Genomic DNA, 70,094 nt, shown 5'->3' on the forward strand with positions numbered 1-70,094 from the left:
ATTGTATTAGGATCTGCAAAAAAAATCTCTTAGCCTTCCCTACAGCCAGTAGACCTGCTAGCTGCTTTAGAGTCTCAGGCTCAATTCCCCGCTTTTATAAAAAGCACTGTAAAAAGTTCAGGGCTCAGTTCCCCGCTTTTATAAGAAGCACTGTAATAAGTCCAGGGCTACCTCTCGGTCCATTTTCATGGCCAGCCTTTTCTGGATCGTCTTCTTCTGGGTCGTCCTGTAACCTCGGTCTCCGGATCAGCCTCCCGGCGCAGCAGTGTCTGGTTCGCCCCAGCGGCGGATTTCTTTCGGTTGGTCCAAGCACCCGGGTCCGTCACGCCACCGTAGCAGCATTGCCCGCGCTTCCTGGCCGCTGCCACCGGCGCCGCTCACTCGCCGTTCCGGGTCCCCGTCGACCGGGGCCCTGTATCCCCGGTCACCGCTAGTCGGGGCCCTGTATCCGGGTCCCTGTATCCTGGGTCCCCGTCGACCGGGGCCCTGTATCCGGGACCCCGTATCCGGGACCCCGTCGACCGGGGCACTGTATTCCAGGTCCCCGTCGGCCGGGGCCCTGTATCCGGGTCCCCGCTAGTCGGGGCCCTGTAATCCGGGTCCCCGTCGGCCGGGGCCCTGTATCCGGGTCCCCGTATCCGGGTCCCCGCTAGTCGGGGCCCTGTATCCCGGGTCCCCGTCAGCCGGGGCCCTGTATCCGGGTCCCCGCTAGTCGGGGCCCTGTAATTCGGGTCCCCGTCGGCTGGGGCCCTGTATCCGGGTCCCCGCTAGTCGTGGCCCTGTATCCCGGGTCCCCGCTAGTCGGGGCCCTGTAATCCGGGTCCCCACTAGTTGGTGCCCTGTAATCCGGGTCCCCGTCGACCGGGGCCCTGTATCCCGGGTCCCTGCTAGTTGGTGCCCTGTAATCCGGGTCCCCAGCGACCAGGGCCCTGTAGTCCGCGTCCCTGTTCCGGCGCCATTTGTAAGCGGCGAGGAGAAGCAGACAGGCCAACCCGATATGGGTGATAAGCAGCTTCTACTTTATTTGTGACGCAGTTCACACATATATAGGAGTGGTATTCAGCCACTCCTTCTTGGCATAACAGTATTGGTTAGCCCCCACAGCCTCCTCCACATTCTCCTCCCACGTCCGGTCTCCGGCCACCTGTGGGGGCCACCCCCTGCCTTGCTTGCACAGTCCTCCAGAACTCTATGGTCCTGCTCTTAGAGTCATTCTGCAACAGGAAACTTCTCAGATAGCCTCTGGTTTGTCCAGGGCCTGCAGCCACACTCCAGGAACACCTACTCCTCCTCCACCTACAGACACCAACTGCTCTCCATTGTTGGGCTCCGTCATGCTTGTAAGGATTTGTTAAAGCCCTGAACCACCACCTTGCTTCTTGCTGACTTCCCTCCACCCTCTCTCACCTCCCTACACACTGCTCATTGCCACCAGTAACTAACTGAAGAGTTAAGAAGCTCTCAAGGCTTTCCTCAGGGGCTGACCATGTTTCTATATTCACCATTGATGAATCCATTGAGTGCCAGGTGTGAGGTTCCTGCAGAGGCTGAGATGCCCCTGGGCAGAGCCCTGCTGCTGGGAGGGGTGTGCAGGGCAGAGCTGAGCACACAGCCCATGGCATGGGCTCTGGGGGCACTGAGAAGGGGCAGAGCTGGGCACAGAGCAGCAGCTCCTGGCAGGGACAGCTCCAGGCAGCAGACACATGGGCAGGGAGGGGGGGAACCTGATGCAGCACTTGCCTGAGCCTATTGGAACAAGGTTTCTTTCTGTCCTGACTGAACCTCTCCTCTGTCACTATCCCCCACTGCCTTTTGTCCTCCCACCAGGCATCATGGTGAGGAGCCTGGCTCTGTATTCTCCATGTCCTCCTTGCCGCTACAGGCAGCCAGTCCCCAACAGCCTTCCCTTCCCAAGATCTCAGGTCCCCATCAGCCTTCCCTTCTCCAGGATAGACAAGCCCAGCTCCCCCAGCCTCCCCCCACAGGCACCGTGATCCAGTCCCTGTCTGTCCTGAGGGCTCATTACTAAACCCACTCTTGCTTACCAATAGCTTTCCTGAGTTGGGGATGTGAAAACTGGATGGAGGATTCCAGATCACCCCTTCCCTTGTTCTCCTGCCGTGCTCCTGCTCATACAGCCCACGATGCTGCTGTCCTCCCTTGCTGCCTCCTGTCCAGCTCCTGCCCACGCAGACCTTTCCCATGGGCTGTTCTCAGCCAGGCAGCCCCAGCCTGTGCCATTGCTGGGGAGCTCCCTGCAGGGACCCCTGTGTCCCCTGCTCCCCTGCCCAGGACACCCTGAGAGCTCTGCACCCCGCCCCCATGCCATCCCATCTCCCCACACCAGCACAACAGCCCTGGCCCGTGGGCTCCCCAAGAGCTCTTCCTGCTGCAGGCACAGAGCAGCCATCCCACAGCTGGAGCAGCCAGAAAGCTGCTTTCATTCCCCTTCATTCCTGACATGTGAGGACGTATCACAGAGAAGAAGTTGCTGCAGGATCATTTATTTCCCTTAAGTACAATCAGAGACCAGAGTGACACAAAGTCTGTGGGTCACACAACACGAGTGGGAACTTAATTAGGAGGAGATGAAAACTGACATTTCGATGAACACAACATCATCACAGATTGAAATAGGAAAACAAATGTAAAGCAGGAAAGACAGACATGGCCTGTCATGACCTACACTGGAAACCCTTTCCAGGATAAAACAAGCAGCGTATATCTGCTGAAACACATCTGGTCACCAGCTTCCTCACAGCATCCTTCAGCTCCTGATTCCTCAGGCTGTAGATGAGGGGGTTCACTGCTGGAGGCACCACCGAGTACAGCACTGATACCACCAGATCCAGGGATGGGGAGGAGATGGAGGGGGGCTTCAGGTAGGCAAAGACAGCAGTGTTGACAAAGGGGGAGAGAACGGCCAGGTGAGGGAGGCACGTGGAAAAGGCTTTGTGGTGTCCCTGCTCAGAGGGCATCCTCAGCACGGCCCTGAAGATCTGCACATAGGACCCCACAATAAAAACAAAACAGCCAACAGCAATCAGGGCAGCAACCACAAGAAGCCCAACTTCCCTGAGGTAGGAGTGGGAGCAGGAGAGCTTGAGGATCTGGGGGATTTCACAGAAGAACTGCTCCACAGCATTGCCTCGGCACAGGGGCAGTGAAAATGTATTGGCCGTGTGCAGCAGAGCACTGAGAAAGCCACTGCCCCAGGCAGCTGCTGCCAGGTGGACACAAGCTCTGCTGCCCAGGAGGGTCCCATAGTGCAGGGGCTTGCAGATGGCCACGTAGCGGTCGTAGGACATGACAGTGAGGAGAAAATACTCTGCTGAAATGAAAAAGAGAACAAAAAAGAGCTGTGCAACACAACCTGTGTAGGAGATGGCCCTGGTGCCCCAGAGGGAATTGGCCATGGATCTGGGGACAGTGGTGGAGATGCAGCCCAGGTCCAGCAGGGAGAGGTTGAGGAGGAAGAAGTACCTGGGGGTGTGGAGGTGCTGGTCACAGGCTGTGCTGGTGATGATGAGGCCGTTGCCCAGGAGCGCAGCCAGGGAGATGCCCAGGAAGAGCCAGAAGTGGCAGAGCTGCAGGTCCCGTGTGTGTGCGAATGGCAGGAGCAGGAACTGGGTGATGGAGCTGGCGTTGGACATCTGCTGCCTCTGGGCATGGGGCAGTGTCAGAGGAGAAAAAGGCAGTGACAGGTTAGGACAGGAGGGATGTCAGATACAGAAGTTCAGTTCACACACGACTCTGAGCACATTATAGGAGGACAGGAGAAGCTCAGTGTCATCACCAGTGATGTCATTATACTGCTGAGGCTTCTTCCTAGGTACAATCAGAAAAGCATTGCATCAGGCAAAAAGTCTCAGTTCTTTGCAGCTTAGTACGTAGCCTAGGAGCTTCACTCCTTTCCTATTTGTCCTCTGCTTACACTTGCACTGCCTGTAAGATGCTTTCACACACATTGATCTTAAATGCCCAAGAAATATCTGTCCAGTGCTGAAAGCAAGGGAGCACGACTTCAAAGGGCAGATCACAGAGCTCTCACAGGGAGAAGCAAAGGGCTGTGGGCAGCAGATCACGGCCAGCAGCCACCTCCAGTGCCAGACCCCAAGAGAGCTGCCTGAACGCACCCTCCCCAGGGCTGGGCTGCACTTTCCCCCCACTCCCTGCCCATCCATATCTCTGCTGCCTGGAGCTGTCCCTGCCAGGAGCTGCTGCTCTGTGCCCAGCTCTGCTCCCTCTCAGTGCTCCCAGAGCCCATGCCATGGGCTGTGTGCTCAGCTCTGCCCTGCACACCCCTGCCTGTGCAGGGGCTCAGGAGCAGCTCACACAAGCCCTCACAAGACTCTCGGTGCCTCCCTCAAAGCAGAGAAGTAAATTCCCAGCTCCCACTGCCCAACCTGCCCACCAAGAGGGAAAAACATCAAAAGCTCAGCATCCTTCCCTATCAGGTAAATGATGCCTCAGTGTCTTTCAGAGGGACCCTCTGAAGAAGTGCTCAGAGTGACGGCAGATTGGAGCAGCGTCACCCACCCAGCACTTCCCTTCCCTGTCAGGAGTTTCTCCTTTCCCCACAGCTCCCCCCGAGCTCCATGGTGAGCTCCCGGGCAGGCTGAGTGCTGACCCTGGCAGGCAGCAGAGTCCCTGCCCCTGCACACAGCCTTTGGGCTGCAGGGACCCTGCTGCAAGGGCAGCGCTGGGCACCCCTGGCTGCACACCCACATTCACACCCTGCAGCCAGCCCCGGGACAAGGGACCTGCCTTGTCCTGTCCCTGCATGGTGCAGGGGAAGCCCTGCTCTGCAGCACATCCTCCTCCTTATCTACACAGAGAGAGACTGCAGCTGCATTGCGCTGCACCCAGTGCCTTACCACAAACAGGGCTGGGAAGGTTTCTCCTTCAGAAGGTTCCTCCTCCTCCTCCTCAGCATCCTCCACTGCCAAGTGCCTTTAAGCTCCCTGTGTCTCACAGGTCTCCCCTCGGTCCCAGCTCAACAGCAGAGGCCCAGCCCAAGGTGGCTCTGCCTCTGCCCCCATGGGCTCCTTCCAGGGCTCCCTGGGGCTCCAGGGAAACGCCATGGGAAACAGCCTGATGATACAAAGATTTAAGGCTAAAAATCTTTGTTTCTTACAATCAATCAATTAATTTGAAAATGGCCCTTTGAGAACATCGAGTCCAACCATTAACCTATCCCTGGGAAGTCCACACACTGAGCATGAGAACATCTCTGGTAGGATACCCTGGTTGGATGGTCAGAAACAGCAACTGGGGCTTTAAAGTTGAATTTTACATCCCACCTTAATTTCACTAATTTATATCCTATTCTGTTTGTTGTTAAACATTCTGCTATACATTAGAGCATAGAAATCAGCTGGACAAGTTATGTTGATGCAGAAACCTGTCCATATATATAATTGTACTTAAACCCATTTAAGAAATTCTTAACAATTGAGTAAAGCAACCAAACATTGCCCTCATTTTATAACTGGAATTCAGCACTACTCTGTTTGTTGGCACAGTGGCAAGAGGTGAGCACAGCACTCTGAGAAAGATGGACCGACTTTAGTTACGGGGTGGAATGTGCTGACTCACTTCCCCCCCATTTCCTGGAGCCCTCTGCTTCCCCAGGAGTTCCTGTTAGGCCCCAGCCTTTGCACAGTGCAAGGAGTTGGATGCTGGCTGCTCCCTGGCTGCACCAGGAGCTCTGGTTGCCTGGCAAAGGTGGGAGCAGCACACAGAGATCAGGAAAGTTGGATACTCCCTGCTCATCCCAGGAGCTCTTTCAGGTTGATCAGTCATTCCCTAAATCCTAAACAGTTTCACAACAGGCATGGGGGACTTCTCTGGGAAACACGTTCCAGTGTCTCACCACCCTCACCAGAAAGAACTTCTTCAGAGAACACAGTTTCTGTTTCACTGCAGACAAAGGAGGCAGGAGAGAAGGGGTGGGGAGCACGCACCCCAGCCCCGACTCCGCACAGGGCAGCGAGGGGGGGGTGCTGCTCTTCACTACAGCACAGCTGGGCTGAACTGAGTCAGTGCTTACACAGAAACCTGTCCTTGTCCCTGATGAAGCTCTACAGGCCACAGGCTTCTCCACAAGTACCAGTCCATCTGTTTTTCTCGTCACGCCTTGCCCAGTGTCACAAGCTGTGGCACAAGGGGAGGCCCTTGTTGCTGTTTCTCCTGGAACACAGGGAAGTAGAAAACGAAATACTTTTTTTAATAATGAACCCATTCTTGTGACCATGGAAAATATGGAACAAGATGCTAGAGCCCTACAGGTTTTACCAGGAAGAGCAACAATTAACTAAAAATTCCCTCCTGTGCTGTTTCCTTTCCCAGCCCATGGATACTTTCCTCAGTAATTGGCAAGTGCACATGACACAGCAAGAGATCTGTGTCAAGCAAGGCCAGGCAAGGCAAGGCAATGCAAGACAAAGGAAGGCAAAGCAAGGGAAGGCAATGCAAGGCTAGGGAAGGCAAGGCAAGGCAAGGCAAGAAATGGCAAGGTGAGACAAGGCAACTCAAGGCAAGGCAAGGCAAGGCAAGGCAGTGCTAGGCAAGGCAAGGCAAGGCAAGGCAATGCTAGGCAAGGCAAGGCATGTCCAGGCCAGGCAAGGCAAGGAAAAGCAAGGAAAGGAAAGGCAATGCAAGGCCAGGCAAGGCAATGCTAGGCAAGGCAAGGCATGTCCAGGCCAGGCTAGGCCAGGAAAGGCCAGGCAAGGCAAGGCAAGGCAAGGGAAGGACAAGCCAGGCCAGGCCAGGCCAGGCCTTGCCAGGGAAGGCAAGGCAAGGCAAGGCAAGGCAAGGCATGGCAAGGGAAGGGAAGGGAAGGGAAGGGAAGGAAAGGCATGGCAAGGCAAGGGAAGAGACGGCAAGACAAGTCAAGGCAAGGAAAGGCAAGGCATGGCAAAGGAAGGAATGGCATGGCGAGGCGAGGTGATGCGAGGCAATGGAAGGCAAGGCAAGGCAAAACATGGCAAGGGAAGGAAAGTTATGGCGAGGCGAGGTGAGGCGAGGCGAGGCGAGGCAAGGCAGGGCAACAGAAATAAAGACAGAGTGAGGTGAGGAGAGGCAAGGTGAGGCAAGACAAGGTAAGGGAAGGAAAGGAAAGGAAAGGCAAGGCAAGGAAAGGGAAGTCAAGGCATGGTGATGCGAGTGGAGGAAAGGCAAGGAAAGACGAGGTGGGGCAAGGCAAGGCAAGGCAAGGCAAGGCAAGGCAAGGCCATTAAAGGCCAGGAAAGGTGAGGAGAGGTAAGGCGAGGCAAGGCAAGGGAAGGAAAGAAAAGGCAAGGCAAGGCATGGCAATGGAAGGCAAGTCAAGGGAAGGGAAGGCAAGGCAAGGAAAGGCAAGGTAAGGCAAGGCTAGGCGAGTCAAGGCAAGGCAAGACAGTGCAAGGCAGTGCAAGGCAAAGAAGGGAAAGTAATGGTGAGGTGAGGTAAGGCAAGGCAAGGCAAGGCCAGGCAAGGCGAGGAGAGGCAAGGAGAGGCAAGGCCAGGCAAGGAATGGCAATGGAAGGAAAGTAACGGCGAGGCAAGGCAAGGCGAGGCGAGGCAAGGAACGGCCATTAAAGGCCAGGCTAGGCTAGGAGAGGCGAGTTGAGCTGAGGCAAGGCAAGTCAAGGGAAGGAAAATCCTCGCGAGGCGAAACAACGTGAGGAGAGGCGAGGCGATGAGAGGGGAGGCAAGGCAAGGCAAAGCAAGACCAGGGAAGGCAAGGCATTGCAAGGGAAGGAAAGGCATGGCAAGGCAAGGCAAATCAACGCAAGGCAAATCAAGGCAAGGCATGGCAAGGAATGGCAAGGCAAGGAAAGGCAAGGAAAAGCAAGGGAATGCAAGGCAAGGGAAGGCAAGGGAAGATAAGGCAAGGCATGGCAAGGGAAAGAAAGACTTGGCAATGTGAGGCGAGGCAAGCCAAAGCAATGCAAGGCAAGGCAAGGAAAGACAAGGCATGGCAAGGGAAGGAAAGGCATGGCGAGGAGAGGCAACGCGAGGCGAGGCAAGGCAAGGCAAGGCAATGCAAGGTAAGGGGAGGCAAGGCGAGGCGAAGCGAGGTGAGGCGAGGCGAGGCAAGGAAAGGCCATTTCAGGCCAGGCAGGGCGAGGCTAGTCGAGGCAAGGTGAGGCGATGTGAGGCGATTCCAGGCAAAGCAAGGCAAGGCAAGGGAAAGCAAGGCAAAAGGCAAGGCAAGGCAAGTGAAGGAAAGGCATGGCAAGGCAAGGGAAAGCAAGGCAAGGCAAGGGAAAGCAAGGCAAGGCAAGGGAAGGGAAGGGAAAGCAAGGCAAGGGAAGGAAAGAAATGGCAAGGCGAGGCAACGCAAGGCAAAGTCAACCAAGGAAAAGCAAGGCAAGGCCATTTAAGGCCAGGCAAGGCGAGGTGAGATGAGGCAAGGCAAGGCAAGGCGAGGCAAGTCCAGGCAAGGCAAGAAAAAGCAAGGGAAGGAAAAGCATGGCAAGGCTAGGAGAGGCAAGGCAATGTGAAGGCAAGGCAAGGCAAGGCAAGGCATGGCAATGGAAGGAAAGTCCTGGCGAAGCCAGGCGAGGCGAGGTGAGGCGAGGCGAGGCAAGGCAAGGGAAGGCAAGGCATGGCATGGCAAGGGAAGGGAAGGAAAGTCATTGCAAGACATGGCAAGGCGAGGGAAGGCAAGGCGAGGGAAGGCAAGGCAAGGGAAGGCCAGGAGAGGCAAGGCAAGGGAAGGCCAGGCATGGCATGGCAAGGGAATCAAACGCACAACAAGGCAAGGCAAGACAAGGGAAGGCAAGGCAAGGGAAGGCCAGGCAAGGCAAAACAAGGCAAGTCAAGGCAAGGCAAAGCAAGACAAGGAATGGCAAGGGAAGGAAAATCATATCAAGGCATGGCAAGACAAGGGAAGGGAAGGCAAGGGAAGTCAATTCAAGGGAAGGCAAGGGAAGGCAAGAAAAGTCAAGGCAAGGCAACGCATGGCAAGGGAAGGAAAGGCATGGTGAGGAGACGCAAGGCAAGGAGAGGTGAGGGAAGACAAGGCAAGGCAAGGCAAGGCATGGCAAGGCAGGGCAAGGCAGGGCAAGGCAGGGGAATGCAAGGAAAGGCAAGACAAGGTGAGGCAGGGCAAGGAAAGGCAAGGCCATTCCAGGCCGGGCAAGTCAATGAGAGGCGAATCAAGGCGATGCGAGGCAAGGCAAGGGAAGGCAAGGAAATGCAAGGCAAGGACAGGCAAGTCAAGGCAAGGACAGGCAAGGACAGACCAGGGCAGGCAACGCCAGGCCAGGCATGGCAATGCAATGCAAGGCAAGAGAAGGCAAGGCAAGGCCAGGCAAGGTAAGGCAAAGAAAGGGCAGGCAAGGTAAGGCAAAGAAAGGGCAGGCAAAGCAAGGCAAAGCAAGGCAAGGCCAGGCAAGGTAAGGCAAAGAAAGGGCAGGCAAGGCAAGGCAAGGCAATGCAAGGAAAAGCAAGGCAAGGCAAGGCAAGGTAAAGCAAGGCAAGGCAAGGCAATGCAAGGCAAAGCAAGGCAATGCAATGCAAGGCAAGGCAAGGCAAGGAAGGGCTATGCAAGGCAAGGCAAATCAAGGCAATGCAAGGCAGGGCAAGGCAAGGCAAGGCCAGGCACGGTAAGGCAAGGTAAGTCAAGGCAAGGCCAGGCAAGGCAATGCCAGGCAAGGCCAGGCACGGTAAGGCAAGGTAAGTCAAGGCAAGGCAAGGCAAGGCAAAGGAAGGCAATGCCAGGCAAATCAAGGCCAGGGCAGCCCAGGAAGGGCAAGGCAAGTCAAGGCAAGCCCTGCAAGGCCAGGACAGGCCACGTCAAGCAGGGGAAAGGCCAGGCTAGGCCAGGACAGTCAAGCAATGGAAGGAACGGAAAGGCAATTCAGTGCAAGACAAGGCAATGCAAGACAAGGAAAGACAAGGCAAGGCCAGGCAAGACCAGGCTAGGCCAGGCCAGGCCAGGCCAGGCCAGGCAAGGAAATGCAAGGCAAGGCAAAGCAAGGCAAGGCAATGCCAGGCAAGGAAATGCAAGGCAAGGCAATTCCAGGCAATGCAAGGCAAGGCAAGGCAAGGACAGGCAAGGACAGGCAAGGCAAGACAAGGACAGGCAACGAAATGCCAGGCAAGGTCAAGACAGGCAAGGCCAGGCAATGCAAGGCAAGGCATTACAAGGCAAGGCAATGAAAGGACGGCACGTCAAGGCAAGGCCAGGCCAGGCCAAGTCAGGCAAGGATAGGCAAGGCAAATGTCGTGGTTTAAAACTAGTCAGGCAGCTCGTTCACTCACTCCCCCCCTTCTTGCCCTCCCCCTACTTCCAGAGGGAAGGAGAGGAGAATCGAAAAGAATGCAACTCCCGCTGGTTGCGATAAGAACAGTTTAGTAACTCAGGTATAACACAAATCACTACTGCTATCACCAATAATAATAATGATAAAGGAAGCAACGCGGGAAGAGAATACAACACCTCAGCACCGGCTGACTGATAACTCGCCCCGCAGCCTCACCAAGCACCGACTAATACCTCCGCTAGAGTCCTAGCCCTTCCAGGTAACTCTCAGTTACATCCTGGGAATGACGTATGGTGGAATGGAACACCTCTTTGGTCAGTTTGGGTCAGGTGTCCCGTCTCTGCTTCCTCCCGGCTTCCCCTCCTCCCTCGCAGAGCATGAGGCTCACAAAGATTTGGTCAGAGTAAACATGACTTTGCAAAAACTAAAAACATTGGTGTTATCAGCTCTGCTCCCAGGCTGAAAGTCAAAAGACAGTGCTGAACCAGCTACTAAGAAGGAGAAATATGACTGCTACTGCTAAACCAGTATCCAGCCCTGATTGCATACCATTCACGTCAGGCTCACATCCTACATTTTCAATGTGCCATTGCTCTTACAAATATACATTCATGTATACACACAGACAGTGAGAAAGAGATCATTTCTTAGCGCATGGACCGATCCCTATAGATCTGCTGAGTCCGTTCTGTCCATGATATCAGGTTTCATCTCTTATAACAGTCTTTCAGAACAGGAGAGGCTGTGTGCAGTGTTCACAGACGTGAATCACCTGGTCAATAACGTCCATTGCTAAGTCCACCCCTCCATCATGAGTCCACCTGTATGTTGCATCTCTGCCCTGATGGCCTGAAGTGCCATGGGCCCACCAGGCTCAAAATAATTCACTGTCCCCTTCAGCAGTTTCTGCCCCTTGTTGCTGGTGCCTCCATACAGCTGCCTTCCATCTCCCATGTTTCCAAAGCACTGGAGGGGCCCAGTGGACTAGATACTTGCCCATACTGTCCCACACACCCTGCCACTCATGGCTGTACAGCCTTGGGGAAAACCTCTTGGTCCTCCTATATCGTCGTCTAACTGTAGACAAGACCCAAACCCGACTCTGCTTAACTTTTGAGATGAGACAAAATGGTGGTGGGTAAAACACAGTCTGTGTGTGTGCCAACATGCTGATCCCCACCACAATCAGCAGGCAGGTCCCAAGGGTACCCAAAGGCCATTCAAAACATTCAGACCTCTCAAAGGATGCTGCTGTACTTGTCACTGGGGCTGGGGTAGCTGCTGTGCTTGCCGGCACTCCCACCACCAGCTTCCCTTTTCCTGAGTCCAGATCTTCCTCCTCTGCCTTGCTGAGAAATGCTGCGTGGTCTCCCGCATCCTCCTGGGGATAGGCTGGCAGCTTCCAGGGAATGCTCTCGGCCGTTGTGGGGCTGAGCTCGGTCATGGGTCTCGGCTCCTCCACCGCCTTCTCCCGCTGCTCTGCAGCCACCTCCTTCTGCCCCTCGACAGCCCTGACATCCCCCACCAGCAGCCGCTGCCTGCCGACCTCCAGCCCCACTCCCGCCGCTGCTTGGTCCCCGGGGCCGCTCTCCCGGGCCAGTTGGGCACCTGCCGGCTAACTGGACCACTCCCCCTCGGCTCCCCGCAGCTTCTCACAGATGGAGGTGAGGACGAGGGCCAGGACGGAGAAGAGCAGTGTACAGGTACAGGTACAAGTCCACGGCCACGTCCGTCCCGCCCTTCTGCTGGAGCCCACCTATATTACAAGTCATTGCCATAAAGCACAGTGAGACAAGAACCTTAGCCCAAACTTCACACTTGATAAACACTGAGACAGCAAATACCGGCTCTAAGTAAGTTACAACATTCTGAAAATTTGAGATGAAGAGGAACAATTCTGAGAGCCAATAAATCGGCATTGTGATGAGTGACTAGTAACCTGGTCAGATCTGTCGTTATCTCAAATCCTTGTGCTCCACCTTAGGTGCCAAAAAGAACTGTTGTGGTTTAAAACCAGTCAGGCAGCTTGTTCACTCACTCCCCTCTTTCTTTCCCGCCCCCTACTCCCAGAGGAAGGGAGAGGAGAATCGAAAAGAATGCAACTCCCACAGGTTGAGATAAGAACAGTTTAGTAACTAAGGTCTAACACACATCACTACTGCTACCACCAATAATAATAATGATAAAGGAAATAACAAGGGAAGAGAATACAGCATCTCACCACCAGCCAACAGATAACTCACCCTCCCCTCCCAGCCCAACCAAGCACTGGCCCATACCTAGTCCAAACCGGCAGTCCTCTAGCCCTTCCGGGTAACTCCCTGTTACATCCTGGGCATGACGTGATGTGGCTTGGAATACTTCTTTGGCCACTTTGGGTCAGGCGTCCTGGCTCAGATTCCTCCCGGATTCCCCTCCTCCCTCGCAAAGCATGTGGCTCAGAAAATCCTTCGTCAGACTAAAACAGTCGAGCAGAAACTAAAAACATTGGTGTTATCAGCTCTGTTCCCAGGCCGAAAGTCAAAACCACCGCGCTGCACCAGCTTCTAAGAAGGAGAAAAATGACTGCTACTGCTAAACCCAGGACACTCGCCAATGATCTTTCTAAGAGTCCCCTAAGACCCCTCTATGGCCCCTCAAGGAGTCCTCTATGACTCCTCTAAGACTCCTCAACGACGCCCCTATGACTCCTCTATGATGCGCCTATGACACCTCTATAATTCCTCTATGACTCCACTATGACTCTAAGACACCTCTATGACTGTAAGACTCTTCTATGTCTAACTTCTCCATGACTCACTCCCCTACAGTTCTTCTAAGACTCCCCTATGACTCCTAGATGACTCTACCATGGCTCATCTATGACTACTCTACGACTCCTCTATGACTCCTCTATGAATCAATGACACTATGACTCCTCTAAGACTCCTCTAAGACTCCAGTATTACTATGACTCCTCTATGTCTCCTCTATGACAACTCTATGACCCCTCTAAGATGCTTCTATGACCCCCTACGACTCCACTACGACCCCATTATGACACCTCTAAGACCTCACTATGACTCTACTATAACTCCTCTATAACCCATCTGTGACTCTTCTATGAATCCTCTGTGACTCCACTAGGACTCATCTATGAATCCTCTAGGACTCCACTATGACTCATCTATGACTCCTCTACGACTCTTCCATGTCTCCTCTATGACACCTCTACAAATCCTCTATGATTCCTCTACGACTCCCCTACAAGTCCTCTACAATTCTTCTATGACTTCCCTATGACAGTATGACTCCTCTTTGATACCACTATGATTCCACTATAAACTCCTTTATGACTTCTGTATGAGTCCTTGATGACTCCTCTATGGCTCCTCTATCAATCTCCTCTATGTCTCCTCAATCAATGACTCCACTATGACACCGCTATTAATCCCCTATGACTCCTGCATGACTCCTCTATGACTCCTCTATGACTCCTTTGTGACTCCTCGATGACTCCTGCATGACTCCAGTATGACTGATTTATGATTCCACCATGACTCCTCTATGACACCTCTAAGAATATATGACACTATGTCTCCTATATGACTCCACTATGACTCTTTTATGACTTCTCTATTACTCCTCTACGACTCCACTATGACCCCTCTATGACTCCTCTATGACTCCACTATGACTGATCTATGATTCCACTGTGACTCCTCTATGACACCTCTAAGAATACATGACACTATGTCTCCTATATGACTCCACTATGACTCTGACTTCTCTATTACTCCTCTATGAGTTCACTATGACTCCTCTATGACCCCTCTATGACTCCTTTATGACTCCTGTATGACTGGTTTTGACTCTTCTCTGACTCCTCTATGATTCCTGCATGATTCCTCTATGACAAGGGGTAACGGGCTAAAACTTAAACAGGGGAAATTTAGGTTGGATATAAGGAAGAAATTCTTTCCTGTTAGGGTGGTGAGGCACTGGAATAGGTTGCCCAGGGAGGCTGTGAATGCTCCATCCCTGGCAGTGTTCAAGACCAGGTTGGACAAGGCCTTGGGTGATATGGTTTAGTGTAAGGTGTCCCTGCCCAGGGCAAGGGGGTTTTAACTGGATGATCTTCAGGTCCTCTCCAACCCTAATTATTCTATGATTCTATGATTCTATGATACTAAGATTCCTCTATCACTTCTCTATGACTCCTCTATGACTTCTCTATGATCCCTCAAAGGCGGCCAGAAGTGAGGAAGATTGTTGGCAGAAGTAAACGACCCTCAGAGACCACCACCACAATTCTGTACGCATGGGGGGAACTCTCTGGAAAATGATGTAGTCCATATGTAGCCTTATGAATATGTACGTATGCCCACTGACTATGAAAGGATGGTTTGTGTGGCAATTGAGAGACACACGTTAGGAGGAGCTATCCCCTGTGTCTCCTGGCGCCGCAAGAAAGAATACCTGCTTGTCAGCTTGAAAACTTTGGTGGTGAGTTTCCTCCTGGAGGTTTCTCTGAGATCACCTTGCACATGCAGAGCCGTGCACTGCAGCAGCAGCGTCTCTCTGGCCTCCTGCTGCCACTGGCTGGCAGAGGCTAGATGCACCTCAGCCCTGCGGTGTTGTCGACCTGGTCTGCCTTCACCTGGGGGCCCAGCGCCCAACATTCCTGACTCATGGTGGAACTGCTGGCTCTGCGAGTACAGGGGCAGGAGAAGGGCCCTGGCTGATGTTGCTCCTTGTGGTGTCGTGGTGGCTGCGGAGGTGACAGCTCTGGAGCAGGCACCTGCATCTCCTGGCGCCTGGGATGTCCCTGGTGGCTCCTCAACTGTTGGAGCTGGTTCTGCTGACACAAGTGCTTCACCCTCCTCTTTGTCCACCCACCCAGGCTGCAATGGCTTCCCTTGGGTACAGCAGCCTTGAGGGAGACCGTGCCAATCTTTCTCTGTAACTGCACTGCCATTGCCCTGCCTGTTACACCATGAACTTCATTCCTCTCATCTTTCATAGATTTTCCTTTCAAATAACCCTTTCAAATAACTTCTATCAGATGCCCTTTGTAATCTTCCTGCACTCGGAAACCTCCCCAGTTCCCTGGAAGACAATCTGGAAGACTTGACAAAAACTACACAGTGAGACATGGCTCATCAGGGTTTAATGAGCCCCATGGTGTATTTGGGCTGGGTCCGTGAACCTCAGGGGCTGAGAGGAGACTGAGGAAACCTCTCAAGAAGTCCAAGTCAGAAACAAAGCCCCAAGTGCCTTCAGCATTAATAGGCCCCACTGAGGGCTGCTGCTGACAAAGCCTCCCCAGGGACTCGTTAAAGCAAGTAACTGGAGGCTGTGATTACAGGGAGACAAAGGCAAAGTGCAGGTGTCTGATGGTGAGAAAACCCTTGGTTTGTTTGATGATGCAGAAAGGCCAAGCCCTGACCACAGGCCATGGAGAAGCAGAGCCTGAAATCCTGAGAATGAAAGTTCTCCTCATAGGCCTTGATGAAAGAGGCAACTGCCATAGCCCAGGGCACAGAGGCCTTTTGTTCTTTTGGGCCTTTCAGCCATGCCAGAACCCTGTCATCTCTGCTTCAGGCTGTCCTACACTGGCCCATGCCTGCACTTCTTTCCCTTCAGGCTGTTGACCCCCATCTTGCTTTCCCACCTAGCTCTCACCTGCACTTCTGTACCTTCAGTCCCATCTCTGCACCCATGGCTGTCTGTTCCTTGAAACACAAAGCCATGGGCTGAGCCAGACTTCCTCTGGGTGACCTCTTGCACCACAAGTCCACCTTTTGAGAGACGTTTCTCTTTCCTAACTTTGAATCTGAACCTTCCAAGCTGCACTTTGCAGAGGTTTCCTTCTCTTCCTGCTAGCAAGAAAAACTACATCATCTCTGAAGCCACATTTCAAGTAGCTGTAGGCTGCTACTATAGTGTCAATTCAAGAGATGCATTGAACATCCCTCAGCAAGCGGATCTAAAGGGGAGGGCGCATTCAGGCAGCTCTCTTGGGGTCTGGCACTGGAGGTGGCTGCTGGCCATGCTCTGCTGCACGCAGTCCTCTGCTTCTGCCCATGAGAGCTCTGTGACCTGCCCTTTGAAACCGTGCTGCCCTGCTCTCCGCACAGGACAGATGTTTGTGGGGGTTCTTAAGATCAGTTTGTGTGTGAAGGCATCTTACAGGCAGTGGAAGTTTGAGCACAGGGGAAATGGGAAAGGACTGATGGATGCTGCAGCTCCCCTGGCTCTGCGCTAAGCTTCAAAGAGCTGAGAACTTCTCCCTGTTTCAATACTCTTCTGATTTTCTTTCAAAGAAATAATGTTTTATACCCCCCAAAACAACCTCAGCAATGTTAAGCCACTAAATAAATAACAGAGACAAAATGATTCTAAGGCCATGCTGAGCTTCAGTTGTACAGCCCACACGCATCCAAATCATGAGTACGTGTAGAAAACTTTACAGCCAAGTTGGATTTCATCTGACATGCGTTGTGCAAAGCAGAGCTGGACTTCACTGCTTCAGAGCAAAGGTGACTCCCATCCAATCCAGCCTTGAACACTGCCAGGGATGGGGCAGCCACAGCTTCTCTGGGCACCCTGTGCCAGTGTCCCACCACCCTCAAAGGGAACAACTTCCTCCTAAAGTCAAGCTAAATCTCCCCTTTTTTCAGCTTAAAGCCATTCCCCCTTGTGCTGTCATGGCAATAACTTGTAATATGGGGAGGCTCCAGCAGCAGGGCGGGACAGACGTGGCTGTGGACTTGTACCTGTACCTGTATGCTGCCCTTCCCCGTCCTGGCCCTAGTCCTCGCCTCCATCTTCAAGAGGCTGCGGGGAGCCAAGGGGGAGCGGCCCCGGGAGCCAGCAGCTGCCCAACTGGCCCGGGAGAGCGGCCCCAGGGACCAAGCGGTGGGGGGAGCGGGGCTGGAGGCCGGCAGGCAGCGGCTGCTGGTAGGGGATGTCAGGGCTGTCGAGGGGCAGAAGGAGGTGGCTGCAGAGTAGCGGGATAAGGCGGTGGAGTAGCCGACACGTGTGACCGAGCCCAGCCCCACGACGGCCGAGAGCATTCCCTGGAAGCTGCCAGGCGAGCCCCAGGAGGATGCAGGAGACCACGCAGCATTTCCCAGCAAGGCAGAGGAGGAAGAGCTGGACTCAGGAAAAGGGAAGATGGTGGTGGGAGTGCCAGCAAGCACAGGAGATACCCCAGCCCCAGTGACAAGTACAGCAGCATCATTTGAGAGGTCTGAAGGTTTTGAATGGCCTTTGGGTACCCTTGGGACCTGCCTGCTGATTGTGGTGGGGATCAGCATGTTGGCACACACAGAGACTGTGTTTTACCCACCACCATTTTGTCTGATCTCAAAAGTTAAGCAGAGTCGAGTTTGGGTCTTGTCTATGGTTGATATTGGAGGACCAAGAGATTTTCCCCAAGGCTGTACAGTCATGAGTGGCAGGGTGTGTGTGAGAGTATGGGCAAGTATCTAGTAAACTAGGCCCCTCCAGTGTTTTGGAAGCATGGGAAATGGAAGGCAGCTGTATGGAGTCCCCAGCAACAAGGTGCAGAAACTGCTGAAGGGGACAGTGAATTATTTTGAGCCTGGTGGGCCCATGGCACTTCAGGCCATCAGGGCAGAGATGCAACATAGAGATGGACTCATGATGGAGGGGTGGACTTAGCAATGGATGCTATTGCCCAGGTGATTCACGTCTGTGAACACTGCACACAGCCTCTCCTGTTCTGAAGGCCTGTTATAAGAGATGAAACCCGGTATCATGGACCGAATGGACTCAGCAGCTTTATAGGGATTGGTCCATGCGCTAAGAAATGATCCCTTTCTCACTGTCCGTGTGTATATATGGATGTATATATGTAAGAGCAATGGCATATTGAAAATGTAGGATCTGGGCATGACGTGAATGGTATGCAATCAGGGCTGGATACTGGTTTAGCAGTAGCAGTCATATTTCACCTTAGTAGCTGGTTCAGCATTGTGTTTTGACTTTCGGCCTGGGAACAGAGCTGATAACAGCAATGTTTTTAGTTTTTGCAAAGTCATGTTTACTCTGACCAAAAACTTTGTGAGCCTCATGCTCTGCGAGGGAGGAGGGGAAGCTGGGAGGAAGCAGAGACAGGACACCTGACCCAAACTGACCAAAGAGTTGTTCCATACCACCAGACGTCATTCCCAGGATGTAACTGAGAGTTACCTGGAAGGGCTAGGACTCCAGGTTAGAGGAGGTATCGGTCGGTGCTTGGTCAGGCTGCAGGGCGAGTTATCTGTCGGCTGGTGGTGAGGTGTTGTATTCTCTCCCCTTGTTACTTCCTTTATCATTATTATTATTGGTGGTAGCAGTAGTGATTTGTGTTATACCTGAGTTACTAAACTGTTCTTATCGCAACCTGTGGGAGTTGTATTCTTTTCGATTCTCCTCTCCGTCCCTCTGGGAGTAGGGGGAGGGCAGGAAGGGGGGGAAGTGAGTGAACGAGCTGCCTGACTAGTTTTAAACCACGACACTTGCCTTGCCTAGCCTTGCCTGACTTGGCCTGGCCTGGCCTTGCCTTGACGCGCCTTCCTTCCATTGCCTTGCCTTGTAATGCCTTGCCTTGTATTGCCTTGCCTGGTATTGCCTGGACTTGCCTGGCATTGCCTGGCTTGGCCTTGCCTGGCATTTCCTTGCCTGTCTTTGTCTTGCCTTGCCTGTCCTTTCCTTGCCTTGCCTGGCCTTGCCTTGCATTGCTGGCATTGCCTTGCCTTGTCTGGCCTTGCCTTGCCTTGCCTTGCCTGGCCTGGCCTTCCTTTGCCTTGCCTGGCCTGGCCTTCCTTTGCCTTGCCTTGCATTTCCTTGCCTTGCCTGGCCTGGACTGGCCTAGCCTGGCCTGGACTGGCCCTGCCTTAACTGGCCTTGACTTACTTTGCCTTGCCTTGCCTTGCCTGGTCTTGCCTGGCCTGGCCTGGCCGAGCCTGGCCTTACCTGGCCTTGCCTTGCTTTGCCTTGCCTTGCATTTCCTTGCCTTGCCTGGCCTGGCCTGGCCTAGCCTGGCCTAGCCTGGCCTTACCTGGCCTTGCCTTGATTTGCCTTGCCTTGCATTGCCTGGTCTTGCCTGGCTTGGACTGACCTAGCCTGGCCTTGCCTGGCCTGGCCTGGCCTTACCTGGCCTTGCATGGCCTTGCCTTGTCTTTCTTTGCCTTGCATTGCCTGGTCTTGCCTTGCATTGACTTATCTTGCCTGACCTTTCCTGGCATGGCTTGGCCTGGCCTTGCTTTGCCTTGCATTGAATTGCCTCTTCGTACCTTCCATTGCCTTGACTGGCCTGGCCTAGCCTGGCCTTGCCCTGCTTGATGTGGCCCTTCCTAGCCTTGCAGGGCTTTCCTTGCCTTGGTTTGCCTTGTCCTTCCTGGGCTGGCCTGGCCTTGACTTGCCTTGCTTTGCCTTGCCTTGCCTTACCTTGCCTTACCATGCCTGGCCTTGTCTGGCATTGCCTTGCCTTGCCTTGCCTTGCCTTGCCTTGCCTTACCATGCCTGGCCTTGTCTGGCATTGCCTTGCCTTGCCTTGCCTTGCCTTGCCTTGCCTTGCCTTGCCTTGTATTGCCTTGCCTTGCCTTGCATTGCCTTCCTTTGCATTGCATTGCCCTGCCTTGCATTGCCTTGCCTGGCATTGCCATGCCTTGCCTTGCCTTGCCTTGCATTCCCCTGCCTTGCATTCCCTTGCCTTGCCTTGCCTTGCTTTGCCTTGCCTTGCCTGCCCTTTCATTGCCTTACCCTGCCTGGCCTTGCCTTGCCTTCCCTTCCCTTGCCTTGCCTTGCCATGCCTGGCCTGGTGTTGCCTGTCCTGGTCTGGCCTTGCCTGTCCTTGCCTTGCCTTGCCTGTCCTTGCCTTGCATTGCCTTGCGTTCCCTTGCCTTGCCTCGCATCGCCTTGCATAGCCTCTCTTTGCCTTGCCTGGCCTGGAATGGCCTTGCCTTTCCTTGCCCTGCCTCACTTTCCCTTGCATTTCCTTGCCTTGCATTCCTCTGCCTTGCCCTGCCTTCCCATGCCTTTCTTTCCCTTGCCATGCCTTGCCTTGCCTTGCCCTGTCTTGCCTCGCCCTGTCTTGCCTTGCTTTGCCTTGCGTCTCCTTGCCATTCCTTTTCTTCCCTTGCCATGCCTTGCCTTGCCTTGCCTTTTCTTGCTTTCCCTTGAATTGACTTCCCTTGCCTTACCTTCCCTTGTCTTGCCATGCCTTGCTATGATTTTCCTTCCCTTGCCATTCCTTGTCTTGCTTTGCCTTGCCTTGACTTGCCTTCCTTTGCCTTGCCTGGGCTTCACTTGCCTTGCCTTGCTTGGCCTTCCCTTGCCTTGCCTTGCCTGGCCTTCCCTTGCCTTGCCTTCCCTTCTCTGCCATGCCTTTAATTCCCTTGCCATGCCTTGCCTAGCCTTGCCTAGCCTTGCCTTGCCTTGACTTGCCTGGCCTTGCCTTGACTTGCCTGGCCTTGCCTTGACTTGCCTTGCCTTGCCTTGCCTGGCCTTGCCTTGCCTTGCCTTGCCTTGCCTTGCCTGGCATGGCCTGGCCTGGCCTTCCCTTGCCTTGCCATGACTTGACTGGCCTTTCCTGGCCTAGCCAGGCCTGGACATGCCTTGCCTTGCCTAGCATTACCTTCCCTGCCCTTGCATTCCCTTGGCTTTCCTTGCATTTCCTTGCCTGGCCTGGCCTGGCCTGGCATGGCCTTGCCTGGCCTTGCCTTGCCTTGCCTTGCCTTACCTTGAGTTGCCTTGCCTTTTCTTGCCATGCCATTTCATGCCTTGCCTTGCCTTGCCTTCCCTAGCCTTGCATTGTTTTCCCTTGCTTTGCCTTCCTTTGTCTTGCATTGCCTTGCCTTGCCTGACCTTGCCTTGCCTTGCCTTGCCTTACCTTGAGTTGCCTTGCCTTTTCTTGCCATGCCATTTCATGCCTTGCCTTGCCTTGCCTTCCCTAGCCTTGCATTGTTTTCCCTTGCTTTGCCTTCCTTTGTCTTGCATTGCCTTGCCTTGCCTGACCTTGCTTGACACAGATCTCTTGCTGTGTCATGTGCAGTTTGCCAGTTACTGAGGAAAGTATCCATGGGCTGGGAAAGGAAACAGCACAGGAGGGAATTTTTAGTTAATTGTTGCTCTTCCTGGTAAAACCTGTAGGGCTCTAGCATCTTGTTCCATATTTTCCGTGGTAACTGGAATGGGTTTCATTATTAAAAAAAGTATTTCATTTTCTACTTCCCTGTGTTCCAGGAGAAACAGCAACAACGGCCTCCCTTGTGCCACAGCTTGTGACACTGGGCAAGACATGACAAGAAAAACAGATGGGCTGGTACTTGTGGAGAAGCCTGTGGGCTGTAGAGCTTCATCAGGGACAAGGACAGGTTTCTGTGTAAGCACTGACTCAGTTCAGCCCAGCTGTGCTGTAGTGAAGAGCAGCACCCCTCGCTGCCCTGTGCGGAGTCGGGGCTTCAGTAAGTGCTCCCCACCCCTTCTCTCCTGCCTCTTTTGTCTGCAGTGAAACAGAAACTCTGTTCTCTGAAGAAATTCTTTCCTGTGAGGGTGGTGAGACACTGGAACGTGTTTCGCAGAAAAGTCCTGCATGCCTCTTGTGAAACTGTTTAGAAAGAATGCTGAAAGAATCACTTCCACAGATACCAGCAAAAGTGACTTTAATGTGAATTTCTAAAAGCAGGATTCCTCAGGATTTGGTGGCGAGGCCCCACTCTACCATCTACAAAAAGAGATTGTGTCAGACTTGGCAAGGATTTATCCAGGACTGGATTCAAGTGATTTATACAGCATTGAACTGAAATCATGTGTATAGAAACTGCAAACAGAAAGGAATAAGGGAGACCCTCTTGTTGAGTCACGAGGTTCAGATTGGATCTCTTTGCTTTCTAAGCTCCCTCTCCGAGAGCAGTCTGCGTGCAGCTGCATTCCAACTTAGTCTCAGGCCTGGTATTCATCTAAAGGATCACAAATGCCAGCTAGCAGCAGTTTGCATTTGTAAACTCAATCACAGGATTTCTAACAGCACTTGATCACTGAAGCTAATATACACGCACCTGCAATTAAATATCCAACCTAACACAACACACTGAGATGGAGCTAGATGGCTGTGCACAGATCTAGATGCATCCCTATGCTAAAGCTGCCCTTGGCGCAGTGAAAAGTATAAATGGACAGGTTTCTGCATCAACGTAACTTGTTCAGCTGATTTCTATGCTCTAATGTATAGCAGAATGTTTAACAACAAACAGAATAGGATATAAATTAGTGAAATTAAGGTGGGATGTAAAATTCAACTTTAAAGGCCCAGTTGCTGTTGGTGACCATCCAAACAGGGTATCCTACCAGAGATGTTGTCATGCTCAGTGTGTGGACTTCCCAGAGATAGGTTAACGGTTGGATTCGATGTTCTCAAAGGGCCATTTTCAAATTAATTGATTGATTGTAGGAAACAAAGATTTTTAGCCTCAAATCTTTGTATCATCAGGCTGTTTCCCATGGTGTTTCTCTGGAGCCCCAGGGAGCCCTGGAAGGAGCACAGTGGGGCAGAGGCAGAGCCACCTTGGGCTGGGCCTCTGCTGCTGAGCTGGGACCGAGGGGAGACCTGCGAGACACAGGGAGCTTAAAGGCACTTGGCAGTGGAGGATGCTGAGGAGGAGGAGGAGGAACCTTCTGAAGGCGAAACCTTCCCAGCCCTGTTTGTGGTAAGGCACTGGGTGCAGGGCAATGCAGCTGCAGTTTCTCTCTGTGTAGATAAGGAGGAGGATGTGCTGCAGAGCAGGGCTTCCCCTGCACCATGCAGGGACAGGACAAGGCAGGTCCCTTGTGCCGGGGCTGGCTGCAGGGTGTGAATGTGGGTGTGCAGCCAGGGGTGCCCAGCGCTGCCCTTGCACCAGGGTCCCTGCAGCCCAAAGGCTGTGTGCAGGGGCAGGGACTCTGCTGCCTGCCAGGGTCAGCACTCGGCCTGCCCAGGAGCTCCCCATGGAGCTCGGGGGGAGCTGAGGGGAAAGGAGAAACCCCTGGCAGGGAAGGGAAGTGCTGGGTGGGTGACGCTGCTCCAATCTGCCGTCAGTCTGAGCACTTCTTCAGAGGGTCCTTCTGAAAGACACTGAGGCATCATTTACCTGATAGGGAAGGATGCTGAGCTTTGATGTTTTTCCCTCTTGGTGGGCAGGTTGGGCAGTGGGAGCTGGGAATTTACTTCTCTGCTTTGGGGGGGGGGGGGCACCAAGAGACTTGTGGGGGCTTGTGTGAGCTGCTCCTGAGCCCCTGCACAGGCAGGGGTGTGCAGGGCAGAGCTGAGCACACAGCCCATGGCATGGGCTCTGGGAGCACTGAGAGGGAGCAGAGCTGGGCACAGAGCAGCAGCTCCTGGCAGGGACAGCTCCAGGCAGCAGAGATATGGATGGGCAGGGAGTGGGGGGAAAGTGCAGCCCAGCCCTGGGGAGGGTGCGTTCAGGCAGCTCTCTTGGGGTGGGGCACTGGAGGTGGCTGCTGGCTGTGCTCTGCTGCCCACAGCCCTTTGCTTCTCTCCATGAGAGCTCCGTGATCTTCTCTTTGAAACCGTGCTCCCCTGCTTTCAGCACAGGACAGGTGTTTGGGGGGTTCTTAAGGTCAATTTGTGTGTGAAGGAACCTTACAGGCAGTGCAAGTTTGAGCACAGGGCAAGTGGGAGAGGACTGATGGACACTGCAGCTCTCTTGGTTCTGCAAAGAACTGAGACTTTTTGCCTGATGCAATGCTCTTCTGATTGTACCTAGGAAGAAGCCTCAGCAGTGTAATGACATCACTGCCGATGACACTGAACCTCTCCTCTCCTGCTAATATGTGCTCAGTTGTGAATGTGTAAACTGAACTTCTGTATCTGACATCCCTCCTGTCCTGACCTGTCACCGCCTTTTTCTCCTCGGACACTGCCCCATGCCCAGAGGCAGCAGATGTCCAACGGCAGCTCCATCACCCAGTTCCTGCTCCTGCCATTTGCACACACGCGGGAGCTGCAGCTCTGCCACTTCTGGCTCTTCCTGGGCATCTCCCTGGCTGCGCTCCTGGGCAACGGCCTCATCATCACCAGCACAGCCTGCGACCAGTGCCTCCACACCCCCAGGTACTTCTTCCTCCTCAACCTCTCCCTGCTGGACCTGGGCTGCATCTCCACCACTGTCCCCAAATCCATGGCCAATTCCCTCTGGGACACCAGGGCCATCTCCTACACAGGCTGTGCTGCACAGATCTTTTTTGTTGTCTTTTTCATCTCAGCAGAGTATTCTCTCCTCACTGTCATGTCCTATGACCGCTACGTGGCCATCTGCAAGCCCCTGCACTATGGGACCCTCCTGGGCAGCAGAGCTTGTGTCCACCTGGCAGCAGCTGCCTGGGGCACTGGGTTTCTCAATGCTCTGCTGCACGTGGCCAATACATTTTCACTGCCCCTGTGCCGAGGCAATGCTGTGGAGCAGTTCTTCTGTGAAATCCCCCACATCCTCAAGCTCTCCTGCTCACACTCCTACCTCAGGGAAGTTGGGCTTCTTGTGGTTGGTGTCCTGATTACTGTTGGCTGTTTTGTTTTCATTGTGGGGTCCTATGTGCAGATCTTCAGGGCCGTGCTGAGGATGCCCTCTGAGCAGGGATGCCACAAAGCCTTTTCCACGTGCCTCCCTCACCTGGCCGTGCTTTCCCTCTTTGTCAACACTTCTGTCTTTGCTTACTTGAAGCCCCCCTCCGTCTCCTCCCCATCCCTGGATCTGGTGGTGTCAGTGCTGTACTCGGTGGTGCCTCCAGCAGTGAACCCCCTCATCTACAGCCTGAGGAACCAGGAGCTGAAGAATGCTGTGAGGAAGCTGGTGACCAGATGTGTTTCAGCAGATACATGCTGCTTGTTTTACCCTGGAAAGGGTTTCCAGTGTAGGTCATGACAGGCCATGCCTGTCTTTCCTGCTTTACATTTGTTTTCCTATTTCAATTTGTGATGATGTTGTCTTCATAGAAATGTCAGTTTTCATTTCCTAATTAAGTTGCCACTCGTGCTGTGTGACCCACAGACTTTGTGTCACTCTGGTCTCTTGATTGTACTTAAGGGAAATAAATGATCCTGCAGCAACTTCTTCTCTGTGATACGTCCTCACCTGTCAGGAATGAAGGGGAATGAAAGCAGCTTTCTGGCTGCTCCAGCTCTGGGATGGCTGCTCTGTGCCTGCAGCAGGAAGAGCTCTTGGGGAGCCCAATTAATGGGGCTGTTGTGCTGGTGTGCGGAGATGGGATGGCATGGGGGGGGGGGGTGCAGAGCTCTCAGGGTGTCCTGGGCAGGGGAGCAGGGGACACAGGGGTCCCTGCAGGGAACTCCCCTGCAATGGCCCAGGCTGGGGCTGCCAGGCTGAGAACAGCCCATGGGAAAGGTCTGGGTGGGCAGGAGCTGGACAGGAGGCAGCAAGGGAGGACAGCAGCATCGTGGGCTGTATGAGCAGGAGCACGGCAGGAGAACAAGGGAAGGGATGATCTGGAATCCTCCATCCAGGTTTCAGATCCCCAGTTCAGGAGTGGGTTTAGTAATGGGCCCTCAGGTCAGGAGATACTGGAGCACGATGCCTGTGGGGAGAGTTTGGGGGAGCTGGGCTTCTCCAGCCTGGAGAAGGGAAGGCTGATGGGGACTGGCTGCCTGTACTGGCAAGGAGGACATGGAGAATACAGAGGCAGGCTCCTCACCATGGTGCCTGGTGGGAGGCCAAAAGGCAGTGGGGGACAGTGACAGAGGAGAGGTTCAGCCAGGACAGAAGGAAACCTTGTTCCCATCGGCTCAGGCAAGGGCTGCATCAGGTCACCCAGAGAGGCTGTGCAGTCTCTGGCCTTAAGGATTGCCAACTCAGACTGAATCAAGCCTTGAACCACTCGCTCTGACTCTGCTCCTGACAGGTTTGACTTGAGACCTCCTGGGGTCCCTTCCAACCTCTGTTTACTTCTGATCCTACAATGATGGGCTTATGAAGGGTCACAAAGATGCTCTAAGGGCTGGAACACGTCTCCAATGGAAATAGGCTGAGAGATGTGGGTGTTCAGCCTGGAGAAGAGAAGGTTCCAGGGAGATATCTTAGCAATCTCTCCATATCTAAGCAGGGCCTACAAGAAATGTGGAGAGGGGTTTTTGCAAGGGCCTGCAGTGACAGAACAAGGGGGAATGGCTTTAAGCTGAAAAAAGGAAGATTCAGCTTGGACATTCAGATGAAGTTGTTCCCTTTGAGAGTGGTGCGACACTGGCACAGGGTGCCCAGAGAAGCTGTGGCTGCCCCATCCCTGGCAGTGGTCAAGGCCAGGTTGGATGGAAGTCAGCTTTGCTCTGAAGCCGTGCTTTGTCCACCTCTGATGTTCACAAGGGATGACAGATGAAATCCAACTTCATCGTAAAGTTCACTACTTGTACTCATGACTCAAGTGAGTCTGGGCTGCACAAGAGAGGCTCAGCATGGCTTTAGAGTCATTGGGACTGTGTTATTTATTTACTGGCATAACACTTTTGGGGGGGGGACGGGACTATAAAACATTCTTTGTATGACAGAAAATCAGAACAATATTGAAACAGGGAGAAGTTCTCAGCTCCTTGTAGCTTAGTGCAGAGCAAGGAGGGCTGCAGTGTCCATCAGTCCTTTCCCATTTGCCCTGTGCTTACAACACTTGTGTATGCTGCCTTCATACACAAACTGATCTTAAGAAACCCCACAAACACCTGTCCTGTGCTGAAAGCAGGGGAGCACGGTTTCAAAGAGAAGATCATGGAGCTCTCACGCTGAGAAGCAAAGGGCTGTGGGCAGCAGAGCACGGCCAGCAGCCACCTCCAGTGCCAGACCCCAAGTGAGCTGCCTGAACGCACCCTCCCCAGGGCTGGGCTGCACTTTGCCCCCACTCCCTGCCCATCCATATCTCTGCTGCCTGGAGCTGTCCCTGCCAGGAGCTGCTGCTCTGTGCCCAGCTCTGCTCCCTCTCAGTGCCCCCAGAGCCCATGCCATGGGCTGTGTGCTCAGCTCTGCCCTGCACACTGCTCCCAGCAGCAGGGCTCTGCCCAGGGGCTTCTCTGCCTCTGCAGGAACCTCACACCTGGCACTCAATGGATTCATCAATGGTGAATGGAGAAACATGGTCACCCCCTGAGGAAAGCCTTGAGAGCTTCTTAACTCTTCAGTTAGTTACTGGTGGCAATGAGCAGTGTGTAGGGAGGTGAGAGAGGGTGGAGGGAAGTCAGCAAGAAGCAAGGTGATGGTTCAGGGCTTTAACAAATCCTTACAAGCACGACAGAGCCCAGCAATGGAGAGCAGTTGGTGTCTGTAGGTGGAGGAGGAGTAGGTGTTCCTGGAGTGTGGCTGCAGGCCCTGGACAGACCAGAGGCTATCTGAGAACTTTCCCTCATGGGAACATGCCTCAGCGTGGCACATGGGGAATGCCCACTGCTGGGGGTGCCTGAACGCTGCTCATATTGCCCCATGAGCCCACCTTCCTGTCTCCCTCTCTTGCACTACCCAAACTTGCCTGGAATGCAGGATCCATCCCTGAGCCTGGGGAATGCAGGAATGCTCCAGGAGTCCCTGCAGGGGGATCAGCCTCTGCCCAGCTGGCTCGGGGAGGTCCCTCACGGGCTGCTCTTCCTCAGTGCCTTTGGTCCGGAGGTGGAGCATGCGAGGGGTCACAGCTCAACCTGGGCAATGGAACAGGGCGTCACGGCCACCTACGAGGAGTGGAGAGGGACCGACATTGGCACAGCAGAGAATCATGGAATCCCAGAGTGTGTTAGGGTGGAAGGGATCTTAAAGCTCATTGAAAGCGCTACGACAGGTAGGGACATCTTCCACTAGAACAGGTTACTCATGTGGTCACTCCCAGAGCACCCCTGGGTGCACAGTGCCACCCCAATAACAGCACAACCCCCCAAACCACTGCTTCTCCTATGGGATACAGGGTCAGAGCCTCAAAACAGACCCAAAACAGGACAAAAACACCCCAAAAAACCAGCCCAAAACCATCTTCTCCTGCTTCTCCTATGAAACACAGGGTCAGGACCAAAAAACAGCCACACAAACAGGACAAAACCACCCCAAAACCACCCAAAACAAGACCAAAACACCCCCAAACCACCCCAAAACTATCCCAAAACCACCTTATCCTGCTTCCCCTGTGGGATACAAGGTCAGAGCCCCAAAAATGGACAAAAAAAGCCCCAAAGCACACCCAAAACCAGCCCAAAAATGCCTTCTCCTCCTTCTCCTACGGGATATAGGGTCAGAGCCCCAAAACAGCCGTAAAACAGCCCAAAAACAGGGGAAAAACAGACCAAAACATGCAAAGAAAACCACAAAAAAGACCAAAATCAGCCCAAAATCACCTTGTCCTGCTTCTTCTTTGGAATACAGGGTCAGAACCCCAAAAAGACCCAAACAGGACTAAACAGCCCAAAACAACTCCCAAAACAGCCCCAAAACACCCAAAAAACCACCCTAAAACCACTTTATCCTGCTTCTCCTATGGGATACAGGGTCAGACCCCCAAAACAGACCCAAAACAGGACAAAACTAACCAAAAACACCCACAAAACACCACCAAACAACACCAAAACCACCTTGTCCTGCTTCTCCTGTGGAATACAAAGTCAGAGCCCCAAAACAAACCCAATAGAGGCAAAAACCAGGCCAAAACCAACCCAAAACCCAGAAAACAGCCAAAACCACCCCAAAACCACCTTGTCCTGCTTCTCCTATGGGATACCGGGTCAGACCTCAAAAACAGGACAAAAACAGCCCACACCCACACCAAAACCAACTTCTCCTGCTTCTCCTGTAGGATATAGGGTCAGAGCCCCAAAAGAGAGGCATAAAACAGGAGAAAACCCAAAACCACCGAAAAAACCAAAACAAACCCAAACCACACCAAAAACACTTTGTCCTGCTTCTCCTAGGGGATACAGGGCCAGAGCCTCAAAACAGCCAAAACCACCCACAAAACAGGAGAAAACCAGCCCCAAACCACCTTGTCCTGCTTCTCCTGTGGGGTACAGGGTCAGAGCCCCAAAACAGCCCCAAAAGAGAACAAAACCACCCCAAAACATACCAAAAACCATGCCAAAACCACCTTCTCCTTCATCTCCTGTGGGATACAGGGTCAGAGCCCCAAAACAGACCCAAAACAGGCCAAAACCAGACCAAAACCAAAACAAAACAGCCAAAACAGCCCTTCAGAAAACCACAACCACCCCAAAAACACCTTATCCTGCTTCTCCTGTGGGATACAGGATCCATCCCTGAGCCTGGGGAATGCAGGAACCTCCTGCAGTGGAGGTGCAAAGCTTCTGTGAGACACTTGTGAGTGCGGGCAGAGAGCGGGGTGTGCGCAGCAGAGAGGGTGCTACAGGCAGGAAGCTGTCCCAGATGAAGCGCCCTGTCCCCAGAGCATGGGGTACCTTGCACCCAAGGACACCACCTTTCCTTTTGGCTTTTGCCAACAAGTTCTCAATCCAGACCATTGTGTTTTCCCACTGCTCTCTCATGGTGCTTTTTTCTCTATACTGATTGCATCACCTATTCCTCTAGAAGCCTCCTTTAGATCAGCTTGCTGAGGGGTATTCACTCCACCTGCTGAATTGACACTGTAGTAGCAGCCTACAACTAGGTGAAATGTGGCTGCAGAGATGATGGAGGTTTTCTTGCTAGCAGGAAGAGAAGGAAACCTCTGCAAAGTGCAGCTTGGAAGGTTCAGATTCGAAGTTAGGAAAGAGAAATGTCTCTCAAAAGGTGGACTTGAGGTGCAAGAGGTCACCCAGAGGGAGTCTGGCTCAGCCCATGGCTTTGTGTTTCAAGGAACAGACAGCGATGGGTGCAGAGATGGGACTGAAGGTACAGAAATGCCAGGTGAGAGCTAGGTGGGAAAGCAAGATGGGGGTCAACAGCCTGAAGGGAAAGAGGTGCAGGCATGGGCCAGTGTAGGACAGCCTGCAGCAGAGATGACAGGGTTCTGGCATGGCTGAAAGGCCCAAAAGAACAAAAGGCCTCTGTGCCCTGGGCTATGGCAGTTGCCTCTTTCATCAAGGCCTATGAGGAGAACCTTCATTCTCAGGATTTCAGGCTCTTCCCTAAGGGCTGCAGTCAGGGCTTGGCCTTCTCACCATCAGACACCTGCATTTTGCCTTTGTCTCCCTGTAATCACAGCCTCCAGTTACTTGCTTTAACGAGTCCCTGGGGAGGCTTTGTCAGCAACAGCCCTCAGTGGGGCCCATTAATGCTGAAGGCACTTGGGGCTTTGTTTCTGAGTTGGACTTCCTGAGAGGTTTCCTCAGCACCTGAGGTTCATGGGCTCAGCCCAAATACACCATGGGGCTCATTAAAACCTTTGCGTTTTGTCAAGTCTTTCTGGTTGCACAGCACATTGGAGGTTTCTGAGTGCAGGAAGATTGCAAAGAGCAACTGATAAAAGTTCTTGTCAAGTGTTTGTTTTCATACTTCCAAGTTTAGAAATTCCTGTGCCTTCTGGAATGCCCGGCACAGGGATCACAAGAACCTGCCAGGGCCCGGCCGCCTTCCGCAATGCCTGGTGAGCTTCCGTGATCCTTGCCAGAGCCAGGCAGGTCCCCTTGTGCTCAGCTCCCAGTGACAACACCAGCAGCTGAAGTGCCCAGGGGCTGCTCCTGCCCTGCCACCTTCTCAGCACCTCTGACACCAGCAGCTCCTGCACGCAGAAGGCTCCTGCTTTGCCCCCAGCACCTCTGCAAGCAGAGCTGAGCTCCAAGCACATGAACAAACTCAGTGCCTCCTCCTCACCCATCCATCCCCTGCTCCTACAGCTGGGATGGCACCAGCACAGCTCCTGACAGCTTCTCCTCCCTTCCCAGCACGCACCCACAATGTGTTTGAGGCCAACACTAAAACAGGATTGCAAAGTCAAAGAACACGGACCTGGATGCGCAGGGCAGCCCCAGGAGATGCAGCCTCCCAAGGGAGGGGTCTCCTCCACACTGGTTACTGCAGGGCTCACAGTGGGGGCCCCGTCACAGCTTTGTGATGGCTGGAGAGTATGGAACTCTGTCTGGGGACAGGTGAGCAGCCAACAGACAGTTTGTGGGTGAGAGATAAAGGGAGAAAAGCGATGGGGGACATTACTGTGGGGATCTGTTACAGACCGCCTGATCAAGGAGAACCTGCGGATGAAGCACTCTATAGACAGATAGGAACAGCCTCACGCTTACAGGCCCTTGTTCTCATGGGTGACTTCAACCACCCTGACATCTGTTGGAAGGAGGGTATGGCCCGGCACAAGCAATCCAGGAGGTTCCTTGATTGTGTAGAAGACAACTTCCTTCTGCAAGTAATAGAGGAGCTGACAAGGAGAGGTGCCATGCTTGACCTTGTGCTCACCAACAGGGAAGGGCTCGTTGGAAATGTGACGCTCCAGGGCAGCCTTGGATGCAGCGATCATGAGATGCTCGAATTTGAGATCCTCAGGACTGTGAGGAGACCGTGCCTCAAGCTCACTGCCCTGGACTTCAAAAGAGCAGACTTTGGCCTCTTCAGGAACCTGCTTAGGAAGGTTCCATGGGATCCAGCCCTAGAGGGCAGGGGGGCCCAAGACTCTTGGTTGATATTCAAGGATCACCTGCTACAAGCTCAGGAGTGCTGCATCCCAACCAGAAGGAAGTGCAGCAGGAGGGCCAGGAGACCTCCTTGGATGGATAAGGAGCTCCTGGGGAAAATTCAAATGAAAAAAGAGGCTTATAACAAGTGGAAGCAAGGACAAGTGGCATGGGAAGAGTACAGGGATGTTGTTTGGGAAGCTAGGGACCAGGTTAGGAAAGCTAAGGCCCAGTTAGAATTAAACCTAGCTAGAGGTATTAAAGATAACAGGAAGGGATTCTACAAGTATGTAGCAAATAAAAAACAGACTAGGGAAAATGTGGGCCCCCTCAGGAAGCTCTCGGCAGAACTGGCTACGCAGGATTTGGAGAAGGCTGAGGTTCTGAATGACTTCTTTGCCTTGGTCTTCACTGGCAAAGGCTCTGACTGCACCACCCAAGTCTTGGAAGGCAGATGCAGGGACTGTGAAAATGAAGAACTTACACCACTGTAGGAGAGGAACTGGTTCGAGACCATCTTAATAATCTGAATGAGCGTTTGACACTGTCCCACACAACATCCTTGTCTCTAAATCGGAGAGACATCAATTTGATGGATGGACCACTCGGTGGATAAACAACTGGCTGGATGGCTGCATGCAAAGAGTTGTGGTCAATGGCTCAATGTCCGGCTGGAGACCAGTAACGATTGGTGTCCCTCAGGGATCGGTATTGGGACTGGTCTTGTTTAACATCTCTTTCGCTGACATGGACAGTGGGATTGAGTGCACCCTCAGCAAGTTTGCCGATGACACCGAGCTGTGTGGTTCGGTTGATACCCTGGAGGGAAGGAATGCCATCCAGAGGGACCTTGACACGCTTGTGAGGTGGGCTGATGCCAACCTCATGGAGTTTAAGCATGCCAAGTGCAAGGCCCTACACCTGGGTCAGAGCAATCCCAGGCACAGCTACAGGTTGGGCAGAGAAGAGATTCAGAGCAGCCCAAAGCGAAGGACTTGGGGGTGTTGGTTGATGGGAAAATGAACATGGGCTCGCAGTGTGCGCTTGCAGCCCAGAAAGCAACCATATCCTGGGCTGCATCAAAAGATGCATGACCAGCAGGTCGAAGGAGGTGATCCTGCCCCTCTACTCTGCTCTTGTGAGACCTCACCTGGAGGATTTGGTGCAGTTCTGGTGTCCTCAACATAAAAAGGACATGGAACTGTTGGAACAAATACAGAGGAGGCCACGAGGATGATCAGGGTCTGGAGCGCCTCCCATATGAAGACAGGCTAAGGAAGTTGGGGCTGTTCAGCCTGGAGAAGAGAAGGCTGCGTGGAGACCTCATAGCAGCCTTCCAGTGTCTGAAGGGGGGCTATAGGGATGCTGGGGAGGGACTCTTCATTAAGGACTGTAGTAACAGGACAAGGGGTAACGGGTAAAACTTCAACAGGGGAAGTTTAAGTTCGATATAAGAAGGAAATTCTTTCCTGTGAGGGTGGTGAGGCCCTGGAATGGGTTGCCCAGGGAGGTTGTGAATGCTCCATCCCTGGCAGTGTTCAAGACCAGGTTGGACGAGGCCTTGGGTGATATGATTTAGCGTAAGGTGTCCCTGCCCACGGCAGGGGGGTTGGAACTGGATGATCTTAAGGTCCTTTCCAACCCTAATGATTCTATGATTCTATAAAACAAGGCAGGAGGTGAGAAAATCAGTTTTTTCTCAAGATAGAGATGATTCTGTGCAGTACAGTCATGCAGATCCACACATGGAGTCCAAGTCTGTTTGTGTCACATTATGTCTAATACCAGTTTTATACATTTTATTTGTATTCCTCTGTCACACATATGTATATTTACACACATACACACATAGTACGCATATAGGAGGTGAGGGACAAGGTCAAGAATCTTGCAAGAAAAGTGGATATTTATCAGTGACAAAAGTGAGAATTGAATAAAGCTGATTGGTGTTCCTGTGAGGAAAAAGAGGCCTGGGATAATTCAAGGTAATCTGTTCCTACATGCTGGTGGCTGAGAAGTGAAATGAAGTTTGAAGTTGCTGCTCCTCTTGGTGTCCTTCCTAGGAATATACGATGGGGGTTCTATTTCTCATTAAATGCTCTCATTGACTGTTGTGCGGGAACTGTGAAAGAGCCTACATAAAGTCATGAGGATTAGTGGAAAATCCCATTAGTTTAGGCTTTCTCACTTGATGTATTCATGTCCTGCATGATACAAGTCTTGCATGTTGCCAGTGGTTGAACAACCTCCTCCTGCACTTCAGCAGAGGGCACTTCACCTCCTTGATCCTCAGGGTGTAGATGAATGGGTTTAGCATTGGGGTGTGATTTCCTCTCATGACCAGGTGTTACCTACCAAGGCAAAAGGAAGGAAAACGTCAAAATCATTGCAAACAGAAATTCACTTTTGGACCATGTTTGTTGATGTTACAATGTACTTATTTATTAGTGACTATATTCTGCTGACAATCTGCAATGCTGCATTTCTTTATAACAAAATAAGATTAATCCTTATTTAACTCTTGAATAAATTGGTGCATCTTTCTTTTGCTGCCTATGTGAAAGAAAACAACCTGCATTCACCATTGCTCCCTCTAATTATAAAGAAAAAACACACTGGTAAGGTTGATTTCTGATGCAGCTTTCCCAAAGAGGACACGAGGACATGAAGAAGGAATACCACTGCTTCATTGAAGGTGAGGCTCTGCTTTGTGTTGGCATTACCTCCTGTGACTTCCTTCTGCCACCGAGTGATGCGAGCCACGGGTTAATCCGCAACGCAGCAGAGAACATCTGTGTGCCAGCATCAGCTCTGTTAAGCACCTGATGTGAAGAGAGGTGAGTTCCTGCCAGACTCCAAGAGCCCAGCTTGTGGTGCTTAGGCTGTAAATACAGTTGCATGTGCTCTCCTGGGAGGAAGCCTCCAGGGCTGCTCATGCTTTCCCAAAGGAAAACAAAGATAAGGAAAAAGCAAAGGGTGTGAAATCACCTGTGAAAGGCATTGTGGTGCTTGGGCATCTGAGACATGATGTGGATGAGCCATTCCTGAGCGCAGCTACACAGCAGCAGTGATGAGCAGCTCATAGGATGCTTCTGACATACCTGTGGACCATACAAAGTTTTCAGTTTGACCTTGTCAACAGAATGAGAATGGGTTTAGAGACATTTCAGATCTTGCAGAGGGTCCCTAAATGCAACGTGAAGTACAAGTGACTCCATCTATGGAGCTGCTGCTGCCCCTCTGCACACTTGAGTGCCCAATTTTCCATCCTCTGTGGGATTATCCACATGTAGTGCCTGAATGTCCAACACCTGAGCTGGTGCTTTAGGGCTTCCACTGTATTCAAGGGTGAGAAATGGGCATTTGAGGCAGTGATGAATTGTCCCAGGGTGAGCTAATAGGCCTTTATCCCCCTGAGCAGACTCAGCTGGGGCTCCACTCCTACCCTCGGCCCATTTGCCCCCCATCTCTGTTTAAGCTCAGCCCAAGGTGGTTGGACTATATTTGAGTTTTTGTTTCCATTTTAGCAGGAGTTGTGCACATCTATGGAATACTTTGAGGGTGATCTGAGATTTCTTATGGACTTTCCTAGCAATTGCTGAACCTAAACCTGACCAGGGGATTGACTTGACCTGTGTTGGCTTGGTTTTGGACCTGCCTCATAGTCCCCAACTTGCTTGATGCTCTGGAATCTTGGCTGAACTTGGCCTAGGTCTCTGTTCCTGCTCTGTTTCTCTTGCTCAGGTACCGTGGGATGGTCCCTGCACACAGTGGTGTTCTCCTTTGGTTCAGTTTTGATAGATTGAAGAGACAAACCCCTATGGCACTCCCCATGTTCCTGCAGAGTAGAACCCATTACCCTCTGTCCCCAACAGCCCAGCCACTGCTCACTGCTCTGGCAGTCCCTTTCTATTGAGACCCTATCCCTCCATGGGCACAACAGGAGAAAGTCTATTCAGTGAGGGAATTAGAGTGATCAATTGAACTTTATACTCGAGTGTTATTCTCCAGTCATTAGTATCACCTCCATTTTCCAAATATAATTGTAGAATAATGTTTTTGAGTAGGTGAGTGACACTGCGGTTTGGTAATGGGTTTCCAGTCTTAGTAAAAACTCATAAAGCTGTCTAGCTTGAGGGTTTCTGTAGTTACAAGGTGCTGAGATGTTATCACTAAGAGATGCTCTTTGTCAATAACCTCACAGCAATTTCTGATTTCAGTGCATTCTGGCTCCCAGAAGACAGCCCATCTCAGGGGTTGAGACAGTAATAGCTCCAGATGCCTGACTTGTGAAGTCCCTTAGGCAACTTTCCAATTATATTTAAAGGAGGGAGAAAACAAGACTGGTATGGGGTGATGTGCCCAATGAGACTGCTGGCAGCTTATGTCAACCATCTAAGCTGGAAAGCAATAAATAGTGAAGACAGGAGCCTCTGGGAGACACAGCCATACATGGACAGGCAACACCATGTAGAACTAAACAGGGAAGGAATGGAGACTTGGAGGATTTCATGGAATGGTGAAGCACAGCATCATAGAATCACAAATTTTCTTCTCTGAAGCTCTGGTATATAAAGCAAGCTGGGAGGTGGAAAAATACTATCAAGACAGAGATGTTTCTGTGTAATAGTCATGCAAATGGGCAAGGAAGATCTGCTTAGAGGCAATGCCGAAGGAATGTAGCAGTGATTGTCACAGGAGCTTAAATTGCCTTTTCTCTTTGCAAACATCTCCTTGCTTAGTGGTAATGGTTATACAGGGACAAATATAAACATGTACATAAGAAATGCCTAATATCTTATGTATTTACCCCCTCTCCTGACACAATCCTTTTTGGGGATGTATTTTATCCTATTTAAGAGATCAGCATAGACAATTTCAATAGGATATGCTCTATTTGTCTGCATTGTGGCCTTTCTAGTTCCCCTAAGCAATGATAAGGTGTAGGTTCTGTCTTTGAATGATTTCCTTGGAGAAAGGAATAAGAGGTAGGCACATACCAGTAGTCAATAGCAGTGACTCCCTGCATGGGCAGGTGGTTGTGCACCACCTAAGCATCCTGCCAAGGTGCCTGGCTGTGTTTCATTAGAGAATGTCTTCATTATCTACAGAGTACAGGATTAAACCCCACTAATAGTTCAGCAAGGGATTAAGCCATCATAACCAAGCCACAGAAACCACCCTGCTGCCTGGGAACTGGGAGCCTCTTGGACACTGATGGCCTGGGAAAACTGGACTACGGTGACAGAGTTTGTTTTCAAGGGGTTCACAGATTGCCTCGACTTCCAGGTTACCCTCTTTGTGCTTTTCCTGCTCATTTATGTCACCACCGTGATAGGAAACCTTGGCATCGTTGCTGCAGTCTGGCTCGATTCCCAGCTTCAGAGCCCCATGTACTTCTTCCTCAGCCACTTGTCCTTCTTGGATCTGTGCTACTCCTCCGTGGTGACACCCAAAATGCTGCTGAACCTCTTGTCTGAAAGGAAGACTATTTCTTTTGCTGGCTGCTTCCTGCAGCTCTATTTTTATGCTGCTTTTGCAATCACAGAGTGCTACCTCCTGGCTGGGATGGCGTATGACCGATATGTTGCCATCTGCAACCCCTTGCATTAACTCATCCTCATGTCCAAGAAGGTCTGTGTTTCCCTCTTAGCTGGGTCCTATGCAGTTGGGCTTTTTAATTCAGCCGTCTTCACAGGCTTTGCATTAAGGGTGTCCTTCTGTGGCCCCAATGTCATTGACCACTTCTTCTGCGATGGGCCACCGCTCTCAAAGTTGGCTTGCTCTGATACTTCCCTCAACCAAGTGTTGCTGTTTGATTTTGGGGGCTTCAGTGAGGTCACCACAATATCAGTCATCCTCATCTCCTATGGCCACATCCTCTTCACCGTCATGAGGACAGGCTCTGTGCTGGGCAAAGCTTTTGGTACCTGTGCATCCCACCTAGTGGCTGTCACCATCTTCTATGGGACCCTTATCTTCATGTACCTATGGCCCAGCTCCAGCTACAACGTGGGCAGGGACAAAATAGTTTCTGTCTTTTACACCACGGTGACCCCAGTGTTGAACCCTTTCATCTACAGTCTGAGGAACAAGGAGACAAAGAGTGCTCTGAAGAGAACAGTGGGGAGAACGATTATTTCCCTGCCAAAGTCGTAAATGGTTTGACACTAAATGATGGGAGTGGGTTTGGTGTTTTTGAGTCTTTTTGAGGTTGGAGAGAAGCTGTGATAATACTTCTGTATATTATTGTTCATTTTGTAGACCAGCTTTATCGATGTGGGAGTAATTTGCTATACATTTGCCTCTTGATAGTGTATTTCATAACAGGAGAAACACATACTCACTGAAGAGCCACCAAAGGTTGATTTGTGATGAAACATGCTAAAGTGTCCAACTTGTTCCTGAATATTTGAAGACAAGAATGTGTTGGGTTTTCCTATGTACCTGCCATTGCTTAAGCAACCCCAAATCGCTTCTTTCTTGAAGGGAAATATGATGACAAGGCTCGGTCCTGTTAAACTAACCCATTTATGAGATTTCTGCTGAGGACTTGGACTAGTTTCTCAGCTGTCTTTTCAAGAGCCCACTTGTGGTCTCTTACAGCTGGGACATCATTCACCAGTATGGTGGACACTCTACCAAGTGCTGTACCTCTTCCAGCCATGAGATGTGTTCTCTGGACTTAAGGTGAATTTCAGTGCTTCCAGGTAATCCCCATGACAGATGGGAGCATGCAGGAGAACACACAGAGCAGACCAAGGAAGCTTGGAGGAGAGAGGAGGAAGAAAAGTTCCCTAAAGCTGCAGGAAACAGGGAAGCTGGAGAGGAGCTTCTCGGAATTTTCTTCCCTGATCAACGACCCATCAAAGAATGTTCAAAGGTATTTGAAGATTTCCCTGCTGCGCTTTAATCCTTCAAAGTGCTTTTTATAGTGAAGAAATACTTCAAATGATTTTGTTAATATACAGAGCAAAGAATTCGACAGTGATGGTTCCTAAATGTGCTGTTGAGTGGAATTGTTTAGTACATATATTCAAACTTAATGGACACTAAAGCCGTGCTGCATTAGTTGCAATACAACACATTTCTACTTTTATTCTCTTTTTTTTTTTTTTTTGCTCTAAGCATGTAGTTCTCTGTATCCACAAGACCATTAGTTGTGGGATTTAACTGGCCAAAAGTGAAGTTTAATAAGTAGACATTATATCTGATCTCAGTCTCCCTCCTTAGAAGGAACTCAAATGGCTCAAGTGAATGATGGGGCATAAAGATATAATAAAGATATATAAAGATATCAGCTGCATATAGAATGAATATCATGATTCTGATATATTTAACTTCAGGACATCTGAATTTCAGGTGGATAAGGCCCACCCAGCCTATGGGTCATGGCACTTCCTTAGGTCAGATTTCAGTTCTACGTAACTTCAATGTATTTTTTATTTGAAACTTCCCCTTTCCATTACCACCTTCATTATAAGAGGAAAATTAATAGGCTCAAAACATCCTTAGACGCAACAGAGCTGATACAAGATGAGGAATTCAGTGATAAACACTTTGAAGGTTTATACCTAATAAACTGATGACTGTCTACCTGCTTTCTACAAGTTGTTTTTCCTCCTAGTCATGCTGTTGTAAGAAGCAAAATAAGTTTATTCTGGCAATAACTGGAATATGTGTTTTTATTCACCTTTTCAGGGAAGGGGAGGATGTTTTGAGCTGTGCCTGAAGTGGGAACAAACAGGAATCACTGGTGAAAGTGTTGGCACAGAAACTCCCCAAATATAAACCCTGCTGTTAAAATATTGCCATTTGTAGAAGCTAAACCCAACCAAACACTTGTCTGGGGTCAACACAGCTGTCTGCATTGCTCTTCTCCATCCATATTTGGGTTTGTTAGTGCAAATTGTTGCTGGTTGTGCTGGTGACATTGATGCTTTCCTCCAGAAGCTCATGGGTTCCAGTGAGTCCTGCAGCATTTCTCAGCCATTCCTTTGGCCAACTGAATGGCACCACTGGAGTTCACAGACTGGAAGATAACCTGGGACACCTATAGCTCATGTGTTGGTCTGTATGTCACGCTGATGTGAACCAAGGTGAGCCCAAACCCATCTCATTTGCCCATCTCTCAGCCAGTCCTTTAGGCTCTCAGGGATACAAATCAGTAGCCCAGTGACAGTCTCCCCAGGGAAGTGGTGGATTCCCTACCATTGGACACTTAAGCTTCAGCTGGAGAAGGTGCTGGAACATCTAGCTTAGATCAGGCTTTGCCTAGAAAGGTTGGACCAGATGATCCTTGAGGTCCCTTCCACCCTGGTGTTCTCTGGTTCTGATGGAGAGCTTAGCCTGTTCATGGGACTATGTGTGGGTCTTCTCTGGCCATGGCAAATCCTCCTTTGGGCTACAGAGACTCTATTGATCCATCCAGTTCCCCCTGAGATATCATAGGATGTATGGACACAGGTCTGTCAGGCATGGCTTGTGTCCTTTAGGGTAGCCAGAGGGATGTATGGTAAGTCTCTGATAGTCCTGGACACCCACGTCTGAAGAGCTGAGCCACCACCTTCATTTCTCCTGACTGCAAAGAGGCTCTTGGCAGTTAGCTCATATACCAATGCTTAATGCTGTTGGCAGCTGATGGATGAATAAATCCCACTTATGGATCAAATCTGATCCAAATATGGCTCTGTTCATGCTGTCAGTCTGATCTCAAAGCATGGGCTTCTAGTATTTAAAGGGAAAACTCAGCTATATACTGAAAGAAACAGTGTGAATTGTAACCCCCAAAAATGTTCCAGGCACTGGAAGAGTCTGGTGTCTATTGAGTCTGTTGAGCAGAGGCAAACGACACTGAAGTTACCATGAATACACTATCAATTTGCTGCTACACCCCTCCAAAAATGTTATAGAAAGAACTGGATTAACATCATCCCTTTTCAAAAGAGGTTGTAGTGGAATGGGTTTGGTCTTGCAATAGAGGTGGAGCAGTGGAATGACTTGTCTCTGTGCAAAAAGGAGTCAAGAATGGGTAGCTGAGATCCTCTGGAAGTACCTGGAGCACAGTAAAAAGGTCTAATGGACCATCAGTCATGTTCTGACAAGTTGGTCCTAGATAGACCCCTGTTTTCCTAACCATCAGTAGCCTTTCAGGCTCATTTAGTGCTTGGAGGCTTGGGTCAGCCTTCATCTTCTATAATCCCAGCTGTCTTCTCCAGGCATCCGTCCAGAGGTAATTACCTAAGCTGCTTGCAGCAGGTGTTTAAGATAATTGACACAGACTGCCCTTTGGCTGCACCTTCTCACCTGCCCCTTGATTCTTCAAAAGGGCTTGTGAAGAACAACTTGTGCTTGCTTGGATCTCTGCTTTTCCTGTCCCTGGAGGCTGCTGAATGTTGTTACAGGTTAGAGATCTTTGTGACAACAATTAGAAGAGATTTTCCACCAGCCTGTGTGGGCAAGCTTGGAGCAAATGGCCACAGAGCAGTCCATTCCACTGTAGCTCCCTGGAAATGAATAGTGGGGATCCCTTGATGCACAGGGTGCTAATTGTCAAGTTATCCCATTCCAGTTCAAATAAAGGCATGGTTTCCACTGTCCTGTATTTTCCAGGGTTTTTTCCTTCCTTGCCAGCTACAAAAGCCCTGAATGGCAGAGCAGAAGCACACCTCAGCAGCAGAGTTCATCCTCAAGGGTCTCAGTGACCAATTAGAGGTGAAGGCAGCCCTTTTTGTGCTGTTGCTGCTCATCTACACCGTCACCCTTCTGGGCAACACAGGGATAACTGTAGCCATCCGAGGTCACCCACAGCTCCACACATCCATGTACTTCTTCCTGGGCAGCCTATCCATTGTTGACATCTGCTTCACCTCCGTGGTAGCCCCCAGGACGTTGGTCAACTTCCTATTGGAGAAGAAGACCATTTCCTTTGCTGGCTGTATGGGTCAAGCGTTCTTCTACATCGTCTTTGTGACAACTGAGTTTTTCCTGCTGGCTGTCATGGCCTATGACCGGTATGTGGCCCTCTGTAACCACTTACTCTACTCCTCGGTTATGACTCGGAGGTTGTGTGTGGGGCTGGTGGTAGGGTGCTACACTGGGGGTGTCCTGAACTCCATCATTCAGATGACCTTCATCATCAGGCTGCCCTTCTGCAGCTCCAATGTCATCAACCACTTCTTCTGTGATGTTCCTCCTCTCCTGTCTCTGTCCTGTGCCAGCACGTACATCAAGGAGATGATCCTCTTCTCCTTGGCTGGTGGCATTGAGCTCAGCACCATCTCTGCCATTCTGGTCTCCTACCTCTTCATCTTCTTTGCCATCCTGAGGATCCGTTCTGCTGAGGGCAGGAAAAAAGCCTTTTCCACCTCCATGTCCCACCTGATTGTGGTGATCATGTTGTATGGAACAACCATCTTCATGTATTTACGCCCTAGCTCTAGTTACTCCCTGAACACTGACAAAGTGGTCTCTGTTTTCTACACGGTGGTGATCCCCATGCTCAACCCCCTCATCTACAGCTTGAGGAACAAAGAGATGAAGGATGCTCTGTGGAGAACTGCAGAAAGAATCACAGTCAGGCTTTGAAAACCCTGATCCAGGGATGTGGGCAACATGAGGCTTTGTTCCAGAGGCTGTGGAGCCTCCACCCATGGACATGTTCAGAAGCTGCCTGAATGAGGCCAGGAGCAACCTGATGTGACCATGACTAGTCACTGATGTGACTATGACCAGCAGGACATAGTTATTGCTCAGAAAGGACATCTAGGAGGTCTCTGTTCCTATGACTGGCAAATTATACACATAAACACGTATCTATATGTGTGTATATACATAAAAACACAATATTAAATGCATCCTAAACTCTATATTTATATATAACACAATATATTCTTGTGTTAAATGTGAACACCAACACCCATGAGACTGATTTTCCTTGCCTCAGTTTAGTTGGGGTCTCAGTGAATTGTGGGCTGGGTGGGGGAGGCAGCTCCTATGAAAAGCTTTTCCCAGGAAGGATGGAAACCCAAGATCTAAATGGATGAACTGATCTTTTAATGCAGTTGAGGAGAAATGGCATACTGTGCATGAGCCAAGTGAGCGAAATGCAAATTCTTCAACAGGTCTGTGTTTGGAACCAGGCTGCTGAGTTAAATCACAGTCAAATTGGGCTTTGCCACCTCTCCTCCGGCAGCTGTAGAACTTCACCCTTTCAGTTTTCCTCCTCAAGTTCTGCATTTCTCAAAGCCTTTAAGAGAAGCTCTAAGGAGTTTTCTAATTTATACCCAGAGTGGTTTGTTAAAAACAAAGGCAAGAATGTTATCAGTAGAATTTGCCGCAGGAGAGTTGCACCTTGGTTTGAGGCAATGGGGATTAGAGAAATCCAAAGAGAACATGGAAACACACCAGGACCCTGAAACAACGGGAAAATCAAAGGTAATGAAAAAACCCAATCAAAAGTCTTTATTTCCTATGCAAGAAGTCATTCCTGGCACAAATTGCAGCTCCCCCATATCTTGGTTGCTGTAAAATCGCAATGCCACCAGGGAAAACAGTCACCACAGGGTTTCCCCACACACCCAAAACTTTCCTATTTCTTTAGCAGCTCATCACTCAAAGGTGAGAGATGTCCGTTGATCCAGTTGTGTTAACAAGCTCCTCTGGGAATGGATTTGGAGCTGATGGGCTGATAGGAAGGAGAAGGCTTGGCTGAGTCCTGGATGGAGATTTTCCACCTGTGGTCACTTGAGTTGTGGCATCACCAGTGGGAAAAACACTCTTTAATCCAGGGGAAAATAACCCAAACAGGGATCTGACCCTGGCCAGCACTAAGGAATAAATTTTTATTCTTTTTTTATACTTTCTTCCTTATTTATACTTTATCCTTTACATTTTATTTCTTATTATATATATATATTTATTATATATATATAATATATATATTCTTATTCTTTACTCTAATTTACTAAAGTTACCATCCTGAAGCTGACTCTTACTGTTGCCAGCAGGACATGACAGTACCCACATATGCCTGCTCTTTAGATGCCCATTTCCCCTTCAAAGCTACATTTCATCTACTTCTGAAGAAAATTCATTCCTTTTTCTATGCGATTTTTGTTCCTTCTTGGTACCATTGCTCTCTGTGGTCACCTCCAAGAGGTGCAAAATTGTCACAGGAGTCCCTCTAGGTATAAAAGGCAGAAATTTTCAAATAAGTGGCTAGAAACTCATGGATCGGGATTTCTTATACAACACCACCATCTAGTGGAGGTTTCTGGAATAGTCACTCCTTTCATTTAAGATAAAACCACCTTTTTCTTACGTGCTGGGAAGCTTTGGGTACCCAAGTGGCTTGTTCTTACTCAAGAAACTGAGAGATAATAGATAAATAAACTAAGACCATCATGTTGCCTCTACAGTTGGCTGATCCTATGTAGACAGTTTATTTCCTGACCCTGTTAAGGCAATGTCAGATAGTTTAACAGCTTCAAAGTCCCCTCGCATTTAGAAATTATGCTTTAAACCCCACTTTTCCTAATGCAGTTCTTGGCTGAGGCTTCAGGTTGTATGAAATGTAGATTATTGTAGAATCATAGAGTGGTTTGGGTTGGAAAGGAGCTTGGTTCCAACCCCCTGCCATGGTCAGGGACACTACACACTAGACCATGTCATCCAAGACTCTGTCCAACCTGGCCTTGAGCACTGCCAGGGATGGGGCAGCCACAGCTTCTCTGGGCACCCTGTGCCAGTGCCTCAGCACCCTCACAGGGAAGAGCTTCTTTGTTATATGTAACCTGAACTCCCCCTGTTTCAGTTCGAACCCATCACCCCTTTTCCTGTCACTACAGTCCCTGATGTAGAGTCCCTCTCCAGCATCCTTGAAGCCCCCTTCAGACACTGGAAGCTGCTGTGAGGTCTCCACACAGCTTCTTTTCTCCATGCTCAGCAACCCCAATGTTCTCAGCCTGGCTCCATACAGGAGCTGCTCCAGCCCCTGAGCGTCCTCGTGGCCTCCTTTGGACTTGATCCATGTCCTTCTGATGTTGAGGATATCAAATTCACTCTGCCTTTTAAATGCTTTTTTCATTAAATAGTCTGGGCTATCCATACACAATTTGAAGTGCTAATTCCTGGTGTTTTAAATGATTCCTTTCTCCATCAGTTGTTTCCTACAGATTCACAGATCCCTCTCAGAAAGTATCCCCATTGCACATCTTTACTCCTGACAAAGCCCTCCCAGATTTTATAATGAAAGCAAACAAAAACACATCAGATCTCAAATCAGGTAAGGTCTCAACCTTTATCCCATGGAGGTGAAGGATTTAATTCCTTGTTGTTGATGGATGTAAATCACACCCATCACCACCTAAATAATCCCAGGGGAGCAGCTGGGCTTATTTAGGTGCTCTCTGATGCTGAATTAAATGGGTGAGGATGCCTATACAGTAACCAAGTTCCTGGGTTACTGGTGGATCCATCCTGGTAACCTGCATGGGGTAGGAAACCCACCTTTTGTTGCAGAACATTAAGTGCTAGGCAGGAATAACCAGGGTCATTCCCTACTAGGGCTTTCTGGGAGTAAAGAGGTGATTTCTGTCCTTTCCTGGAAGACCCTGCAGCCAACTCTCATCTTTGGGAGCACAGTAATGGAAGCATTTCTGATTGAAAAGTAAAGGCATCTGCATCAAAATGAAAAGGAAGTTGTGCTTTTATTTTTCATTCTAAGTAACAGCATGAACTGAGATAAAGGAGAGCTGGATTGTACCTACACAGAGGGTTGAACACTTCCAAGAGTGCTTCCCAAGAGGTAATCTTGTTTTTGAATACGGATATGACACACTACATACTGCTATGTACTAAACAACCTCTGGGGATTTTTGAAGGCTGGATAAAACTCTTAAAGGGGCTGATATTGTTCAAATAAGACCTTCTGGTGCCATTAATTTTAAAACCTGTTGGGTGTATCCTGACCTGGCTCTTGGGAGCACTTTGCCTGGTCTGACAGCTCCCTGGCGGTTAATGTGTAATCCCCTGACTTGTTTTACCCCTGGCTCTGTGAATATCACAAAGGACAAGGCTCTGGAAGGACGGGTAGATGCTGCATGGGAGAAGACAGAGCAGCATTACCCTTCTAGCTGGAGCCTGGAGAAGCTGGGAGTATTAAAACCCATTTCAAGTGGATCTGAGAGCAAAGAGGAAGAAATCCCTGATATGAAAACCCTGCTTTGTCCTGTGGCATCCACAGGATCCACAGGCCTTGTAGCAAACCTTACCTCCTCTGCTTTATTTCAGGGCAGCAGAAACCATCCCCTTGAGGAACCAGAGGCATGCTGGTGCTGTGAGCATGGGGCTCTTTTGCTTCATATTTTAAACGATCCTTTTCTTCACTCATTAGACAGTTTGTGCTGTAAGACTCTCGAAAGAGCAGGTAACCAAGCAGTGTGTTATAACTTCATATATCTGGCACCTTCCCCTTGTTCCTGTACTGAGATCTTGAGGATAACATCCACCATGATGGCTTTGGACTGCCAAACTGGAAATTGAGATTGCCAGAGGGAGATTGATGAGCTCTTAGGCAGAAGCTCTTCTCTGTGAGGGTGCTGAGGCGCTGGCACAGGGTGCCCAGAGAAGCTGTGGCTGCCCCACCCCTGGCAGTGCTCAAGGCCAGGTTGGACACAGGGGCTTGGAGCAAGCTGCTCTAGTGGAAGGGGTCCCTGCTCGTGGCAGGGATTGGAGCAGGATGAGCTTTAAGGTCTCTTCCAACACAAATAACTCTGGGATTCTATGGTTCCATGAGAGCAAGCTAACTGCTACCTAATGAGGAGGTTGTGCTACAAGGTTTTGCCTGGCTGTAGGATCATAACAGCATCTGGATGTTCTCCTATCCATAATGTCAAGAGTTACATCTTGGATAACACTAGCAACAGTCTGCTTGTTGAGTCCTAGGGCAGCTTGTTGAAAGCTTGGCCAAAAAGCAAGATCTTACCAAATCGGAGTAGGAAAGCCACAAATGGAGGTCCTTTCCCCAGGAATACAGGGATAAATATTCAGTTAACTCTTCAGCAGAGTGTGGACCCACAACCTGCATGGATAATATCTAAACGAGGGCGGCAAGGTATGGATTTTCAGATTAATATATCTCCATTCCAGTGAGCGTGCTCAAACTGCAAGGAGATGTGATTGCTGGGGGAAGTTGTCATGTATAGCATAAGCTGCAGCCTTAGAAACATCCCAGGTTTCATATCTGCACCTTGGATCACTTCAGACCAAGCACTTGGTTTGTCAAGCAAGAAAAAGGAGGGTGAGCCTTTGTTAATTGTGAGCTTCAGGTTGATTGTCCCCTGGCAGGAGATGTGTGTGTCTGGGCAGGTGGATGCTGCCTCAGGGGGAGGATTGAGCCCCAGACCCAAACACTTCGATTTTCACTACTTGGGTCACGTTTTCCAGCTCCGTGGTGATGGCTCAGGAGCTGCTTTGCCTCCAGCATCTCTATGTGAGCAGTGAAAAGCAGCTCTAAATCCCAATTAATAACACCAGGAGACCACACGTGTTGCTCACAGGACATCTGAAATGAGGAGTCTGGCTCTGGAGGTGGACCTCACCCCTTCAGCAAAGGGCCATCGAATAATGATGACTCTTAAGCATGGCTCTGCTTGTCAGATACCAGCCACACGCACTCCTGCTTTGCTCTCTGGTGTAACTCTGTAAAGTGATGATTAATGTTAGGCAGGAAAAATCAATGAAGATTTATTCCGCCTGTTGTTAGCTGTGATTTTAGGAGCTGCTGATTTCTCCCAGGCAGAATTTATCTTTGATCAAGCCTGAATGTATCTTTTGTCTCCAAGTTAGGCATCGTGTCTAAAGCAAAGTGAGACGAGAAATCCTGGTTCTGCACCATCCTACCTTAAGGAAAGCCACATTTGCTCTCAAAGAGCTCCTCCTGGGTCACAGAGAACAGCTATTTATTCCTCATGCATCACACTAGATTGGCAGCACCCAAAAGATGAGAAATAATTCCTTTTTCCCAGCAGTTACTCAGGAATTCAAGGACTTCCATGTGTCAATGGCTTGAGAGGAGCTATGAGGAACCCTGCAGTTTATTCATTCTGGTGTTGCCCTGCCTCCTTGCCTTAAAATACCTACTTGCTTCCAAGTGTGTTGGTGGTGGTTGTGGTGTTCAGCCAAGACTGGCCTTGGGAACTTGATGTTTTCCTCTCTCAAAAAGAATTTACCTCATATTAACATATATATATATATATGTGTGTGTATATATGTATATATACACCCTTTACATTGACTTAAAGTGGTGTAGCTGATTGATAGACAAAACGTGACATTCTTAATATTATTGAGGGATTTGGGCCTCTTCAGAATTTTCAGTTGCCTCTCCTGGATGTCTGCTACTCCTCTACCATCATCTCTCAAGCCTTGCTCAATATTCTAGTGGAGCAGAAAGTGATTTCCTTCATTGGATGTGCCACTCAGCTCTTCTGCTTTGCAACCTGTGCCACCACCGAGTGCTACATGCTGGCTGCTATGGCTTATGATCGCTACATGGCCATTTGTAATCCCCTTCTCCTACTCCATGGTCATGTCCCAAAGGCTTTGCATTGGGATGTTGGCTGGTTCCTACTTAGCTGGCGTGATCAGCTCTACCATACACACGGTTTCCATATCTCGTCTCCCGTTCTGTCAGTCCAAGACGATCAATCACTTCTTCTGTGATGGACCACCACTGCTAGCCCTCTCCTGCTCTGACACCCCTGCCATTGAGGTGATGGTTGTTGCCGTGGTGGGGTTCAAGGTACTGAGCACCACGGTCTTCATCCTCATCTCCTGCTTGTTGCTCCTTTTCACTGTCATGCAGATGCGGTCTGTGGTTGGTCAATGAAAAGCTTTCTCCACCTGTGCCTCTCACTTCATCTCCACTGCTTTGCACTATGGCAGCTCCCTCTTCATGTACCTCCAGCCCAGCTCCAGGCAGTCCTCGAAGCATGACGAGGTGGTCTCCATGACTGTCATGGCCTCTTAGGCGGAAGCTCTTCCCTGTGAGGGTGCTGAGGTACTGGCACAGGGTGCCCAGAAAAGCTGTGGCTGCCCCATCCCTGGCAGTGTTCAAGGCCAGGTTGGACACAGGGTCTTGGAGCAAGCTGATCTAGTGGAAGGGGTCCCTGCCTGTGGCAGGGGTTGGAGCTGGATGAGCTTTAAGGTCCCTTCCAACACAAATCAGGCTGCAATTCTAAGAAATAAAGCTGCAACAGTCTATTGGTCAACAAAGCCCTTGTGTTAAATGGGGACAAGTCATATCACAGTATCACAGTATCACAGTATGTTAGAGATTGGAAGGGACCTCAAAAGATCATCTAGTCCAATCCCCCTGCCGGAGCAGGAACACCTAGATAATGTTACACAGGAATGTGTCCAGGCGTGTTTTGAATGTCTCCAGAGAAGGAGACTCCACAACCTCCCTGGGCAGCCTGTTCCAGTGTTCCGTCACCCTCACTGAGAAGAAGTTTCTTCTCAAGTTTAAGTGGAACCTCTTGTGTTCCAGTTTGTACCCATTACCCCTTGTCCTATCATTGTTTGCCACTGAGTAGAGCCTGGCTCCGTCCTCGTGACACTCCCCCTTTATATATTTATAGACACCAATAAGGTCACCCCTCAGTCTCCTCTTCTCCAAACTATAGAGACCCAGCTCCCTCAGTCTTTCCTCATAAGGGAGATGCTCCATTCCCTTAATCATCTTTGTTGCCCTGCGCTGGACTCTCTCCAGCAGCTCCCTGTCCTTCTTGAACTGAGGGGCCCAGAACTGGACACAATACTCCAGATGCGGTCTCACCAGGGCAGAGTAGAGGGGAAGGAGGACCTCTCTCGACCTACTAACCACCCCCCTTCTAATACACCCCAGGATGCCATTGGCCTTCTTAGCCACAAGGGCACAGTGTTGGCTCATGGTCATCCTGTTGTCCACTAGGACCCCCAGGTCCCTCTCCCCTACACTGCTCTCTAACAGGTCGTTCCCCAACCTATACTGGAACCTGGGGTTGTTCCTGCCCAGATGCAGGACTCTACACTTTCCCTTGTTATATTTCATCAAGTTACTCCCTGCTCAACTCTCCAGCCTGTCCAGGTCTCGCTGGATGGCAGCACAGCCTTCTGGCGTGTCAGCCACTCCTCCCAGCTTAGTGTCATCAGCAAACTTGCTGATAGTACACTCAATTCCCTCTTCTAAATCATTGATGAATATATTAAATAATACCGGTCCCAGTACTGACCCTTGAGGCACTCCACTAGTTACAGGCCTCCAACTAGACTCAGCCCCATAGACTAAAACTCTCTGGCTTCTCTCCTTCAGCCAGTTCGCAGTCCACCTCACTACCTGATCATCCAGTCCACACTTCCTCATTTTAGCCGTGAGGATGCTGTGGGAGACTGTGTCAAATGCTTTGCTGAGGTCAAGGTAGACCACATCCACCGCTCTGCCATCATCCATCCACCGTGTTATTTCCTCATAAAAGGCGAAGAGATTGGTCAAACATGATATCTGAGCCTCTGCTCTGCTGTGAATTTAAGTAGGGGTGTAAAGAGCAAGAATGCTGGTAAAGAGGAAGGATTTGGGGTCTTCCTCTCCCCTGAACACCCAAGGTGCTGCTGGCATGGGTATCCTCATGAGCCCGATGGAGCAAGTACAATACCCAGCTGTCTGCATCTGGGACTTCAAGCTGCATTATTCACCCTGCACAATCGCATCCAGGTATTCTCAGTGCCTCTTTTTGCCTTCATGTAGTTCTTTTCAATAATCTTTGAATTATATATTTTTCTTCTTTCCAGAATTTGATTGAGGGTTATTTCTCCCTCTGCTATACTGATTTTCCCACTTCACAAGCCTTGGTTTTAGCCCAGTACCCAATGGGGAAGAAAGACATTCAAAACCACTCAGAAATCATTTTCTACCCTCCTCCAGTGCATCTCCTGGACTGTCAGTCTGGTTCCTTCCAGCAGAAAAACAGGTTGACATTGAAAACATCTAAAGCCATCTACATTCTTCTCTTTCTTGCTTCCCCACATTTTCATACCTTGGTTTTCTCTTCTATCTGCTCCATCCTTTGTCTTTTCTAAATGTCTGGGGCAAGGTTATCATTTAATATTTCTACTAAGGGTTTTATCATGTCTCTTCATCTAGGAGAAATATTCGGGACACACCGACACTCAGAATTCTTCAGATGAAGACTGGGAAATCTGACTTCATCCTGATATATCCTCAAAGCAGCCACGTTTTGAGCCAATGCTTTTGACCAAAGTGTTGTACAATCACTAGTCAAGTGTATGGAAATGAATGCATCTGATGGAAAGGACTCCCCATGACCAGTGCAAACCATCCACACAGAGGTTGCTTTGTTGTGTTTGTTTTCAGCTCCCTTCAATGCAATATTAGATGAACCCTGTGGATGTAAAGGGCTTCCTCAGGGAAACACTGAAAGGAAGAGTTGTGTGATAGATGGGGAAATACAAAGCAAACTGTCCTGGGCCTGTCTTCCTGGGTAGGTCTCTGCAGGAGAACTGGTCTTGGAGGTGTTGATGCGGCCAGAAGGAGTTTGGGGAGAGAGGAATTGAGAGGTTGTTTTGCTGATCAAGTCAAACTAATTATCCGATGGAGTAGGGTCCTTTGGGAGAACAGTTTGCACAATACAAGCCTCTGAGGTAATGCCTCCTGTGAGATAAAACCCCTCCACCAGCCAGCCTGGAGCATCCTGCTCCCAGGCATTTCTCCTTCAACTCATCGCATGGTCTCCAGGAGGAGCTGCAGGCACTGCATCCACCACCACCTTCCTCTTTAACCAAGCAGGTACAAAAGGGTTTGATGGGTGGTGGGTCCAGTTTGACCCTGGTCTTGCTGCCTCTCACATGCTTGATGGCATGTTGAATTTCACTGTTCTTCAGGGACTGTATTGATAGGGCAAGGGGTGATGGGTTTAAACTGAAACAGGGAAATTCAGGTTGGAGATAAGGAAGAAATTCTTCCCTGTGAGGGTGCTAAGTCACTGGCACAGGGTGCCCAGCGAAGCTCTGGCTGCCCCATCCCTGGCAGTGCTCAAGGCCAGGTTGGACACAGGGGCTTGGAGCAAGCTGCTCTAGTGGAAGGTGTGCCTGCCCGTGTCAGGGTTTGGAGCTGGGTGAGCTTTAAGGTCCCTTCAACCCAAACCCTTCTATGATAGACCATAGTGTAAATAAAAGTGCCCTAGTATGCCTAATAGGTTTGCTTCAAAAACACCAACCTTCCTGACCCCATCTACAACTGATTTAGTGATATTTTAGCATGAGAATATCCAAGCTAAAGCCTTAAAAGTTTGGTTTATATATGGTATATTTTGTATTTTACACCCTTAGGTGTATATTTGGGTTGGTCATAGGAAGCTCACTGCAATCCCAGCAAAGCTCTATTAGAGCCAAGACCACTGTATTCCTTTAACCTTATGCAGTGTGGGGCTTCTTGGGAGGAGGTTGGGACTGGATGAGTTTTAAGGTCCCTTCAACCCAAAGCATTCTATGATAGCCTGAGGTGTGAATAAACGTGTGCTAGTACGGGGTAGCTTTGCTTCAAAAACCCGTGTTCCTGCCCCATCTCCAACAGATTTAGGGGTATTTTAGCACTGATGTAGCCATTCATAGGTTGATATTCCATCAAGTAATTCATCTGCAGAGGAATTTCATGGCAGAGATGAGAATATTCAAGCTAAAGCCTGAAAATTTTGGTTTATATATGATATATTTTACACCCTTAGGTGCATATTTGGATTGGTCATAGGCAGCTCACTGCAATCACAGCAAGGCTCTGCTGGAGCCAAGTCCACTGCTTTCCCTTAACCTTATGCAGGGTGGTGGTTCTTCAAAAGCAGATAAACTTAGAACCTAAAGCAAATTTCAAGTACATGGCTTTGTGTTGTGATGAAAAGGATGCAGCACAAGTAATGAAGCTACAGAAGAGAATTGATCCATTCTGAAAAATACAAAATAGAGAGAAAAAAAATCCTTAAAATTCCCAGAAATCAGTGAAGAAAAGACAAAATGTTTTCTGTTTTCCACATTTTGAGATGTATTTATTTGATTTTATTGTATTATACTTTGATAGACGTGATGTTTTTCAGTGTTTCATTAGTGCAGTGTATATCAATCATGGTAGAATTATTCTCTTTTAATTTCAGGTTGTGTAATGAGCTCCTTCACCTCTTTGACTTCAGATCTTGAGCTACAGACAGAAATACACCATTACAAATGCACCATTTTCCATTGCATTTACTTTATGGATTAAACTCCAACTAAACTTCCACATTATTTCTCTTCTAGGGGTGTATTTCACTGATTCCTTTCAATCCAAATCCATCAACTTGTTGAAATGACGGATACAGGAAACCTCACGGTTCTCTCCGGCTTCATCCTCTTGGGTTTCTCTGATGCCCCAGAGCTACAAAACACCATCTTCACAGTCTTCTTATCCCTCTATGCTTTCATGGTGCTGGGGAACCTGACAATGATCCTGCTGATCAACACTGACCCCAACCTCAACATCCCCATGTACTTCTTCCTGAGCCACTTATCTTGCATGGATGTTTGCCTTTCCTCTGCTATCATCCCAAAAGCTCTGGAGACCTTCCTGCTGGGGAGAAGCCACATCTCCTTTTGGGGTTGCTTTGTCCAGATGTATATTTTCCTGGTTCTGGGTATCTGTGAGAGCTTTCTCTATGGGGTAATGGCTTACGACCGATACACGGCTGTGTGCAAGCCCCTGCTCTACACCACTACCATGACCAGGGCGCGTTGCTATGGCATGATGGTGCTGGTGTACACCATCGGGTTCCTCACCTCCCTGGTGCACATCACGCTGGCAGGGAGGTTGTCCTTCTGTCAGGACAGGAGCATCAACCACTTCTTCTGTGAGCTGCCCACCCTCCTGCAGCTCTCCTGCTCAGACACAAGCACAAATGAGGTCTTCCAGGTTTACAGCACTGTGTTTAACGTCATGGTCTCTCTCCTGATGATCCTGGTGTCCTACATCTACATCCTCCACACCGTCCTGCAGATCCCTTTGGCCACGAGGAGGCTGAAGGTCTTCTCTACCTGCGCCTCCCACTTGGCTGCCATCACCATCTTCTATGCACCCGGGATCCTCACCTACGTCCAGCCTCATGAGGCATCCTCATGGAATCAGGCAAAGCTGGTGTCGGTGTGTTACTCCATCCTCACCCCAACCCTCAACCCCCTCATCTACAGCCTGAGGAACAAGGAGGTGAAGGGGGCTCTGAGGAGGCTGTGGGAGCGAAAGCTGCTGCCACATCTATGCAGGGTTTGAAAGCACATTTGGAGCTCTTCAGTACTGTGGAGGTAAGGAAGAAACACGTGGTCATGGAATTGATAATTACTGGCCATTATTTGTCATTATTGGTCCCTGTTACTCATTATTACAGTTAAGGAGATCACAAAGCAAGTGCAGGGTATGGAGAACCTGCACAACAAATGGTTCTCTTCAAACAGCTTCAGGCTGTTTTAAGTGTGGCCTGAGAATTCAATATTTCATCCAAATAAGTATCAGCTCCTCAATAGCAGCCCTGAGACACCACCTTGTTTTTTTGTGTCTTTATTGTGCTAAATGAAAGTAGAGCCCACAAAAAGGAGGCTCAGACCTCACATAAGGCACTGACCACTGTCTCCATTGCCCGCTTGATAAGCATTTTCTCAATGATGAACTGCGGGAAGGTCAAGAGGATTTGATCCAGCTCTGCTGTCCCCAACACAAGGTGGAAGTGGAGCTGCTGGAGCAACTCTAGAGATGCAACAAGGATGCTCAGGGGCTGGAGCAGCTCCTGTGGGGAGCCAAGCTGAGAACATTGGGTCTGTGCAGCCTGGAGAACAGAAGCTGTGTGGAGACCTCAGAGCAGCTCCCAGTGTCCGAAGGGGGCTACAAAAAACCTGTAGGAGGCAAAGGGGAATGGCTTGAACCTGCCCGAGGGGAGACTGAGATGAACTCTTAGGCACAAGCTCTTCCCTGTGAGGGTGCTGAGGCGCTGGCACAGGATGCCCAGAGAAGCTGTGGCTGCCCCATCCCTGGCAGTGTTCAAGGCCAGGTTGGACACAGGGGCTTGGAGCAAGCTGCTCCAGTGGAAGGTGTCCCTGCCCGTGGCAGTGGTTGGAGCTGGATGAGCTTTAAGGTCCCTTCCAACACAAACCAAGCTGCAATTCTAAGAAATAAAGCTCTGACAGTCTGTTGGTCAACAAAGCCCTTGTGTTAAATGGGTACAAGTCATATCTGAGCCTCTGCTCTGCCGAGAATTTAAGTAGGGGTGTAAAGAGCCTGAGTGCAGGTGAGAGGGAGGATCAGGGGTCTTCCTCTCCCCTGAACACCCAAGGTGCTGCTTGCCTGGCTATCTTGACAAAGCTGATAGAGCAAGTGCAGTACTCAGCTGTCTGCTTCTGGGATTTCAAGCTGCATTATTCACCCTGCACAAGCACACCCAGGTATTCTCAGTGCCTCTTTCCGGATTCATGTAGTTCTTTTCAATAATCTTTTAATTAAATTATCCTTCTTTTCTAAATTAGGTTGAGGGTTATTTCTCCCTCTGTTACACTGATTTTCCCACTTCACAAGCCTTCGGTTTAGCCCAGTACTCAGTGGGGAAGAAAGACATTCAAAACCACACAGAAATCCTTTTCTACCCTTCTCCAGTCCATCTCCCCGACTGTCAGTCTGGTGCCTTCTAGCAGAAAAACAGGTTGACATTGAAAACATCTAAAGCCATCTACATTCTTCTCCTTCTTCCTTCCCCACACTTTCATAGCTCAGTTTTCTCCTCTCATTGCCCCATCCTTTGACTTTTCTAAATGTCTGGGACAAGGTTATAATTTAATATTTCTCCTAAGGGTTTTATCATGTCTCTTCATCTAGGAGAAGCATTCAGGACACACCGGAACTCAGGATTCTTCAGATGAAGACTGGGAAATCTGACTTCATCCTGTTATATCCTCAAAGCAGCCACGTTTTGAGCCAGTGCTTTTGACCAAAGTGGTGTACAATCACTAGTCAAGTGTATGGAAATAAAAGCATCTGATGAAAAGGACTCCCCATGACCAGCGCAAACCATCCACACAGAGGATGCTTTGTTGTGTTTGTTTTCAGCTCCCTTCAATGCAATATTAGATGATCTCTGTGGATGTAAAGGGCTTCCTCAGGGAAACACTGAAAGGAAGAGGTATGTGATAGATGGGGAAATACAAAGCAAACTGTCCTGGGCCTGTCTTCCTGGGTAGGTCTCTGCAGGAGAACTGGTCTTGGAGGTGTTGATGCAGCCAGAAGGAGTTTGGGAAACAAATGGTTTTCTTCAAACAGCTTCAGGTGATTTTAAGCATGGACTGAGGCTTTGATAATTCATCTAAATAAGTATCAGTTATTTAATAGCAGGAGTGAGATAGCACCATGGTGTTTTGTGTTTAAATTGTGCTAAATGAAAGTAGTTCCCACAAAAAGGAGGCTCAACCTTGAGGTAAGGCAGTGACCACTGTCTCCATTGCCTGGTTGATAACTGTTCATCCCAAGGGAGCTTGAAGATCTGAGGGAAGGACCAAAGGTTCAATACAGCTCGGGTATCCCCTGCAGTTCTGATACAGTTTTGGTGTCTATAGAATCCTAGAATCATAAAATAGTTAGGGTTGGAAAGGACCTTAAGATCATCCAGTTCCAACCCCCTGCCATGGGCAGGGACACCTCACACTAAACCATATTGACCAAGTCTCTGTCCAACCTGGCCTTGAACACTGCCAGGGATGGAGCATTCACAACCTCCCTGGGCAACCCATTCCAGTGCCTCACCACCCTCACAGGAAGGAATTTCTTCCATATATCTGACCTAAACTTCCCCTCTTTAAGTTTGAACCCATTACCCCTTGTCCTATCATTACAGTCCCTAATGAAAAGTCCCTCCACAGCATCCCTATAGGCCCCCTTCAGATACTGGAAGCTGCTCTGAGGTCTCCATGCAGCTTCTCTTCTCCAGGCTGAACAGTCCCAACTTCCTCAGCCTGTCTTCATACGGGAGGTGCTCCAGTCCCTGAGCATCCTCGTGGCCTCCTCTGGACTTGTTCCAACAGTTCCATGTCCTTTTTATGTTGAGGAAACCAGAACTGCACACAATGCTCCAGGTAAAGTCTCACAAGAGAAGAGCACAGGGGCAGGATCACCTCCTTCGACCTCCTGGCCGCTCTCCTTTGGATGCAGCCCAAGATACTGTTGGTTTCTGGGCTGCAAGCACACACTGCTGGCTCATGTTCATTTTCTCATCGCCCAGCACCCCCAAGTCCTTCTCTGCAGGGAGCATAAGAAGGCCATGGAGCTGCTGGAGTAAGTCCAGAGAAGGCCACGAGGATGCTCAGGGGCTGGAGCAGCTCCCGTATGGCGCCAGGCTGAGAACACTGGGGCTGTTGAGCCTGGAGAAGAGAAGCTGCTTGGAGATCTCAGAGCAGCTTCCAGTGTCTGAAGGGGGTTACAAGGATGCAGGAGAGGAATTCTTCATCAGGGAGTGTAGGGATAGGACAAGGGGTGATGGGTTCAAACTGAAACAGGCGGATCCAGATTGGATGTAAGGAAGGAATTCTTCACTATGAGGGTGCCATGGTGCCGGAAGAGGGTGCCCAGAGAAGTTGTGGCTGCCCCATCCCTGGCAGTGTTCGAGGCCAGGTTGGACACAGGGGCTTGGAGAAAACTGCTCTAGTGGAAATTGTCCCTGCCCATGGCAGGGGTTGGAAGTTGAGAGCTTTTAGGTCCCTTCCAACATAAACCAGTCTGGGATTCTGTGATACCGGATATGAGCATCCAATACATTTATCCCATGTAAGTGAGCTGGAGCAGTGCTAAGGACTTGTGATAGGCACACATAGGTTAGCATGTGGCCAGAAGTGTGTCCCAACTAAAATCTTCCTGGGATGTGTGGTCCTCACATCTTTTCTTTCTGTTTAATGGACTGTACAACTGCTGGAGGAACATGTACTTATATAATGACAAACTGAATAAATTTGTGGTTTAAAATAAGCACCTTTGGAAACCGTGGTCTTCTGCAAAGAACTGTGATGAATAATGAATGAATGCAATGGCAACCAGTCAAAATCTAATTTAAGTTGGTGTGAAGTGAAATGCTCACTTTATAAGCTTTTAATCAAAGTTTTTGATGGAGTTTTCATGAAAAATCGAGACATTTGGACAATTCCTTCAAGAAAAGAGAACACAACATGTGAAGCATCTTATTCAGATAGAATAAGAGAGGGACTCTTCATCAGGGCCTGTAGGGACAGGCCAAGGGGAATGGCTTTAACCTGCCCGAGGGGAGACTGAGATGAGCTCTAAGACAGAAGCTCTTCCCTGTAAGGGTGCTGAGGCGCTGGCAAAGGGTGCCCAGAGACGCTGTGGCTGCCCCATCCCTGGCAGTGTTCAAGGCCAGGTTGGACACAGGGGTTGGAGCAAGCTGCTCCAGTGGAAGGTGTCCCTGCCCGTGGCAGGGGTTGGAAGTTGAGAGCTTTTAGGTCCCTTCCAACATAAACCAGTCTGGTATTCTGTGATACCTGATATGAGCATCCAATACATTTATCCAAGGTAAGTGAGCTGGAGCAGTGCTAAGGACTTGTGATAGGCACACATAGGTTAGCATGTGGGCAGAAGTGTGTCCCAACTAAAATCTTCCTGGGATGTGTGGTCCTTACAACTTTTCCTTTCTGGATGCTCAGTATCAGATCTGTGCTTTGTGGATTTGACCATGTCATATCCCCCATCCCTGGCAGTGTTCAAGGCAGGTTGGACACAGGGGCTTGGAGCAAGCTGCTCCAGTGGAAGGTGTTGGGGTTGGAGCTGGAGGAGCTTTAAACACCCTTCCAACAAAAAACATTCCATGATTCCATGATTTTGCATAACTGAGGAGAGATTATTCTCATTAACACAATAAAAGAGCTCTTTGCTCCTTTCTGCTCCATTCTTTCATCCTCTGCGCACAGGAATACATTAGAGGAGGCTGAATGCAGAGCTGCCGCTGTGTTTAGGGCATTGGGTGGTGGAAAACCCAGTTCCCCTCTCCTTGAGACATCAGGGAGTGCAGCTACAGTAATTGCCATGACCAGCATCACCTGGATCGTTCTCACACACCCTCTGCCATAGGCTCAGGCTCTATTTAAGCTCAGTCCTGGCACTGGGCCCACTTCCAGGGCTGTGCTGTAACTGGGTTTGCTCCGGATCTGTAACAACCATGAACCTGACTCTTAGTTTCCCCTGGGCTATCAGTGGAAGCTGCTGCTGTGCTCAGGCACACGGGGACTGTGCTCTGCTTTGTGGCCACTTTCAGCTCCCAGCTTGCCTTCCCATTGGGAATAACTGGTCCTGGCTGCTCCCTTGAGGCACCTTGCATCATGCAAACAGCACAAACAACTCTCAATGAGAGGCAAGACCCTCTGGTGTCCAAGCTAGGGACAAGGCAAGCTCTAACGGAAACTAAGTGTTATAAACATCTCCCCCTCCTTTTCTGTGTCTGTCTCTTAGGGAAAATGACCCCTGTTCAACTGGGTGCTCCAGATAGATTTTGGTTTACTCTACATCAGGCATCCAAATGCAAACTCCTACATCTGAGGGGGAAAAAAGAAGTTACAATTCTAGGTATAGCCTACAGTGGGTATGCTTAGTCATGTTTTCCATGTCCAGCTAACAGAAATGATGCTGGGAGTCTTTTTTATTTTTAGCTATGAAAAACACGTCAGCAGCTGCTCAAACTTCGACTACAACAGACAGCGCGGTTACCCCAGCTCCAAGCACAGCAGCTGCACCACCCCCAGCAACAAGTACAGTCACTACTCAAACCACAGTGATAATCACTGCAGCCAAACCAGAGGACCAATTCATACCAATATCGGTTGCCATTGTACACAAGAGAACATCAAAAAGGAGGCAAGAAGGGTGAAGCGAGATGAAGAACCAATGAATTCACCACCCGGTCCAGAATCTGATCAGGAGTCATCATCACATGATGAAGAAGAAGAAGAAGAGGTAACTTCTCGACCTCAGACCTCAACCGAGCTGCGGAATATGGGAAAAGATTTTACCCGTCAACCAGGGGAGCACATCATCACCTGGTTACTCCGATGCTGGGACAATGGGGCCAATGGTCACGAACTAGAAGGTACAGAAGCCAAGCAGCTGGGATCACTTGCTAGGGAAGGGGGAATTGACAAAGCAATTGCAAGAGAGAAAAAGTCCCTCAGCCTTTGGAGGCGGCTCTTGGCAGCTGTGAAAGAAAGGTTTCCGTACAAGGACGATGTTACGAGTCCTTCGGCCAAGTGGACTACTATAGACAAAGGCATCCAGTCTCTGAGGGAATCGGCCATCGTAGAGATGATCTATCACATCAAGCCGAATAATGGGGATACACCTATAGATCCAGATGAAGTTGAATGTACACGAGCCATGTGGCGAAAACTCACATGGCATGCACGGTCATCATATGCCCATTCATTGGCAACAGTAACCTGGAATGACATAGTACCACTAACAGTGGATGAAATGGTTCATAAACTCCGAGAGTTCGAAGACAATCTCACCACTTCCGTCATCTCAGCTGTGGAAAAACTGTCCCAGTATAGAGGTACCAAGGCCAAGTCATGCCTGACCAACCTGAGTACTTTGAGTAATGTGAGCATTGATGTTTGGATGGACAAGCAGTGGCCAGAATTTACCTCACCGTTAACAAGGTCACCATGATCTTCTGTTGGGTCTTTGAAGCCAAACTTGTGAGCTATGGTTGAGTGCAAGGAATTGAAGATGGGTGGAAACCTGGTTCATTGTACATGGTGCCTGACATTGCTGATGGACAATGATACCAGCTCCCCTGATGTACCCCCTTGTCGTGTCCCCAAAGTGCTGTTTCCAGCTGGTGACTTCCTTGTACCTCGTGGGGCTGACCAATGGTGTGGGACAGACCATCAGCATGTCCACCCTGTCCTTCTGCAGCTCCAGCGTCATCAACCTCTTCTTCTGTGACATTACCCTCTCATCTCACTTTCCACCTCTGACACCACCCTCAGCCACACCATCCTGACCACTGCAGCATCTCTCTTTGGTGTGTCCAGCAGCCTGGTTATCCTGCTCTCCTACGTGGCCATCATCGCCACCATCCTGAGCATCAATTCAGCCGAGGGCAAGCGCAAAGCCTTCTCCACCTGCACCTCCCACCTCACCACTGTCAGCATCTTCTATGGGGCATGCTTTTTTATGTATTTATTCCCCAGCTCAGACAGCTCAAGAGCAGCAGATAAATGGGCTGTGGTGCTCTACACCGTGGTGACTCCCACGCTGAACCCCTTGATCTACAGCCTGAGGAATAAGGAGGTGAAGGAGGCTTTGAGGAAGCTCACAAAAATAAAATGATCTTTATTGTTGTAAGTTTAGGACCAGATAGAATGGATATACTGGGGGAGATTGTTTTTGTTAAATATGAACAACATTTTGGGGTTTTCTGCAAACAGAGTTACATGATGCACAGGTTGATGTGATTTAGAATACAAATAATTTCATTCTCCAAACTTTGATAATTATATTTAGTAGTTAATTTCACCTAATTGTTTAATTAGCATTTTATTTCACCTAATCCAGACACAAGTAGACAACTACAAGTGTGCAGTTCTCTTCATCTTAGGATAAGGGGGGGACCTTATCACTTCCTACACCTGCCTGAAAGGAGGATGGAGCCAGGAGGGGCTGGGCTCTGCTCCCAAGGAACAAGGGATGGGACAAGAGGAAACGGCCTCAAGCTGCACCAGGGCAGGTTTAGATGGAGCTGAAGAACAATTCCTGCCCCAGAGGGTGCTCAGGCATTGGAACAGGCTGCCAAGGGCAGGGCTGCAGGCACCGGCCCTGCAACTGTTCACAAACTGTATAGGCAAGGCCCTCAGAGCCATGGGTTAGGTGTGGCCTTGGCAGTGCTGGGGAACAGTTGAACTTGGTGAGCTTAAAGCTCTTTTCCTTTTTGCTCTCCCTTTTGCTTGGCAAATGAGAATAAACAGAATGAATTCTACCGTTCCACTGGATCAAACTCCATTTCTAGACAGTGTTGTTAAATTCATTGAGGGCCTTAAGAGAAGGACAAAAACACCTTTAGCAAGAGAAATAGAGATGACAGCAAATTAAGTGTGATGCCATGCAGGCAGTAATTTTAGGTTTCGATGTACAAACCTCGTTCAATGATTTCTAGCACCATTCACCTCATTTCATTTCAGACAGCAAAGAATTTCAGTGGAATATGGTAAATTGTGTGACCACTACTATGAATGAAGGTGCTTTGAAAGTGTTTTAAGACGTGATAGTGATGAATCCCCACCAAGGGCAGAAACTATAAAGGAATCCCCATCAACTGCTCCATGCCTTTGCTTTTGAGCTCCCTGTTGGCAGCAACAGAAGCCACAATCTCCATGGCAGCCTGATCACAACAGAGCACAGGAGCTGTGGTGCTGCTCATCACCCTTCAGACCTCCTACGTGGCAGCCCATGGATGCCTGTACCGATGGCATTGCCTGCCCTGATGTCTCTCCTGTTGCTTTCCTGCACAGAGAGCTGATTGGTGATGGCCAAACATTGCATACATAAACCACTTCAAAATACTCCAATGTGTGCATTACCTCAGCCCATAGACCTGCAGCCTCTGCCGGGACCATGGTGAAACCCGGAGCCACGGCTGAGCCTTAGGGCTGTCCTAGACACACATAATAACCTAGGCTGGAGGGAGAAGGTCCATGGCTGGATTCAGTTAAGTCAGGATCAAAGTGGTCTTCTCATTTCTTAACAACACACAACTAACAGGCACCCAGGGTCAATCAGCTGAAACCTGCTTTGTTCCCAAAGCTTCCTGATAATTCCCTGGTTATTATTTAACCCAGATGACAGTTGTTTTCCTCCTGAGCCTTGGGGACAAACAGGGGCAGAGGTTTCACACCCTCCCTGGCCCCTATGTCAGTGTTTGACTGCTCTTACAGTGGGGTTTTCCCCCTCCCTCTGTTTCTAACTGGAATTTCCCATGCTGCAAATTCACAAAAGGAGATCTCAGATTTACCCTCATCTGCAAGACAAAGCACATGGAGAACTTGCAGATGGCATCAAGCCAAAAAGAATGTGACACCATTAATTCTTTCATGCATCCTTTCTCTGTTTCTAAAATCATAGAATCATGGAATAGGTTGGCATGAATGGAGCTTAAAGCTCACCCAGTTCCAACCCCAACACCTGCCACAGGAGCAGCTTGCTCCAAGCCCCTGTGTCCAACCTGGCCTTGAACACTGCCAGGGATGGGGCAGCCACAGTTTCTCTGGGCACCCTGTGCCAGTGCCTCAGCACCCTCACAGGGAAGAGCTACAACCCTATCGCTCTGCTCATTGTGGCTTCACATTGGAGCTGCTGCTCTCAGAAGGGAAATCTTTTTGCTCCTTGTTGTGTGTGTTTAAGGTAATCAGTGGTTTGCTGTGTCTAAGGGCTGCCACTGCCTTCAATGGGGTTATCATCTGACCAGGAGAGCAGAGCAAACACCAGGTGAGGTTCCAGGAAGCAGAAGCAGCAGCCAGCATTGCAATGCATCTTTCTGCTGGGTCATGATGAGCAGGCAATGAAGTGCCTGGCTTCTGGCATTCCTGCTGAGGAGCTCCTAATGGCTTCAGCTCCCCATTCTCAGGTGGAGTTGCTTTCATTGTAGTTAAATCTGGTTTAAAGGCAACTGAGCAAATGCTGGGTAGGAGCTACCTCCCCTTCTTTGGGTACTTAGTGATTGGATTTAGGAATCACCTCAAATGTCCTTAGGCAAGCACTTATCTCCTTACATTTGAATGCACCATGTCACCCCTATGTGTTTACTGGGTCCATCAGCTCCCTTTATTGTTGAGGGAGATTTGGTGGGGTTCATGCCTCTCACTGCAAGGCAGACACCTCCATTGCTCCAGCTGAAGAGATCTGAATGAGCTCTGCTGATTGCATTGGCCTGAGTCTCCTTAGCTGTAATGGGACCTAGGCTCATAAATAAATAAGGAGATACACTCATTTTTGGCTCTTAATATTAGCTGTAGCTTGAACTGGGTGAAACAAATATTCTGATAGGTTAAAAAAGACCCAGAAGCAAGCGAATGATGGGTTTTCCCTTTGGTTGAAAAGGTTTTGAAGATTAGGGCTTCAAATGAGTAGATCCTGCACTGAGGTTATGATGCCCCCTGTTGTGTAAGTTCATGTATGGGAAGAACCAGGAACATTGAGTGCTGTTTTCTTGTCTCCAGGTTAACTGGAAATAGAGCTGTCTTGGTTTGGTCTTACTCCTTTTGAATTTGGTTGCTAGGATATTTCTCTTATTTTTGGTTGTTTTTTTTTGTTTTTTTTTTTTATGAGAATCGAGAGAGGTTAGAATGGTTGCTTTTAGTCACCATTTCTACCATGAATGGAAGCAACCTTGTGAGGTTGTGGTGGAAGAAGCAAGGATCTCTTCTTCAAACACTGGTGAGTTCATTTCTGTGTCTGCCTTTATCACTGTTCATGGCTTGAAAAGACATGGGGTGGATTGAGATGAGCTCTTAGGCAGAAGCTCTTCCCTGGAAGGGTGCTGAGGTGCTGGCACAGGGTGCCCAGAGAAGCTGTGGCTGCTCCATCCCTGGCAGTGCTCAAGGCCAGGTTGGACACAGGGGCTTGGAGCAGCCTGCTCTAGTGGAAGGTGTTGGAGCTGGAGGAGCTTTAAGGTCCCTTCAACCCAAACTGTTCTGTGATTTTCATTTATGATAGTTTGAACTCAAGAAAGAGCAATTTGCATATGCCAGATCTTGAGAAAGGGTGAAAGAGTGAAAGGGAAGGTTGGGTTGAGCAAGGACAGGCAGACCCATTGGCAGTACTGGTCTTGCAGTTGTGTGTCTAAAGCAGGGACCACAGAGAAAAGAGTGCTTCTGTGTGTGATAAGATGTGGGTATTTGATGTGGGATGGGTGATGTTTTGTGCTGTTTAGACAAGCTGTGGCATTGAGAATGGCTGGTTTGGGTGTTGTTAGATGCAAGGTGTGTGTTTGAGATGTCTACTGTTTACGTAGCTCTAACTTAATTATATAAGTACTAAACAAGGTGAAGGAGGAGAATGAGGATGAGGAGATGGCCATTGAGTGTGTGAGCCATTAGCAATGGGAAACAGCAGTTGCCTTCATCCCCCTGCCTGAGGTGGCTGTAGACAACTCCAGCTGGATCTTCTGAACCCCTTAGAAGGTGTTAAAGCTTTAGCAAAGCCCTGTCTGCTGTCAGCTGCTTTTCTCTACAAGGAACAAGTCCCACTCTTGGTTTTGTTTCTTCCTTTTGCAAGCATCAAAGAGCCGTCCTGAGGGTATTTAAATCTTGAGGCATATAATGTAAAATAGCATTTCCAAGGCAAAATTTGGGTTCAAAATGGGCAGGTGGAATCAGACAGACTTCAAAAAGGGAAAATGCTGAGTCCTGCCCATGGGGAAGAGTTGCTCTAAGCACCATGACAGGCTAGGGGGCAGCTTAGCAGAGAGGGACAAGGTGGTTGTGGTGTCCACTGTGTTGAAATGAGCCATCAATGTGCCCTTGCAGCAAAGGCACCCACCAACAACATGAGAAGAGCATTGGTGGTGGGTCAGGGGACTTTGTGCAATGAACATCTGAGCACAGGCTGGGGAATGGGGAAGTAAAAGCTGCTTTGGGAAAGGTGGGGGGAGAAGATGAATTGTGCTGAAGAAATGGTCATCTTGCTTGAAAAGGGGCTGATGGAAAGAAGGACGTGGTAGGGGAAGGAGGAGGAATGCTCATTTCTCAACAGGCAATACGCATATTTTAAGGTTGTCTCCTCATCATTTTAAGGTCTGCATATTCCAGGTTAACATGAACAGCAGTCATCTCGTGTACATCTATATATACACACATGTTCATTAAATAGAAGTAAGCACAGAGGAAGAAATATATGGAAGAATAATTCAGATGAGAAGGGGGTGGTTTTTCCCTTGAAGCTATAAGTACATGGAATTGCATTCGGGGATTCTGGTCTCACCTTAATCAAGTCAAACATCACTGCAGAGTAAAAAAATCACTGCAATGTGACCTCTTATCTGTTTAATGCAACACTAATTCTTGTGGCAAATTAAGGCATGATATTATTGTATTTACTTGTTCTTAAATAAGAACAACCCCCACAGACAGGAAGGAAATCATCCCAAACTTGCCTCCTTGTTAAAAAGATTTTGGATGCTCATGAGAAGATGCTCATCTTTTGCACAACCAATTCTTTCCCTAACGGGCCAATCATACCTTTAGGTTTTAAGCTCTAAGATGAGTTTTTAGGTTATAGGAACTATAGACTGTTATTTATCAAGGTATCATTTTTCAGTGTATTATTTAGGACCTTCAACCATCATGGTTTTATCTCCCAGGAATTGAGTGCAGTCCTAAAGGAAACCCCAAATCCTGCATTAACCTCATGCGCTGTGTGCTCCTATGAGCTGGGAGAAGTGATTCAACCTCTTCCCATGTTTCTTTGTCTCCTGCTGCCAAGAGAGTGGCTGGAGGAAACCACTTGAGTGTGACCACGTTTGTCCTCTTGGGCTTCCCCAACGTGTAGAAGCTGCTCTTTGGGACTGTTTTACTCATCTCCAACACCATGGTGGTGGGGAACCTTATGACGACCAGCTCTCAGCTTCATGTGCCCATCTACTTCTTTCCTCATAGGAAATGTATTTAGTTCCTCCATAGGATGTAGCTGGGCATTTTGCTCTTCTGGATGGGCCTGCACCATGGAAAGCTGCCAGCATGCTGACCTAGGAGCAAGGTGGAATTTCATCCCATGTGATAAGCAGTCACCCAACTTGGTTCGGGAACAGACTTTCAAGGCACTGCTTCAGCAGTGTTGGCTTTTCCTTGGATGCCATCTGGTGCTGATGATACAGATGCTCCATGCTTCTGGCCATATGTTGTATGCAGATGTGCCCTGTTGCAGAATGACTCTAAGAGCAGGGCCATAGAGCCCTGGAGGACTGTGCAAGCAAGGCAGGGGGTGGCCCCCAGAGATAACGGGAAACTGGACATGGGAGGAGAATGTGGAGGAAGCTGTGTGGGTCTAACCAATACTGTTGTGCCAAGGAGGAGTGGCTGAATACCACTCCTATATATATGTGAACTGCGTCACAAATAAAGGAGAAGTTTGCTTATCACCCATATTGGGTTGGCCTGTCTGCTTCTCCTCGCCGCTTACAAACAAGTGTACCCAGAGGAGATGACCTCAACTTGAGCGAGCAGCAGGACTTTGGGCTCCCTTAGAGCAAACCACAGAACAAGCCCACCTTTCACATCCACTTTTGGAGCATTTCTGAGACAGTTACATCTTCAGAAGGGCCATGGTTGACATTATCATGGCAGGTAGATGAGGGGAACCTTGCTGATGGGAGCTGGCACCAGCGTCCATCAGCAATGTCAGGCGCCACAGGCAATGAAGCAGCTTTCCACCCATCTTCAATTCCTTTTGCTCAAATCATAGCTCACAAGTTTGGCTGCAAAGAAGCCCACAGGAGATCGTGGTGAACTTGCTAACAGTGAGGTAAATGCTGTCCTCTACTTCTTGTCCATGCAAACATCAATGCTCACATCAACCCAAGGCACTCAGATTGGTCAGGTGTGACTTGGTGTCGTGTTTTAAACCCAGTCAGGTAATTCGTTCGCTCACTTCCCCCCCCTTTCATGCCCTCCCCCTGCTCTCGGAGGGACGGAGAGGAGAATCGAAAAGAATGCAACTCCCACGGGTTGAGATAAGAACAGTTTAGTAACTAAGGTATAACACAAATCACTACTGCTACCACCAATGATAATAATGATAAAGGAAATAACAAGGGAATACAACACCTCAGCACCAGCTGACCGATAACTTGCCCCCCAAGCCCCGACCAAGCACCGACCGATACCTCCTCCAACCCTGCAGTCTCCCAGCCCTTCTGGCTAACTCCCAGTTACCTCCTGGGCAAGACGTGCTGTGGTATGGAATACCTCTTTGGTCAGTTTGGGTCAGGTGTCCTGTCTCTGCTTCCTCCCGGCTTCCCCTCCTCCCTGGCAGAGCATGAGGCTCACAAAGTCCTTGGCCAAACCAAAACATCGCTATCAGTTCTGTTCCCAGGCCGAAAGTCAAAACACTGCACTGCACCAGCTACCAAGGAGGAGAAACATGACTGCTACTGCTGAACCCAGGACATTATCCACCCCTTATTCCATACCATTCACGTCATGCTCAGATCCCCCATTTTCAATATACTCTTATCTTAGTGCATGGACCAGTCCCTATAAAGCTGCTGAGTCCATCTGGTCCGTGACGTCAGGCTCCATCTCTTGTAACAGTCAGAGCAGGAGAGACTGTGTGCAGTGTTCACACTCATGAATAACCTGGGCAATAGTGTCCATTGTTAAGTCCACCCCTCGATCATGAGTCCATCTCTATGTTGCATCTCTGCTCTGATGGCCTGAAGTGCCATGGGCCCACCAGGCTCAAAATAATTCACTGTCCCCTTCAGCAGTTTCTGCACCTTGTTGCTGGGGACTCCACACAGCTGCCTTCCATCTCCGATGCTTCCAAAGCACTGGAGGGGCCCAGTGGACTAGATACTTGCCCGTACTGTCCCACACACCCTGCCACTCATGACTGTCCAGCCTTGGAGAAAACCTTTTGGTCCCCCTATATCCTCGTCTAACCCCAGACAAGACCCAAACCTGACTGCTTAACTTTTGAGATCAGACAAAATGGTTGTGGGTAGGGCACAGCCTGTGTGTGTGCCAACATGCTGATCCCCATCACAATCAGCAGGCAGGTCCCAAGGACACCCAAAGGCCATTCAAAACCTTCAGAACTCTCAGTTGATGCTGCTGTACTTGTCACTGGGGCTGGTGCAGCTGCTGTGCTTGCCGGCTCTCTCACCGCCAGCTTCTCTTTTCCTGAGTCCAGCTCTTCCTCCTCTGCCTTGCTGGGAAACCCTGCGTGGTCTCCTGTGTCCTCCTGGGGCTTGGCGGGCGGCTTCTGGGAAATGCTCTTGGCTGTCGCGGGGCTGGGCTCCGCCGTGGGGCTCGGCTCTTCCGCGGGGCTCGGCTCCTTCGCCACCTTCTCCCGCTGCTCGGCAGCCGCCTCCTTCCGCTCCTCGATCGCCCCAACCTCCTCCACTGGCAGCCGTCCCCTTGCGGCCTCCAGCCCTGCTCCCGCCACCACTCGGTCCCTGGGGCCGCTCTCCTGGGCCGGTTTGGCTGACGCCGGCTCCCGGGGCCGCTCCCCCTCGGCTCCCCGCAGCCTCACGAAGATGGAGAGTAGGGTGAGGGCCAGGGCGGTGAAGAGCAGCCGGACGGCCAGGTACAAGTCCACAGCCACGTACGTCCCGCCCTGCTGCTAGAGCCCACCCGTATTACAAGCCATTGCCATAAAGCACAGTGAGACGAGAACCTTAGCCCAAGCCCCACACTTGATAAACACTAACACAGCAAATACCGGCTCTACGTAAGTTACAACATTCTGAAGCTGTGAGATCAACAAGAACAACTCTGAGAGCCAATAAATCAGCATTGTGACGAGTGACTATTAATCCAGTCAAATCTGTCGTTATCTCAACCCTTCGAGCCCCACGTTGGGCGCCAAAAGAACTGTCGTGGTTTAAACCCAGTCAGGTAATTCGTTCGCTCACTTCCCCCCCCTTTCTTGCCCTCCCCCTGCTCCCGGAGGGACGGAGAGGAGAATCGAAAAGAATGCAAGTCCGACGGGTTGAGATAAGAACAGTTTAGTAACTAAGGTATAACACAAATCACTACTGCTACCACCAATGATAATAATGATAAAGGAAATAACAAGGGAAGAGAATACAACACCTCAGCACCAGCTGACCGATAACTTGCCCCCCAAGCCCGACCAAGCTCCGACCGATACCTCCTCCAACCCTGCAGTCTCCCAGCCCTTCCGGCTAACTCCCAGTTACCTCCTGGGCATGACATGCTGTGGTATGGAATACCTCTTTGGTCAGTTTGGGTCAGGTGTCCTGTCTCTGCTTCCTCCTGGCTTCCCTTCCTCCCTGGCAGAGCATGAGGCTCACAAAGTCCTTGGCCAAACCAAAACATCACTATCAGTTCTGTTCCCAGGCCGAAAGTCAAAACACTGCACCGCACCAGCTACCAAGAAGGAGAAACATGACTGCTAC

The 70,094-nt window shown here is 49.9% G+C and overlaps 3 protein-coding genes and 1 pseudogene across 3 annotated transcripts; 3 read left to right on the plus strand and 1 right to left on the minus strand.

The window, feature by feature from the left end:
• Positions 1–2,771: 2,771 nt before the first annotated feature.
• LOC133282352 (olfactory receptor 14J1-like) lies at positions 2,772–3,653 on the minus strand (the record flags this gene model as incomplete). Its single annotated transcript, XM_061478373.1, has 1 exon — positions 2,772–3,653. A coding segment is annotated over exon 1 (882 nt), but the record flags the coding sequence as incomplete, so codon positions are not given.
• Positions 3,654–37,065: 33,412 nt separating this feature from the next.
• On the plus strand, positions 37,066–38,007 carry LOC133282226 (olfactory receptor 5F1-like; annotated as a pseudogene).
• Positions 38,008–41,496: 3,489 nt separating this feature from the next.
• On the plus strand, positions 41,497–42,435 carry LOC133282158 (olfactory receptor 5G9-like). The gene has a single exon (XM_061478233.1). The coding sequence runs from the start codon at positions 41,497–41,499 to the stop codon at positions 42,433–42,435; it is 939 nt and encodes a 312-aa protein (XP_061334217.1).
• An 11,089-nt stretch (positions 42,436–53,524) lies between these two features.
• LOC133282227 (olfactory receptor 8I2-like) lies at positions 53,525–54,091 on the plus strand (the record flags this gene model as incomplete). The annotated part of the gene is made up of 1 exon (XM_061478282.1): positions 53,525–54,091. A coding segment is annotated over one exon (567 nt), but the record flags the coding sequence as incomplete, so codon positions are not given.
• Positions 54,092–70,094: the final 16,003 nt, after the last annotated feature.

Source organism: Pezoporus flaviventris, unplaced genomic scaffold (assembly GCF_033815535.1).
Source record: "Pezoporus flaviventris isolate CSIRO_AGI_PZ_B2104156 unplaced genomic scaffold, CSIRO_AGI_Pfla_v1 ptg000116l, whole genome shotgun sequence".
NCBI lineage: Eukaryota > Metazoa > Chordata > Aves > Psittaciformes > Psittacidae > Pezoporus > Pezoporus flaviventris.

Bases quoted from the DNA above. Each gene is read 5' to 3' on its own strand.
- LOC133282158 (XM_061478233.1), top strand. From the start codon at position 41,497: ATGGCAGAGCAGAAGCACACCTCAGCAGCAGAGTTCATCCTCAAGGGT.